At 38.0% G+C, this 60,948-nt stretch overlaps 11 protein-coding genes across 12 annotated transcripts in view; 7 read left to right on the top strand and 4 right to left on the bottom strand.

The window, feature by feature from the left end:
- Positions 1–4,542: 4,542 nt before the first annotated feature.
- On the top strand, positions 4,543–5,941 carry HIPP27 (Heavy metal transport/detoxification superfamily protein). The gene is made up of 2 exons (XM_089612348.1): positions 4,543–4,665; positions 5,358–5,941. The coding sequence occupies exons 1-2, from the start codon at positions 4,579–4,581 to the stop codon at positions 5,742–5,744; spliced, it is 474 nt and encodes a 157-aa protein (XP_089468474.1). The 5' UTR covers positions 4,543–4,578; the 3' UTR covers positions 5,745–5,941.
- A 1,256-nt stretch (positions 5,942–7,197) lies between these two features.
- LOC149399735 (uncharacterized) lies at positions 7,198–10,144 on the top strand. Its single transcript, XM_089612898.1, has 3 exons — positions 7,198–7,564; positions 8,434–8,776; positions 8,884–10,144. The coding sequence occupies exons 1-3, from the start codon at positions 7,484–7,486 to the stop codon at positions 9,762–9,764; spliced, it is 1,305 nt and encodes a 434-aa protein (XP_089469024.1). The 5' UTR covers positions 7,198–7,483; the 3' UTR covers positions 9,765–10,144.
- A 2,551-nt stretch (positions 10,145–12,695) lies between these two features.
- On the top strand, positions 12,696–20,033 carry LOC149399734 (vacuolar protein sorting-associated protein 35A-like). The gene is made up of 21 exons (XM_089611912.1): positions 12,696–12,962; positions 13,240–13,336; positions 13,445–13,568; positions 14,071–14,256; positions 14,394–14,481; positions 14,673–14,729; positions 14,836–14,925; positions 15,039–15,161; positions 15,623–15,757; positions 16,733–16,849; positions 16,979–17,218; positions 17,304–17,369; positions 17,511–17,600; positions 17,696–17,785; positions 18,036–18,125; positions 18,346–18,414; positions 18,495–18,575; positions 18,661–18,768; positions 18,875–18,978; positions 19,063–19,176; positions 19,419–20,033. The coding sequence occupies exons 1-21, from the start codon at positions 12,870–12,872 to the stop codon at positions 19,630–19,632; spliced, it is 2,376 nt and encodes a 791-aa protein (XP_089468038.1). The 5' UTR covers positions 12,696–12,869; the 3' UTR covers positions 19,633–20,033.
- A 764-nt stretch (positions 20,034–20,797) lies between these two features.
- Positions 20,798–23,484, bottom strand: LOC149399733 (rac-like GTP-binding protein ARAC1). Its single transcript, XM_089611609.1, has 7 exons — positions 23,015–23,484; positions 22,234–22,321; positions 22,019–22,128; positions 21,800–21,863; positions 21,629–21,693; positions 21,457–21,522; positions 20,798–21,343 (listed from the first exon to the last, which is right to left on the bottom strand). The coding sequence occupies exons 1-7, from the start codon at positions 23,111–23,113 to the stop codon at positions 21,242–21,244; spliced, it is 594 nt and encodes a 197-aa protein (XP_089467735.1). The 5' UTR covers positions 23,114–23,484; the 3' UTR covers positions 20,798–21,241.
- A 1,314-nt stretch (positions 23,485–24,798) lies between these two features.
- LOC149399732 (3-dehydroquinate synthase) lies at positions 24,799–28,459 on the bottom strand. Its single transcript, XM_089611608.1, has 8 exons — positions 27,966–28,459; positions 26,852–27,002; positions 26,586–26,753; positions 26,275–26,501; positions 26,022–26,145; positions 25,532–25,594; positions 25,307–25,450; positions 24,799–25,225 (listed from the first exon to the last, which is right to left on the bottom strand). The coding sequence occupies exons 1-8, from the start codon at positions 28,328–28,330 to the stop codon at positions 25,094–25,096; spliced, it is 1,374 nt and encodes a 457-aa protein (XP_089467734.1). The 5' UTR covers positions 28,331–28,459; the 3' UTR covers positions 24,799–25,093.
- A 696-nt stretch (positions 28,460–29,155) lies between these two features.
- Positions 29,156–33,025, top strand: ATRAD17 (RADIATION SENSITIVE 17). Of its 2 annotated transcripts, none has more exons than XM_089610566.1 (12): positions 29,156–29,442; positions 29,829–29,877; positions 29,981–30,066; positions 30,141–30,188; positions 30,372–30,431; positions 30,614–30,716; positions 30,850–31,163; positions 31,356–31,704; positions 31,797–31,919; positions 32,045–32,243; positions 32,327–32,387; positions 32,495–33,025. In XM_089610566.1, the coding sequence occupies exons 1-12, from the start codon at positions 29,266–29,268 to the stop codon at positions 32,678–32,680; spliced, it is 1,755 nt and encodes a 584-aa protein (XP_089466692.1). In that variant the 5' UTR covers positions 29,156–29,265; the 3' UTR covers positions 32,681–33,025. The 2 variants fall into 2 exon arrangements, with proteins under 2 accessions (XP_089466692.1, XP_089466691.1); XM_089610565.1 differs by having other exon boundaries at positions 31,794–31,919.
- Positions 33,026–33,841: 816 nt separating this feature from the next.
- LOC149399730 (pyridoxal-phosphate-dependent serine hydroxymethyltransferase, putative (DUF632)) lies at positions 33,842–37,279 on the bottom strand. Its single transcript, XM_089611606.1, has 4 exons — positions 36,023–37,279; positions 35,708–35,928; positions 35,395–35,618; positions 33,842–34,915 (listed from the first exon to the last, which is right to left on the bottom strand). The coding sequence occupies exons 1-4, from the start codon at positions 36,717–36,719 to the stop codon at positions 34,111–34,113; spliced, it is 1,947 nt and encodes a 648-aa protein (XP_089467732.1). The 5' UTR covers positions 36,720–37,279; the 3' UTR covers positions 33,842–34,110.
- Positions 37,280–40,720: 3,441 nt separating this feature from the next.
- Positions 40,721–44,076, top strand: LOC149399729 (L-ascorbate peroxidase 3-like). Its single transcript, XM_089613886.1, has 9 exons — positions 40,721–40,992; positions 41,413–41,537; positions 41,824–41,873; positions 42,032–42,097; positions 42,173–42,221; positions 42,550–42,632; positions 42,727–42,806; positions 42,924–43,026; positions 43,667–44,076. The coding sequence occupies exons 1-9, from the start codon at positions 40,874–40,876 to the stop codon at positions 43,862–43,864; spliced, it is 873 nt and encodes a 290-aa protein (XP_089470012.1). The 5' UTR covers positions 40,721–40,873; the 3' UTR covers positions 43,865–44,076.
- Positions 44,077–44,299: 223 nt separating this feature from the next.
- LOC149399728 (L-ascorbate peroxidase 3-like) lies at positions 44,300–46,839 on the top strand. Its single transcript, XM_089613887.1, has 9 exons — positions 44,300–44,518; positions 44,814–44,938; positions 45,037–45,086; positions 45,180–45,245; positions 45,970–46,018; positions 46,105–46,187; positions 46,263–46,342; positions 46,432–46,534; positions 46,604–46,839. The coding sequence occupies exons 1-9, from the start codon at positions 44,406–44,408 to the stop codon at positions 46,784–46,786; spliced, it is 852 nt and encodes a 283-aa protein (XP_089470013.1). The 5' UTR covers positions 44,300–44,405; the 3' UTR covers positions 46,787–46,839.
- LOC149399727 (Tetratricopeptide repeat (TPR)-like superfamily protein) lies at positions 46,812–49,105 on the bottom strand. Its single transcript, XM_089613884.1, has 4 exons — positions 48,829–49,105; positions 48,519–48,731; positions 48,267–48,422; positions 46,812–47,954 (listed from the first exon to the last, which is right to left on the bottom strand). Exons 1-4 carry the CDS (start codon positions 48,994–48,996, stop codon positions 47,094–47,096), a joined length of 1,398 nt encoding a protein of 465 aa, XP_089470010.1. The 5' UTR covers positions 48,997–49,105; the 3' UTR covers positions 46,812–47,093.
- A 10,593-nt stretch (positions 49,106–59,698) lies between these two features.
- The window catches only part of LOC149399726 (phenolic glucoside malonyltransferase 1-like), a 1,485-nt gene continuing 235 nt past the window's right edge, over positions 59,699–60,948 (top strand). Inside the window, exon 1 of the mRNA XM_089612857.1 lies at positions 59,699–60,948. This exon is cut by the window's right edge and continues 235 nt beyond it. Coding sequence (XP_089468983.1) covers positions 59,780–60,948 — 1,169 coding nt within the window. The 5' untranslated portion in view covers positions 59,699–59,779.

The following is a 60,948-nucleotide window of genomic DNA, read 5'->3' as shown; positions in this document are numbered from 1 at the left end:
TTAGATAATGCCACAAGCAACAACGCCATGATTAGGGAGTTAAAGGAGAAACTTAACGTTGACGATACCCTTTTGCATCAACGTTGTGCTACCCATATCATAAACCTCATAGTTCAAGCCGGAGCCGCTAGTTATGACCATTCGATCAACAAGATTAGGAATTACATTAGTTAGACTAAACGGTCTCCAATAACGCACCTTTCACCTAGATAACAAAATTAGGTGAAATTCTACCTTTCTCATGTTGACCAACTTCTTATCCGAGCATTACGTCAATGTTATTGTTTCTTACATTAACAGCGAACATGACGAAAACGCTATATCCGAATATGATATTAGGATGGCTGAATCATTTGTTTCTTTTCTCGATATTTTTTACAAAGAAACTTGTTATCTCTCTGCTGTTTACACTCCTACTTCTTTCCTCGGTCTTCATACTATGACCGCAATTGCTGTGCATCTTGATAAATATAAAAACGAAACAATTTTTCAAGATTCTATTCAAGCAATGACAGCCAAGTTTTTAAAATATTGGGGGGCTGGAAAGGTTCCATTATTATACGGTTTTAGAGTCATTCTAGACGTCCGATGTAAAATTGATGGTTTAAAAAAATTTCTGAAGTACATTAGAAACCATTTTGTGGACCAAGATTACATTGCACTTGATCTCGGGAGGATCGTGCAAGCTTTTTTTTTTTATCTTTTCAAGGTATACTAGGCAAAACTCCTACCGCAATATCGAGCACAACCATCTCCATCACAGACGCAGTATCCGAGAAGACACCAATACACGAATGTCTTCGTCAACTCGCCCGCTTATAGCCCATCGCCTCAACAACAAGAAGCTGGGACAAGTCAGACGAGGTCGAGCGCAACCGACGCACGGTCCCATCCGGAGATCCAAGAGTACGATCGGAACGATTGGGTCAGGTCGGATGACGAAGCCATCGACCTCTTGGTTTGGTGGAGACAGAATGCGAGGAGGTTCCCGGTCTTGTCATCTATGGCACAAGACATCCTCACCATCCCTGTTTCAACCGTGTCATCTGAGGCGGCTTTTAGTAGCGCGGGCCGCATCATCGACGATAGAAGATGTAGCTTGAAACCGGAGATGGTCGAAGCATTGACGTGCGGTAAGGATTGGATTCAACATAGAAATCGAGCACAAGAAACATTCATGTGCTTCGATATTCTTGACGATTTTGAAGTTGAGTTCGCAAATGTAAATATAAATGGTTAGACTAACTTGTATAACTAAGGGATATCCCGGCCCTTGTCCGAGATAAATTTTCAAATAATTAACGAGGAAATGGGTGCTCTTTTTCCTCGCCGTCGCACCTTTTTAGGGGTTGGTGAGGTTTTTTAGGAGGCCCATTTTTAATTTCACATTCTTTATTATTATTTTTTCTACCCATTTACTTCAAAATCTTTTCAAATTAAGTCCTTGTATATAATTATTTAACTTCATTTAAATCTTCATTTCTACCCACTTAATTTAAAATCTTTTCAATTACATCCTTTTATTTAATTATTTAACTTCATTAAATTTTTTTTTTAATATTTTTTCTTTCTTTTTTTTACGCCTAACGGGGTCCGAATCCCGTTAGATGGGACTCCCGTTACCGTCCCGTTCATTAACGGGATGGGACTCCCGTTAGTCCCGGTAGAAAGAAAAAAGATAGTTGAGTTGAGAAATAGGTACCGAAAAAAGGTGTAGAAACAACGACTTGAAGTGCCTTCTCATGTAAGTAAGGAAAGGGGAAGACAGAGATTGGGATAGTTTGGCTGCACTCATTAATTGAGCTGCCTACATACCCTCTCTCTCTCTATCCTCTTTTTAGAAGAGAGAGAGACAAAGAGAGAAGGATCAAGCCTTTTGTAGTACTTAAAGGAATGTCTTCATATAACTCAAACATAATAAAAAAAATTAATACATATAGTTTTGCAATCACATATCATGTATCACGCTATTGTTTTCAGTTTCTATTTGTTTCCTGATTATCCCAGAATTTTAGGATCAAAATTGTTGTATAGCTCTTGTATATACCCACGTTTATATGAACACACCATCAATTTTTACCAATTTAACGTGATACCAGAGCTTTATTCACTTTGCGTTTTTCTCTTTGTTTTTTTTTTCGATATTCAAAGCAATTTTTTTATTCGCATTGATAATCAAAATCAGTTTTGTTCAGCGCTATTCAACGCACATCTTCACTGCATTTATCATCTTAGCATATATTATTGTTATTCTTCATATTCACGTTCAAATAGTGATCTTATTCTTGCTCATATTATCAATATCAATTATTCATGTTTTTTCTTCCTCTCTATATAATCTACGTTGCACAATTATTTTTTACTGTTACAAAAATCATTTGCAGCTATTTTTTCTTTACTCACATCTGCTTCATCATTTATCTCACATCTGTGGTGTTTTTTTTTTCAGTCATTTTCCATGTCTGAAGAACTCAACATCGACGATGTCATTCAGACTTTCAACACACTTCATCGGTAGCTAGACACGTCCAATCTCTATGATGTCCAGAACTCTCCTAACATACCACAATTAAGGCACGTGGAACCGAGCAATCACCATGACTTTACGAGTTAAGAATAAATAAGGCCATGTCAATGAAGCTCTATCGAAAGCTCAATGTTCAAGTTAAAATTCTCAATTGGGAATGTTGCAGCGACTTGGTCCACAGCAGAATACTCCATCCCTTTCGCCTGAAATCCGACATAGTATTCTCTGCTTCAAAACCGCGGCTCAAATCTGACTCTACCGATGAAGATCGATTCTCTCAATCCAACGCGCCAAAAAAATTATTAGCTGAAAAAGTCTATCTCAAATCTAAAACAGGAATGTATGAATGTTTCATCATATTTTACTTAACTTAAATATTGCTAAAAAATTATTAGCTGAAAAAGTCTATCTCAAATCTAAAACAGGAATGTATGAATGTTTCATCATATTTTACTTAACTTATATATTGCTAAAATTTAAAAATCTGAAAGATAAACGATATGAGTGCAGAAATAATATATAAACACCAAAGTTAGTAATCCAGTTCGGTAAGTCGTGCCTACATAAAGAGAGTTTTTGTCCGGTGGAAAGTAATTTACTATGATAACATGGTACAATAAGCATTAACACTCAACGACTCTCTCGCTAACTACCCAATCTACGTTTATCCTCTTCAACGACAATTTAGGCTCCACTTAAGCTCGAGATCCCTCGATTCTCACAAGATATCTTTCTCAAAACTTCTAAACGTGTTTCCCGATAATTTCAATGGAGAAACCTAACCTCATACTTCTGATACAATCAACCGTGTATAGACCATAAAGCAGAGGTAAAAAAACTCCTTAAAAGATTGAACACAAATCGTTTCAAGCTCAGCTAATCACTCGAATAAATCTCTCAAAAAGTGTGAATGAATACGATGTGGTTTTGACCTATTTGTAGAAACAAATAGGGAAAAACAATTCTTGAAGACGAATTAGGAGCATCAGCTCATTATATCATCAATCCACACTAGAATCTCACTTCAATTCGGAATAGAAAAACTCAAAAATGAATGGGCCGTAATTGTCACACAACTTGTTACAACAGAAGCTGTGACGCTTTCAAACAATAATTGTAACGAGGTCCAATTATATCCGAAATTATATTCCACAATTTTTTAAGTATTTTGCCAACATTAAATCGTCAATTATGTAACAACAAATATCTTTGGGACGAATTAAATAGCATCATCATTTTCTCGTGATTAATGCATCAACTCAAAATCTATCCTAGATCGAATGAATCAAGATCGAGCTATGAAATAAAGATCTATCAGCTATGGAATTCAATAGCTCGATCTTGATTCATTCAATCCATAATAGAGTTTGCGCAAATGCCCTGGGAGATGATGCTATTTAATTTATCACAAAGAGATTTGAGTTCAATAAAATATGATGAAATAGTAATTTTTTTTTTCTTACAAATTTGAGTTTTTTCAAGGGATAGATATTAAACGCGTTGGATTGAGAAAATCCATTATTGAGGTTGAGTCAAATTTGAGCGGCAATCTCAGACTAAAGAATACTAAGCCAAATTTCAGGTGAAATTAAATTTAGTATCCAAGTGTTGATCAAGTCATTGCAACGTTTCGTTAAAATTATCACCTCGAGCATTGGGGTTCGATAGGGTTCCATCGACGAGGCCATTTCATGCCATTCCTCTTGTATATATACCCACGTTCATATAAAATAAAACACATCAGTTTTACTAGTTTCACAGTGGTGATATTCATATAAACGTGATTGCCTCTTGAGTCTGATGTTCATGTATATAACTGTCATTTAATACATTACTCATGGTATCCATTCACACGTGTACATTTCACCCTGCCCATGACGTGTAATAACCTTAGAAAAGCCATATCCACGTGATGACACATGTCACTGTTCCAAGGCTCCACGAATCACCATCCCAGAGTCTGATCAATATATAGTGCTGATCCTGATCTTCTTTCTTTTAAATCATCTCATGACTTTGATCTTTACCTTTTGCCACCTTATCTAAAAAAAATGGGTGTTCTAAGTTATGTCCAACATCTTTGTGACTGTTCTGGTCGTGGCGACGAGAAAAAGCTCAAAAAACGCAAACAACTACAGGTTATATAAAAAAGCATACGCCTTTAATTATCATATGATCAATTTAATATGTTTCTATATGTATATATATTTTTCATAGATGTTTCTATATATATTATTATGACTACAGAGTAGTATCTAGCATATGGAAAAAGTATGGTGTAATAGCACTAATACTCCACCTAGATTCTTCTTTATTGAGAGCAGTTATTTACTCTCAGTAAAAAAAAATATAAATTATGTTTTCTTTTAATGTCTTCTCAAATTCATGTCATCAATAGCAATTGATATTAACGACCCTTTTTTTATGCATAATTCCACTCAATAAACAACCGAGATATCTTTTTAGACTAGTGTAGTATACACTGTCTCGTACATGTTAAGTCATTTAATTTAGAAAACTAATTGTTTTTGGCGAACAAAAAAAATTATAATTAATCCTTTTTTAGAAATTGATTATAAATTTATAATTATCATTTTGGTGCATAGTGGATATAGTATTATGATGAAATACTTTGGTAATTCCGGTGTGCGTAAGCAATCAAATAAAGAATATGCGTCAACGTTTATTTTGTTCCCAAATATTGTGTGTGTACATATGCGGTATCTCGATCTAATTATAATCTAATTAATCATGATCCAATTTCACTTTATAAACTCGTGTGCATGATCGATCGGCCAAAAATGACACGTGGCACTGATTTTCTAATCAGACGGTGGAGATTAAAGTGAAGATGGACTGCGAAGGGTGCGAGAGGAACGTGCGAAAATCGGTGGAAGGGATGAAGGGAGTGACTCAGGTGGAGGTGGAGCCAAAGCAGTCGAAACTGACGGTCGTCGGATACGTGGACCCAGCGAGTGTGCTGACACGTGTCAGGCATCGAACGGGAAAGCAAGCAGATCTCTGGCCGTACGTACCATACGACGTCGTTTCCCACCCGTACGCGCCTGGTACGTACGACAGGAAGGCGCCGGCCGGGTACGTGCGGGACACTGCCGCCGATCCCGACGCGGCGTCGCTCGCACGCGCCTCCTCTGCTGAGGTCAGGTACACCACCGCATTCAGCGACGAGAATCCGAATGCTTGCGTCATCATGTAACCATACACGTGTGTATTGTATATATACTCGTCTCTTACGTATTATCCATCGAAGAGAATAATTTTGAAAGCTTGGTCTTTTAATAGTTACGGTGGAATTCTGTATATATTGCTTTTTTTTTTTAGCTTTTTGGATTAATTTTTAAGTTTTTAACTTTTACCGTGTATAATAATTTTCTTTATATTATAAGATAATTAACGACGTTTCTTTTTTTTTTTTTTTTTTTTTTTAAATTTTCGCTTTCTTTTGCTATAATTTGTCCCTTCCTTTTCAGAGAGGTACATTACGAAGTTTGAAATGTTTAAAAATAATTGGATGGGTATATATATGGGAACCACGAGTTTGAAAGTACGTATAGGAGGGAACGATAATTTTTTGAGCATGATACTTTTGATTGGTCTCCGAACAATATGAAACATGCAACGGGGTGAAAAAAAAAATGAACCCTATCTATTTACAGATTTCAAATGTGACATCCATTTATAATTTACGGGGTTCACGAAGTTTACTATATTATCCTAAACTCCTAATTAGTATGTGAAGCTAGCATATTTTAAATAAGCACATCAGTGAATGACATTATTCAATTAAATACACGGACATCCGATTAAATTAGTTATTAGTCCAGACTCCAGAGTGACTTCATTTGGACTCTGCATTATCTTCTTTGTCTTCAGACATTGAAGTTTATAAAGTTTATCACAATTGTTGGATTGTACGGTGATACATCAATGAAAATTACTAATTAATAAGGGGACAATGAAGTAGGAGAATTGGGACCCCCACGACTTGACCAATTAACTTGTCCTTAGTTATTTACAATTTGATTCAAAGTAACGAAAAAATAATATAAAATTGAAAATGAGATATTCATGACATCTTCGTATTCATACAACTTATTTCGTGAAATATCCCCTAAATTTGAATAATTATTCTTCAGCTCTTATATGGAAAATTGCCAAAAGTAGGACTAAATTAAAGCCAATTTCTATTTTCCTACTTTTTTCAAAAATTTACCAAATTAGGACCGGTAAAAAAAAAGTCAAATGAGAGATACACAAAATTCTACCTATTATACCATCGTACTAATTACCAACCTACAATCTTCCCCAATAAAATCTCTTATTTTTTCTCTTTCTTTCTATTTTTCCGTTCAGCCCATCGAGAAAAAGAATTTTTTATTTTTACTAGTCCTAGTTTGGTAAATTTTTGAAAAAAAAAGTAGGAAAATGGAAATGTCCTGCCCATCTTATATACACACCCCAGTTACAGTTGGGCCGAGCTTCAATGTTTGCAAGGCAAAAGGTTTTCGCTTCAGCCCGGCCCATTTATTGATACACTTGTTTCCCAAACAGAATATAGAGACGCAGTTTCAAACCAAGACGTCGCTCTCTTGTCCTTCACGTGTTTCCAAACACCCACCTATAGCCTCCAATATAAATACCCCCCTCAAGTACCAAGTCTCTATTTTAGATCTGAGAGAGGAGACGAGATCAAACCTCAAAATCTCTCTCTAGAGATCTACAGCCTCCAAACCCTAGATCCTTCAGAAATTTCCTTTCGTCACCTTCCTCCCTCACTTCCGGACGATTTTCGCTGATCGACGTTTCCAGATTCGGGGACTGAAACCCTAATTTTGTCGAAAAGTTCTCCTGGGTTTGGGTTTGGGTTTGGTTTAGGATTTTCTTATTGGGGGTTCTTTTGCGTGTGTGTTTGTATTTGTTGTTGCTCGGGTAAAGATGTCTCGGTGTTTTCCGTATCCTCCTCCGGGGTACAAGAAGAACGGAATCAGCGACGAGGCTCTGATCGAATCGATAAAGGTTTGTTGAGCATTGTCCGTGAACTTTGTGCTCGACTTGCTTTATTCGGTTCTGGTTCCGTTTGAATTGGTTTATTAGGAATAATTTGTGTATCTGATTCGAGAAATGATACATAGAACCGTAAAGATTGGTGCTCTGTTTGGTGTGTTGAACCAGAAAAAAAAAATAAAGAACGAAAAATATAAAGTAAAAGAACATGGACTAATATTAGTAATTGCTTTCGGTCTTGCTAACACCGTTTTTGGGTCTTTTGTGTGCGTATTCCTTGGGTGTCAAAATGAGATTGAAAATTGTATCTTGCTCAGGAACGTGAGCAATGAGATTTAGGATCGATTGCAGTGTTGATTTTGTAGATTTATGTGTGGAGTTGAGACATTAAATGAATTTAAGACGATGACAACTTTATGTATCAAAAAGATAAACAGCTTTAGAGCTAATGTGTCGGGTATCATAGTTCACTAGTTTTGGCTGCTTATTCTGAGTTGCTTGTAGGGAAAAAAAAACAAAAAACTAAAAAAATCTGCTGCACGTGTTTAGAGTTTCTAATTGAAGCGAAAACAAAATCTTATGGGCATTAGAGGAGTTTGATTGATCAGTCTTCATGTCTAATGTTCTTCTCCTAAGTTTAATAAGTAATTACTGTTTTACAGTCAATATGTCATCAACCATACTAGATCAAAAATTTGGCTCATCATGTACGTTTTCATCCAATTACAATTTACCAATTACATGATTTACTTTGTTTGAGAAATGTTGACAACTCTGCAGTTCGTCTGTTCTAGATGTGTCATGTGTCTGTTATTGTGCATGTGTTGGCTATTTTGTGTTTTTCTCCAAGTGTATTAAATCAAAGTTGCTCTTGTCACTAGAAACGGCAAAGAGAAGAAGAGAAGGCCAGGAAAGAAAAGAAGAAACAAAGAAAACATGAGAAGAAAGAGAAGGACAAGAGCCGGGAAACCGGAAAGGAGTCCGAGAAGAGAAAACACAGACATGAAAAGGAAAAAAGACACGAGGACGAGAAGGACCAAGAAGGTCAAAGAACCCGAGATAGCAGCAAGAAAAGGAAGCGTGAAACAGAGAACCTCGAGAAGAGCAACCTGACCGAAGAACATGGGCAACCGATGGGTTCCCAGAATTCTTCGGACAGTACTCTCAACAGCGATATTAAAAGGCACAAGCCAAGCCCGGCCCCAGAAACTGTCCACAACTCTGGTGAGTCTGTGTTCGTTCCTTCCTACAGATGGGAAGGCTGTTTTCTTGTGGGATTGTTTGCTTTTGCATGAGCAAAACTGATGTTATTTAACTTCTATATGTAAAAGGAAGCATTATCCGGATTCGATTGCCTCTCCAAAGGCACAAAGATCCCGTGATGTCTGTACCCATCAAGGAACAGCCTAGCCCTGCCATGTCACAGGTTCAGAGGCCGCCCGAGACTCCTCTTAAACATTACAGGGAACAGATTGAACGGCACTCACAACCCTGTTCAACGTCCCAAAACGTGACCCCGGAAGTAAAAGTAAAACACTCGGTGCCGACCAAAGGAGTAGTTCCGAACCACAGACCCACTTCATTTCTTGTGCCTGGTAAAGAAAAGAATAATGTTTCATCCATGAAAACCCAAACTGAAACCGTCGACAGCTCTAAAAGAAAAGCTGCAATGGTTTCCCTCCCAGTCTCTAAAGAGAAGCAGAAGCTAAATTCAGCACCTGTCGACACGCTTATTAGCTCTGCAACAGTCCCTCCACCTGGTACAGAGAACCAGAAGCAAGATCGAAAACCTGTCGACGCTCCTATGGTCCCTCGACCCGGTACAGAGAACCAGAAGCATGATCGAAAACCCTTGGACGCTCCTATGGTCCCTCGATCCGGTAAAGAAAAGCAGAGCCACATTCCAAGCAGTGAATCGGTTCCCAAGGAAAGTAAAAGTAAAAGCAAGTCGTCTTCCAGGCGGAAACAGCGTATAGTATCCCAGTTCAACGATCTATTCGAAAGCTGGGTCCCGCTGCCCGTGCAAGACGATGGCTTTGGGGACGAGGATTGGCTGTTTGAAACAAAGCGAAAATCCGAGAACGGAAACGGGGCGGGTGAAATTGACTGCGGCGTTGAAACATGTGGGCCCGCACCCCCGAGTCTCTGGCCAAAGGCCCACTTTTTACCGGCGGCGGACCTGTACGCTCTGCCTTATGCAGTGCCGTTCTGATGTGGGATTGGAGGTGATATACACGGCAAGCAAAAAGAGAAGGAAGAGCGATGATCTGAAAAGAGAGAGTATACCAGTGAGCTTTTATTCTTTCTTTTTCTCTTCCTTTATTTGGTCTCTCTGTATGAAGAGAGATTGGAGATAGACCTATAACATTTAAATAGGTCGTTTCTTGGGCAGAAATGGGTTGGGTTGGGTTTGGTGTTGGTGGGGGAGCCAAAATGCATTTTGCTACAAATAGGGACTGATAGTTGGTGGTTTGGTTTGGGTGGATGGGTAGAGTTTGGGATAGAAAAGTGTGCTTCTTTTGGTGGGTGGGCATAAACATATATATATTTGACCGATATACGATATAAACACAGCATAAATTCTTTCAGAAATGAATATATGAGCACATTTCATTTCTATCACTGCCTTAGTCCCTGATATTCTCTTTTTGGAATACTAATTAACTCCACTAGCAATTGGGGGACGTAAATGACACTACAAGTTGTTCAAGAAGGAAAAAGAAATGGAAAGAAAAAACGTTGATTACAAATTATTTACCTACTAGTCTTCGAGACTATTTATCATGCAAAAAATCTATTCTAAGAATTACTGGTGGGGAAGCAAGTAATTTTAAATATTTGGTTAACAGCATTAATAATGAAAACTTCATTGCTACAAAATTATATATTAGACATAAAAAAATATATAAAAATAAAATTTTCTTTTTAAGAAAGAAACATCTCTCGAAATTTCAAGAAAAAAGCAAGTATTCAATAGAAAAATGTTTTTAGTTAAAATATAAAAATTAGCAAGAATGCATATGTTTGCATGCAAAAACTTGTTTTTGTTTTTTTTTTTTAACTGAAGCAAAATTTAGTCAACTCTATAGTCTTTCTGCACGAATGCCACCATGTACATATGTTTGCATTGATCCAACGACTAACGGCATTAACACAGTTGTGATTTATGTTTCCTAATCAAAGTTGAGATGGCTTGAAAAATGTTTTCCCAGTTGAATTTCTAGATCGCGTATCCACACAATCAAACTTCGAAACATGACTTAATAATTAATAGAATATGACGAAAATATCATTATATTACTTGTAGAAACTTAATTCGTTGCTCATAAATATACATTTTACTCAAAGAGTCCACTTCGTCTTGTTTCACTATTTCTTGTCCGGTCCGAAAGAAGCCCTGAAGGAATGATCAATACTATTTACTACCAATCTTTATTGGAGAAATACTCCTTATGTCTCGTATTTATATGGTTGTAATAAATCGACTTTATGCAGTGAAACAAAAACGCCGACATATCCGTTCTTTTGTATATTTGCTCCTGTCGCAACTAGCATTGTAGTTATACCAATACCAAATTAAAAAAAAATGTGCGACATGTCTTTATAATATTTTTTAGATCTACCAGCATCAAAATATCAAAAGACATGATAATCAATTCCAAGGTGAGATCGCATCCCCTGACTTCGACTTCATGATGATCCCTTGCGAAGATAGACCGAGCTCATGACAAAACGTGGGTCAGGTCCAAGTAATCCTTTATATATATACGACAATTATTGAAGTGGGTAAGTCCTACATTGTTTGTATGTGTGAATGAACATGTGTTTATATATCAGTTGAGCACCTCCACTTAGTATCAATTGGTTTTAAGATGAAATTTAACATGGTATCAAAGCCTTGTACATTCACACAACTTGAATTTGGTCGGCCCACGCGAAGCATGAGGGGGGAATATTGAAGTGGGAAAGTCTCACATTGGTTGTGTGTGTGAATGAACATGTGTTTATATATCAGTTGAGCATCTCCACTTAGTACCAATTGGTTTTAAGATGAAATTTAACAACAATCAATAAATGAAAAAAACTTTCTGCCGTTTGTTGAATGAGCTTCATTGATTAATGGACTTGACGGACCAATAATATTTTATTAAGAATGGTCGAACTCTACCCTCACAATGTGTCCTCCGAAGATGCTAGAACTCGAAGGTCGAGCAGAGATGCTCAACTAAAAAAGAGGACTTACTTTTCATACACTCACTTTTTTATTTAAAAGCTCTCCGGACTTTTTGTTTTCATCTATTGTACATTTATTTTCTTACTTTAATTGTTTATTCAATAATCAACAAAAAGGCTCCCAAGCCATTATTTTATATTTTCTAAATCGTTTATGTAATTAGTCATAGTATATCGGAGCACTGTCAATCCCATGATAAAAGTTTGACACCTGAATATAAATGTAAATCGTTTATTTCTATTATGAAATAACGAGTCTGTTTTATGTGAATTCTCGCATCAAACGTCGATAACTAGTAGAAGTTTTACAGAATGAGAAGTTATGAACATAGAGTTTATAGAAGATTCAAAATCTAAACAACATTTATTATAAATGAAAAGATAAACAAAAAAAAAAAATTGAATGAAATAATAACACAGTCGAGAAAAGAATAATAGGCGTATAAATTAAGAAAAATAATGGTATATAAATATGGTGACTTAGTTGATATTATATGAGAATAAACAGTTTTATTATTCTATGGGCTAAGTCTTAGTGGTGGAAATTATTCGAGTTGCCTTATTTCATTTTTTTTCGAGAACAACTCGCTTCTCGTTTTTATTTTGATAATGCATCATTTTATTATAAAAATACATCTATATTTATAGTTATTTCTTGTTAGTTACTGTTTTATTAGATTTTTGTTAAACCTTTTATAGTTGCTCAATTTGTATTAGTTGTTCACAGTTTCATAAAAATCGGCAAAACGATCTGAAAATTAAAAACCAGATATTTATGAAATGTTTTAAAATTAGAGGTATTGAGGGGATATTTATATTCAATTAAATTATATGTGAAATTCTACCTAATCAACGGAATACGAAGCCCGTGTTTATTTCAATAAGCCCATAATAACCCGATTTCACATACCCGAAACGAAACGGAAACTTAGGACGAGAAACTCGAGAGCGATCTTTCTCTTCTGGATCCGAAATAGTCTTTAGGACTGTTTGACAGACAGTTAGAGAGCGAGAGAGCGAACGAGAGAGAGAGTCAAACCGAGTTTTTTTTAGAGAGAACGAGAGATTTCCATAGAGAAAGAAAATGATTCAAGACGGAGCCGAAGATGAAGAGAAATGGCTCGCCGCCGGGATCGCGGGGCTCCAACAGAATGCATTTCACATGCATCGCGCTCTGGTAACTTGATTGCTTCTTTCTCAGGAAAATTTCGCTGCCATATCGTATTTTTCCGACTTGATTTCCTCCGCTTCGCCGTGAGGTCGCGGAATTTTTGTCCGATTGATCGGTGATTCACGCCCTAGGAAAACAGCTCGATTTTTAGTTTTCAAAGTTTATTCATTCTCTGATGGCCTTTTCTCGGGAGAATTTGTGGCGAACCCCCTTTTTTTTTTTTTTTTTTTTGCTTAATTACGATACGTTTCGTTGTGTAATCTAGTGATTTTGATTGATCTAGGATTCGAATAATCTTCGAGATGCCCTAAAGTTCTCGGCTCAGATGCTCTCTGAGCTTCGGACGTCGAAGCTCTCTCCTCATAAGTACTACGAGCTCTGTGAGTTTACGAATTGACGATTCGGTCACCAATTGTTTATTAATACTTCTTCGTTACTAGAGTGACAGAGAGTATTTTCTTTTCTTTTCTTTTCATTTCGTGGCTCAGATATGCGAGCTTTTGACGAATTGAGGAAGCTAGAAATGTTCTTCAAGGAGGAGGCTCGTCGCGGTTGCTCGGTTATCGATCTTTATGAACTTGTGCAACACGCTGGCAACATTTTGCCTAGATTGTAAGTGAGATCTGTTATGCGGTTTCCCAGCTTGCAAAAGATTTACTGTTCTGAATTTAGAACCTACACTTCTGTTGTTATTAGACCAAACTGTTCCATTAATGAAAATAGAAGCTGTAATTAAAGAATAGTGTAATTGGCGGACCTCGGGGTACTTGCTATAGTTAAGTATTCTCTTATCTGGCTCAAATTGTAGCTGAGGTGATAAGATTTAAGGATCTAATTTCTATACATAGTTACTTCCAAGTTTTCTTCTATGTGGGGATTCCTTCAATTTGTTCGTTAAAGGTATAGACATTGATGACATACCCTTATTTTTCTATAGAAGAAACAGTAACTTTTATTAATAGATAAATTTTTGGCGAGAGCCAGTAAAAAATACATTACTATGGCGACTTGGTACTTAACCCAAGGACACTGGACCTGCCCGTCAGCCCCATTGACGATATCCAATGTACAAATGTAATAATTTTTTTTACTTGTCTCATATCTTTTTTGGCAGGTATCTACTTTGTACAGTTGGATCTGTTTACATCAAATCAAAAGAAGCTCCAGCTAAGGATGTTCTTAAAGACCTTGTGGAGATGTGCCGTGGAATTCAGAACCCCGTACGTGGGCTTTTCTTAAGGAGTTACCTTTCACAAGTCAGCAAGGACAAATTACCTGATATAGGTTCTGAGTATGAAGGGTAAGAATAAGAGACTTAGTATGGTCCAATATTTATGTAACTAGTACTATGTGGCTGAACATAATTAATCTGTAATTCATTTGGGTGTTTGCGGGGTGAACTTGATCTTATGGTGGCCTCATTATTGACCCGTGCAGTGACGCGGACACTGTCAATGATGCTGTAGAGTTTGTACTTCAGAACTTCACAGAGATGAACAAGCTTTGGGTGCGGATGCAACATCAGGTTGGTTGATACTTTTATGGTGCACTCATGTTTGGACATGCATAGGTACTACAATGCTTGCATGTCTTGGAAGGTAAAAATTATCATGAGAGCATGATTTCTGGTCATGCAGGTCTTGTAGTCCTTGTGATACATTCATACTCTTAGCTGATCCTGAGTTGAGGATTGCTGTCGGGCTTTCTGGTCTGCAGGGACCTGCCCGGGAAAAGGAGAAACGGGAGAAAGAAAGGAGCGAACTACGTGATCTTGTAAATATCGTAACCGATTGCTATCCGGTTTTGCTGCAATACTGCCGCGTACTTGTTGGGGGTACACTTACAGAAGGCTTCTCTATTTTTCCCTTTACTTTTATAGGTCGGGAAGAACCTGCATGTTCTCAGTCAGATAGAGGGGGTTGATCTTGAGATGTACAAAGAAACCGTGCTTCCCAGAATACTTGAGCAGGTTGGTGTGTTCAGCTTATGTTATTTTATTTGCTGTCCGAACAATGTAAGCTTAATGCAATCACTGATTTAGTAGAACGTGGAAGAATATTCAGTTGAATTCCATTATGACAGGTTGTCAATTGCAAAGATGAGATTGCACAATTCTACTTGATGGATTGCATAATTCAAGTCTTCCCTGACGAATACCATTTGCAAAATCTTGATGTTTTGTTGGGTGCTTGCCCCCAGCTTCAGGTAGGTGACTCATTTGACATTTTTTTATGCACTAAATGCGTTCTTCTAATTTTATCGTAATATGGGGATTTCATTTCATATCCAACATTTGAAATAATTTGTAAGTTCAACTTCAGTATCTACTCTTCATTATCCTATTAGCTACGTCCTGTCATTAACTAAAGGAACAAATATTAGTGGTGTATTCTGCTACTTTCCATTCTGACAATGCTGGCAGTTAACCTCTGTCATTTTGATTTGCTTATGTTGTATTCCAGTCCACCAAACACAAAAGGACTGCTATAAATCATGAGAATATCACTCTAGTATAAAGAAGAAATCTAGTAATATCATTAATGGGGCAATGGAGTCTCATTTGGATTTATGAGGATATTATTATGTATACAATAGAGTTTATGATGCCGTCCCATGTCATTCATTTTGACTTTGTTTATCTAATTCGTCAATTTCGTATATTACAGCCATCTGTTGATATCAAGACTGTGCTATCCCAATTAATGGAAAGGCTCTCAAACTATGCTGCTTCAAGTGCCGAAGTGTTGCCCGAGTTCTTGCAAGTGGAAGCTTTTTCTAAATTAAGCCATGCTATTGGGAAGGTAAAATGTTGTGTAGTTTTGAAGAATTCAGAAGTTTCTGTGGGAATCATATTTACTATTCCCTTAATAACCCCATTTAGTTAGCCTCTTTCACTCACCTGGGAACAATGTAGAACAGTTATTTCGACGCAAAAACTAGTAATTAAAGTAACTTTTCTATAGCTCACGAGGGATTAGGCCTCGTTTTAATCCTACAAACATAGTTTTTTTACAAGTTAAAATTTAAGTTTAGGGACAAAAGGGGTTAGCTCAGTTCCACCCCCCAAATGAGAAGATGGATTCCAATGACATGGAAGTTTCTTTTTTAAAAAAAATGAGTTAAGGACCATGTTGATTCCGGTGTAGTTACACTCTTTAGTTCATTTCACGGTTTTGGCAATGCATACGATATAGTCAAGCCTACAATCTAGCCAAGCCCTCTAAGAGATTAGAGAATATTAGTTTTGTACGTGTCTCTGTTTGTTTGTCATGATAAGAATTCTGCTGGAATCTGTTATTCAACCTTACCATGTTTGATTAACTGTTTCTACTTAATACCATGTTTGCTAGACTAGAAAGAAAAGTATCGAGAAAAAGGATGTAATGTGATTGCACCAATGTCTATGTAAAGAAAATTCTTTCCTCCACTTCTCTATCCAAATCTGAAAAGGAAAGTATGTGTGGGCCCCCATTTTTTTCCCAGAAATTTTCACGTTCATCCTATTTCCCTTCTACCAAACAAGTGTATTTTCACTTTCCTTCCTTAAACACTCTACAAAAATAAAGTATGAATGTGATTGGATACAGAAGTTCTTTGTAATTGTCTCTGTTCAGTTACTTGTGGTGGAAACAGTGTCACGCCAGACCCCATCCCCAGTTCCCGTAAAGATTAAAAGAAGGAAGTAAAAAAAAAGAAGAGAAAAGAACATTTCCGTTATATAATGGGTTTTGAAATCTTATGCTAAACAATTGATCACATACTTGCTGTCACTGCAGATTATTGAAGCACAAGTCGATATGCCTACAGTTGGAGTTGTAACATTATATTCATCGCTGCTTAAATTCACTCTCCATGTACACCCAGACCGACTTGACTATGCAGACCAAGTATTGGTATGCTCTTTAACTGCTCTTAGCTTGGTCGGCCATAGATGGAATTGTTCCATGCTGTGAATTCTTTTGCATACTCCTAGTCAAATAACATCAAAATAGTGCTGAACAGTGATATTTTTCCTTGGTCAGGGAGCATGTGTCAAGAAACTCTCTGGCAAAGGGAAGATTGAAGACAGTATGGCAACAAAACAGATTGTCGCGCTTTTAAGCGCCCCACTTGACAAATATAATGATATTGTCACTGCCTTGAAGCTATCAAACTATCCCCATGTTATGGAATATCTTGACAGTGAAACAAATAAAGTGATGGCCACCGTTATAATTCAGAGCATCATGAAGAATAAAACCCAAATTGCAACAGCTAGCAAGGTATATATGATTTGACACTGTTTATCCGTTTACCCAAATTGTCGTTTTGGTCTAAGAATAAGTTTTTTGGTTTCTCTCTATATAGGTGGAAGCATTGTTTGAGTTAATAAAAGGGCTTATTAAGGATTTGGATGGGACTCCAGATGACGAGGTTATCTTTGATTTACTTATATGCTTTATTTATCTATACAGAGTTTTCTTCATCTTTTGTCATGTATGCCTGCTTTGGGAAAGACACGAACACAAGTGGGAATTCACTTTTTCTTTTTTCTCTGGTTCTTCATATCTATAGCTTGATGAAGAGGACTTCAAGGAGGAACAAAATTCCGTTGCACGTCTTATTCAGATGCTCTGCAACGATGATACAGAAGAGATGTTCAAGGTATAGACTTACTATATGCTTAATCCGAGAGTAGATATCTTCAGACCTGTTGACCAGACATTTTATTCATTTATAATTATTGCAATCGATTGCAGATCATAGCTACTGTGAAGAAGCACATTCTGGCTGGTGGGCCAAAGCGTTTACTTTTTACTGTTCCTCCCCTAGTTTTCTCTTCCCTGAAGGTTCGCTTCTTTAGTCCTACTTGTGTTGTATAAAGTTTGTGCTTTGCAGTTCCCATGGATGTATGGTTTATTTTCTATAACGGGCTTTGCTTAAATTTCATATTCAATGTTTCCAGACATGATATGTCTGATTACAGGATGAATTTTAAAGAATGTAACTAAGTTATGTTTATAGTTTAATGGCACCTAGTATTCCAATTTTTTAGGGAAGCCTCATTTTTCACTCACACTATTCTATCTTGAATGGCAGCTGGTTAGGCAATTGCAGGGGGGCCAGGATGAAAATCCTTTCGGAGATGATTCGACCACACCGAAAAAATTATTTCAACTTTTAAATGAGGTATAGTCCAAACTTGTAAGGCTGTTTAAATTCAAATCCTTTAAAATAAAGTACTACAAAGCAGTAAAAAAAATCTTGTTTATCATTTTTTATTATTATTTTTTTATTTTGTTCATTACTATTGCTGCATTGGCCATCATTAGCGGGCTGGCATTCAACTTTACTAGTAGTCTTAGAATGTCTGGAAATACGAGTTTCAATACACTTTTAATTGTTGCAGACTATTGAGGCTCTAATGAATATTCCAGCACCGGAATTGGCACTACGGTTGTACTTGCAGTGTGCTGAGGTACAGAAATACTTCGTGTGTTTGCATACTAGTCCTTGAAAGATATTTATTATGACTTGTCTTTGTTTTGTGTCAATTAGGCAGCAAATGATTGCGATTTGGAACCTGTTGCATATGAATTTTTCACCCAAGCGTATATTTTGTATGAAGAAGAAATTTCAGTAAGTGAACGAACAGTGATAAATTGAATTTTTATTCCTTCCCATTTTCTTATTAAATTTGTAACTGTCTACTTATGTATAACAGGATTCAAAATCACAAGTGACTGCCCTACATTTAATAATCGGGACTCTTCAGAGAATGCACGTCTTTGGGGTCGAGAACCGAGATACTTTGACTCACAAGGCCACAGGGGTACTTTAACTCTATTTAGAAAGCGAAGAAAAAAAATCTGCTAGGTCATTTCAAAAAGACAACTAGTCGAAGTCTTTTATTAACACAAACCCATTCGTTTCTACAGTACTCAGCAAAGCTTCTCAAGAAACCTGATCAGTGTAGAGCTGTCTATGCTTGTGCACATCTCTTTTGGATCGATGATCAGGAAAACATGAAGGACGGTGAAAGGTGAGCTGAGTTGCCATACATGAGTACTTTGCAATATCCAATTTCTTTTCAAACCCTTATTTATTTTATTTTATTTTATAACAGGGTACTGATATGCCTGAAGCGTGCACTAAGAATCGCAAATGCAGCTCAGCAAATGTCAAACACAGCACGGGGTAACATGGGCTCTACAACGCTCTTTGTCGAGATACTAAACAAGTAAATAGTCGATCTCTCTCATTCCCCAATGTTTGCTTGCATTCTTTTGTGTCGTCAAAATATCCTGATAAGATCTTAGGGTGGTTTCAGAATAATTAGTATTATCTAAGTGTATAAATAGATATAGATTTAGAATGGGTGAGGGAAAGGAAGAAAAAATACCATCTGATCATTAATAAATTTCAGAGTTTCTTATCAAATCTGTATCCATTATTCCTTACCTTTCAACTCTTTATCGGCAGATATCTGTATTTCTATGAGAAGGGAAACCCGCAGATCACTGTTGCTTCGATCCAAAGCCTCATTGAATTGATCACAAACGAAATGCAGAGCGAATCGACGCCGGCGGACCCGGCCGGGGATGCTTTCTTTGCCAGCACTCTGCGGTACGTCGAGTCTCAAAAACAGAAAGGCGGTGCCGTGGGAGAGAAATACGAGGTCATCACTTTCGGATGAAACAATTCAGTATAGAGTGCTCTCTTTTTAGGTTTGAAGCTCAAATGGAAATTTTTTTTTCGCAACTGTTTTTAGACAGACCTTTTGCATGTTTCCAAATTCCAGCACGATGCGCATGAAAATTATGTTCTAGTTGAAATATAATTTATTGGATAACAGTAATAAAACCTTGTGCTCAACTCCGACCCCATGTTCGTGTTGCCCGTATGAGAAAATATTAATATTCTTAGTTACGGCGATTGATGATCTTGGTAATAAACGCGATTTCCGGAAATGTATATAAAGAAGGCTACATGACATCCGGAAAATGGGATTTCCAGTTTGCCTTCCACATTTTGTGGGGAACAGGATTCCTGGAACTAGCAAATGCGGTACCGGAAATTCTCAATACCATTTTTCAATTTCAATCTTATATAACTTCATTGCCATGCCATTCCTCAATTCTCTTCGTTAAATTCTCTCCGTTTCTCATATTTTCTCTTATTTTGTTCCATTTAGTTGTGTAAATTTTACAAATCCAATGGATCTAAAGGAGGGTAAATATATCCCACCCACTCCTTTATCTCGACGAGTTCAATTAGTTGGCTACCTATATACACTTGTGAATGAGTGGACTCTCGGAATTCAATGAAGTCACCGATACAATGTATATTGGTCGAATGAGTCTCAGCCGATGCCGGAGATAGTCACTAAAACAATGATGAAGATTCAATCAACACCACATCCACAGGTAAACAAGTTCAATCTTACACAACTTTGAGAAATCAATATGTAATAGCTTATGAGAAATTTTGCTTTTAGATCCTATTTAGATTACAAAAGGGATTCTTTTTCGTCTCATTAGACCTTTTCTTTTTGCTTATGATCAATACGAAATAGTGAATACAAAGTTAACCATTGACGAAAGAATTCATCACAAATGATCTGTATAAGAGTCTCGTGTCTCCAGTCAGCATCGCTTAAGACTTCAGTTTTCACAAGTGATTGTCACGTGTTATAATCTTACTGGCTAAGTTCACAATTCAGTTGTAACTAATTTACGAAGTACTTCGTAACCCTTGAGCGAATTGGACTTTTAACAAAAATTTGAGACCCAAATCTAAAAATTGAAATTGGACACCCATTTTTGAAAGCTCTCACGTCAACCATCATTTGGCGTATAATAGTATCTCAAGAAACCCACGCCAACCCTTTTTTCAAGTACACAAAGTAAAATTACATAACTGCATCCAATTAATAAAAAAATAAAAGGTTTTCCTAACTGGGATTATATCCAGTCTACTGATACATGAACCAATCAAAACCCGGGAGTTAAGATGGAACTCATAACAATTAAAACAATTCGAAGAAAGCAACACCACCACCTGATAATAATATGGCTTCAGAGTTTCCAGTGTGAATATATTGTAACAGGGAACAATATGTAAAACCTCAGGAACTCCAATTTCTTCAGGAGTATATAAAAAAAAAAAAAAAAAAAAAAAAAAAAGGAACAAGCAAGAAAAAAAATGAGTAAGAACTGAGAATACGGGGCAGAGTTGGAGGGCTGTTTTTTTTTTTTTTTTTTTTTTGCAGTCTCTTCTGTCTTCTTTACACCTATATTTCCAAATCACAATATAGAGCAAGCCTTTTGTGCTTTGCTCTTCTTCTTCTTCTGCTTCGGCGGTTGAAGAACAACCCTTATAGCTGCATCGAAGACCCCTTTCACATTCTGTGTTTTTATCAGGAAGAAAAAACCCAAACATGTATTTTTATCAGGAAGAAAATAAAAAGACGATGCATGTCTCAATTGAAACAAAAGCGTAGAGTCATTGAAAAACATACCTGCTGTGTTTTCGAACTGCATTCAATGTAAGCAGGTGCTCCGATAAGCTTCCTGAGCTCTTCACCCTATAAATTTCGGTAGAAAAGCCAAAACATGAAGATTCGAAAGAAAAAAAAAATCAAGATGGAGTGAAATTAGAGATTAGTGATTACTCAGAACGAGTAGTCTCACCTGGGCTGTAGTAATAGGTACGGCACCAGGGTGGTCTACAAAGAACTGTTTGTCATCCCGAAGATCTGGTTCATACATTTCAATCAGAAGTATCACAAATGGCTTCTATTTATTACTATTTGGTATATTAACATCTAACTCAATCCCTTTAAACATGAAAGCAATTTTTACCGAGTTTTGTTCCAACGAGGATGATTGGAACGCCAGGTGCATAATGCTTCAATTCTGGAATCCACTGAAAATAAAAGTTTCAAAATTTTATTTGCACCCACAACAGAAGTAATTTCAATTCAGTTCTGGCCATCTTGTAATCATCAATGTAGAACAAAAACAGAGCACCGCTCATATGGATACGAAATTAAAAAGGGGGATTTAAATAAAAGGACTCACCTTCTTCGAGACGTTTTCATAGCTAGCTTTACTTATTAGCGAGAACGCCAAAATGAACACATCGGCGCCCCGATAGCTCAAGGGTCTTAACCTGTTGTAGTCCTCTTGTCCTATTTACTCAAAAAAAAAAAAAAATCAGATCCTAAAAGGAAAAGAGGGAATCCATAGTGTATATGTACAGCAGGTAAATAAATAAAATCAGCCGCAGAAATTACCGGCAGTATCCCATAATCCCAAGTTAACTGTGCTTCCATTAACAACTACATTGGCGCTGAAATTGTCAAAAACAGTTGGCACATAATCCTGTTTTCCATCACATCAGAACAGATAATCAATAAAACCAGTGTTTCTCATTAATGATTACAAACCAGGGGAAAAAAAATATTGCCAGAGTGGAATTAAGAGAAAATAATTTAAATTCCGGCTAGTTTCGTGGTCATATAATTCATTCACGGTTCTCAGGGGATCAATATTATTATATATTTTATAATCAAACAGCTAACTAATATATCCTCAAGATTATAATAAATGTATAGGTTTCATTGAGCACATCCAAATAATAAAGAAAAAGAAATAAGCAGGCACATGTAATTATATAAAGTTAAAAATCATTTTCTCAGAGTCGGATAAGGGAAAAAAAATATGAACAAAACAGGACACCTAATTACAAGATCAAAAAAGGGAAACTTAAAATGAGAATGACGATAATCTTTGCTAATAACGGGGAAAAACCCATTGATGGTGGCGGGACAATTTCAAAAAAAAAAATATATATATATAATAAATAAATAAATCAAGGAAATAGCTTGAAAAGAAAAAAGAAACAATTTTTTTCTAACCAATTCCTTCCACTATGAATAAATTCTTCAAGAACCCAAATCCAAAAATGCACATACACTTCACGAACCTCAAATTTTATACAAAATATATAAATTAATAAATAAAAACTCAAACGTTGTTGTTCGAAAAAATGAAAATAATAATAAACAAACAAACCGTGGGAAAAGTATTGCTGGTGTAAGAGATTAAAAGACAAGTCTTTCCCACAGCTCCGTCGCCAACAGTGACGCACTTTATGAACCTCGAAGCGCTCATTCTTTCTTCGCTATTTTCCCTCGAAATACCTCAGATCTTCGCCTGAGGGCTCGATCTTCTTCTTCTTGCCTTTGAGCTTTCAATTTCGCATCTGTGTCACCCGATCCAGAGAACCAGAACAAAAGACCTCGAATTGGAAACCCTAACCCTAGAATATACAAAAAAAAAGGAGAGAGATAGAGGGGGAGACAATGAGAGATAGGTAGAGAGAGAAAGAGAGGAATTGCTCGAAAATGGAAATTTGGGAAGTTTGGTTGGAGAAGAAGATCAAAGAGAGAAAGAGAGAGAAAATGGCCGGGAAATAATGCCGTTGAAGCGTTCGTTGAGCGAACCAATTTTTGCCAACAAACAAACCTCCTAATTTTGTTGTCGTTTCTTTTTCTTTTTCTTTTCTTTTTTCTTTTTTTAATATTTGTATTTTAGATTTTTTTTTATTTTTTTTTATTAACCATTGCCTATTTCTTTGGGATATATATTCTCATGTTTTATTAAACACTTTGATTCAAATTTAATGTTTGGTGTGTACAATTAGATCACTACTTTATCAAAATTAATGAGGAATTTCAATTCTTTTTAATGGATCAAATTATGTAAACTAATTTCTTCAATAACATATTATTAAGATTCATTCTCTTTTTTGTTTAGTAGAGGATTTATTCTCTTAAAACATGTATACACACATATTCAAGTTTATTGAGTTTGCTATACCGACCAATATATATCAAACTTTTATGTTTTTGTCTGTACAATTAATGTGTCATATTTTTATAATTTAATTCGATAAAAGGAAAATTGGGTTAGAGGAACCAAACACAATTTGCACGTTGAGAAGTCACGTTTTTTTAACCGTTGATGTGTGCATGCTTTGCTTGTCTTAGAAGATCCATCGTTTTGTATTACTTAGAACCATTTTCTTAAGAAAAATAAATCTAACCAATGTTTCCATTTATTTATGTACGCATTTGTGAAATTTAAGCACAGGTTTTTTATATATAATATATATATATATATATATATACATATATATATATATATATATATATATATACATATATATCGTAGCCAATTCAGACAAAGATGGAATTAGTTAGGAGATATATTGTTATCAAAACCATGTCAAGATGAGGAAAAGTTGTAATGTAATAGGCATCATTAAGAGGCATATTGCATCATAGTCATGGTATTAAGCACTAATCTACAGTGATAAATTACTTTCAGATTACACTTGCCAAGCTAATAATGAGAAACCCACATGCAAAAACTTAGGACATAAACTTTTTGTAAACCTGAGTGGAGTTAGGAACTTGATTATCATATGATGTTAATGTTTCATCGGAAACTTTGTAATGTTGTGACTTGTGAGAGTGTTGTAGTTGGTTAAAGAATAGTGCCTCAACAAAACCACTCATGGCTTGCGATTACAACTATGCCAATTATTCAGATGGCAAAAGTGTAATTTTTCTCTTTCCCATGTACGAGAACCTATATATATACCATACTGATTTACGACCATACATTTAGTTAACCTTATACCAAAAAAAAGTTTCCTCTCTCTCTCTCTCTCTCTCTCTCTCTCTCTCTCTCTCTCTCTCTTCTTTTGCATCCATTCCCAATATTGAACTTGATGCATTCTGAATTTTGATTCACTATATTAGCTCTAAACCTAAATACGGCTATACTAAATATAAGAAAGGATTTGACTGAAATTAGTGGCCTGGACTCTAAGGAGGCCTTGAGGTGGTTTACCCAATTGCCTTGCCCTTGAGTTGCCCTGATTATTGTAACAATGTCTAGTAGAAAATAAATACACTTTTGTCGAACTCTGGCCAGTACAATAAAAAAAAAAAATTACAACAATAAATATGAGAGGGGAGGGGAGAGAAAAAGAAAAAGGACAAAAACCAAACAAAAGCTAGCCAAGAATTTTATATCACAGAACTTGATACATTTCCGAAAAACAGAAGAATCTCCAATATTTGATCAGGACTTGGAAAATGCACGTAGCGTATCATCGAGGGCTTTCCTGTCGTACTCGCCGGTGAAAACGCAATTTCCAAGAGGACCTTTCAGAAGGATGAGCCTGAGGAGTCCATCAGCTACCTTCTTATCGACCTGTCAGTCCCGAAAAAAGAGTGATGAGAAGAAGCTATATGATAGAGTGATGATAAAGTGGGAGGCTTTATTCTCTCTCACCGCCATCACAGACTTGAACATCTCAACGGTCATCGTTTCGGGAGGTGAAATGGGTAGCTTGGCTTCTTCGAGAATGCTACGAACTCGCTTTACAATTGAGTCATCAATCCATCCTAGTCGGTATGACATGTCGACGGCCATGACCTAGATTTCACAAAGAGTTTATCATTTCATATAATTCTAGCTTGTAACTCGTGGTGAAAACATGGTGAGCAAAACGGTTACCGTGCCAGCCGCAACGGCCTCTCCATGAAGCCACTCTCCATAGCCCAACCCAGTTTCTATTGCCTACGATAATCATTAGAGAAATAAGGCAAGTACCCAAATTGTAGAAAAATGTTTGGAACTCGGAAAATCTGAGTGGATAACTAAAAATTGGGATTTCAATTTCCTTGGAAAAATTGGGTGGAAAACGAATATCCAAGCAAATTTGCCCAAATCGGGGATTTCCTTAAGATTTCATACTAAAGATTCAATTCTCTTTCCCTCGAAATTTCCTTAACTTCCAAACACAATAGCGATTTTTTTTCTTTTCTTTTTTCCTTCAAATTCTCATTTTCCATTGCGAAAGCCAGGTTCAAAACATAGCCTAAGATGTCAAATGGGAGTAAAATTGAAGATATTAACAAACAGAGGAGTGGTTTGAAAATCAAATAGAGATCATTTATGTAAGATTTCCACATTGAGTGCTATGCTTAAGCAAATGTGTACTTACATGGCCGAATGTGTGACCCAGATTCAATGTTGCCCTCACTCCGCTTTCCTTCTCATCCAACGAAACAACCACGGCCTTGTTTTCACACGAACGCTTAATAGCATAAGCAAACATATCTGGATCCCTGAAATGGGCAAGAAATAGTTTACTCACAAATAACGGAGTTGTTAAAACAAAGTTGTGCTCTCCAAGTTTTGTGACCCATATCGAGCTTGATTAAAGGACTTCTTCAACATGCGAAATTTTTCCACACCTGGCCATCAACAACTTCATGTTCTTCTCTTGCCACTCAAAAAATTCTGCATCTCTAATCAGCCCATACTTTATGACCTCAGCAAGACCCGAAGCCAATTCCCGGTCTGGCAATGTGTTTAACGTGTCCGTGTCTATAAGCACACATTGAGGCTGGTAAAAGGCACCGATCAAGTTCTTTCCAAGAGGGTGGTTTATCCCTGTTTTCCCACCTACAGAAGAATCAACCTGAACAAGAAATTATCAAGGATTTCGTGCATAAAAACTCTCAAGTGGAAACCAAGAAGGAATCTTTTTTGAAGGGAGACAAACCTGAGCCATTACAGTAGTTGGAATCTGAATGAAGTTAACACCACGGAGGAAAGAAGCGGCAGCGAAGCCACACATGTCACCAATCACACCACCTCCGAGAGCAACAAATGTACATCGCCGGTCTAATCGAGACTCTATGGCCTTGTCAAAGACTTTCATAAGGGTTTCCTATATATTCGAGAAAAATGATTACTCGCGATTCCAAATTCCATTGTCAATGGTAATATTTAATTTTTAATTTTAGAACATAAAAATAACCTACCTACCATGTTCTTATATTGTTCACCATCCGGCAAAATCACACTTTCAACTGAAACATTTGGGTTTCCTCTCGTTAAAGCATTGACTACTTTATCCAAATACAGTGGTGCAACAGTTGTATTAGTCACTACGAGAACCCTCTTCCCGTGAACATGCCTGCGTTTAGGAATTTGTATTATGAGAGCATGGAAATCAACAACCAAACCGATTCCCTTTCACTCAAATGTAAAAAAAAGAAGAGACTTCCCCAAGGACTAGACCCGAGGATACTGAGAAAGGAAAAAGAATAAGGTCCTAACTTTCAAATTGTTTGTTCATCACAATTTTTCTTTCACTCAAGCATCCCCATCGGTTTTTATTTTCTTTTATTTTATTTTAAGGCATTCAGTCAAGAAATTAATATCCTTTAATAAGTTCAATATTTTTTCTAACTAGTATAGGAAAACATGATGTAAATCGAATCCAAAAAGATTGAGACCTTTCAAGTGCAATAATCAGCATTATCATCCTAACTTCAGAAGTTCAATTCTACATCTAAAATAAATAAATAAAATAGAATAGCGAGAGCCAAAACAATGGCCTCAAACTTGACCTTTTTCTTAAACAGCCTTTCTATAATCGAATTCAAGTGGTTGTGGCTTCGAAAAAATTCATAATCCTAAAAAAGACTGAAACTTTAAACAGGAAAACCAAATAAGTAACCCTGATTACAAAGATCATTAGCATCAAGCTGGCTCTTGATACCATGAAACAAGTTAATTACTACTACAGAATAACTAAAGAAAGGAATGACAGGCACAACATTTGGCAGTGAAAAACCAGAAAGTAAATGTGTAACTATATCAGAAATGCTTGATCTTTGAATCATGAACTTCAATCAAAATCTATCCCTTTAACTAATCAAGACAACTAAGCCCCATAATCTATCAAAATAATCACCTATCACTAAAGCTTACTCTAATATATATAAGCTTCATTTAATATCCAGTCAATTGACAATTCACTACACAATTAGTCAAACTCCTAATTTCGGAAAACCACAAAACAAGCATAATTATCACCATCAACGAAATCACCATGAATCACGAAAACTACAGATATATGAAACAGAGAGAAAACCTCTGGAGAAGCTCGGGTTGGTCAAGAAGCCCTGATCCGATATAAATCGGGTAGGTCCGATCGCCCAAATCGACCTCCACAACCGTCGGCGAAGCTTCTCCGCCGGGAATTTTTGCCTCCTCCGACGGGTTCATCACCGGCGCCGGCGAGCTCGCTCGTATCGCGGACCTGCAAAGCCCGATTCGACTCGGCGTCAAGACCAAGTTATTGGCGCTCTTCTTCTTCGACGCGGTCCGAGTCAACTCGTTGGAACTCGGAGACGCGAAGGAAAGCGAAGAGCGGAGAGTGAGAGGGTTTGTGGTTTTGGGGGAGAGAGAGGCGTAGAAGGCGTTGGCCGCGGAACGACAAGAGGACGAGGAAGCCATCAAAACGGCGTTAAGGAATTCGTCGTTTCTGAAGCTCCGATGAATGTGACGTGTCTGGTTTGAATGGAATTGGAGGTTGGTTGGGTTTAAGTTTAAGAGAGAGAGAAAGGGAGTTGGTAGGTAGAGACTAGAGAGAGACCAGAGAAAGCAAGCAAGGGGTTGTTGGTTGTACATAAAATTACAAAACCACCACTTAAGTTTTAACAAAATACAATTTTGTGAATCACCACTCCAGTTTTAGCATAATAGCCCTCAAAATTTATCTTGCATACGTTGCAAAATTTGTTAAGACAATGAAAAATAACATTTTTTTTAAAGGTTCTAATTGAATTTTGTAAGTGATAGACGTCGTTAGGAAAAAAATGAGAGACATCAAGCAGATTGAGAGCCCATGTGAGAGAGAGAAAAAATGTGAATTATTAATGTTAGGTGTATTTTTTTTTCATAATAAAAACGTGTATAATTTCTTAATTTTGAACTTAGTGTAAGTTTTGAAAATCGCACAAATTTGGTTAAATTTTGTTAAATATTAGTTTTTTTATTTCACTGCCTTCCTCTGAATAAAATTAGTATTTTATTTCACTTTTATATCATTTTTATCGATATTTTTCATCGATATTCTCATCCAAACATAATTTTAACCATTTTTTAACGGAGCGTAAATTTTTAGTTGGGTATATTCTATCAATTTAAGACATTAGCATGTGTATTTGAGCAAATTTCCTATCTAAAATCTAAATGCATCGTTCGTTCGTACATCGCCCATAAATTAAAAATATATATAAACTAAATTAAATAATTTAAAAAGAAAACAAACCCGCGGTCTTTTCGAAACCCGCCAAATCCCCGATTCTCAAAGCGCACCGCTTAGGGCTTCTCAGAGAAGCTCAATCCAAAACAATGGCGAAGATTAACCTAGGGTTACAGAGACGGTGATGGGGAAGAAGAGGGCCACGGTTCTCGTTTTGTCTTCGGAAGACGAGGAAGAAGATGCTGATCGATCGCTGAGGTCGAGCCGTCGTTTGAGGAAGAAACTGATCTCGACTGTTCCTCGAGAAAATCCTAGGCGATCGAAGAAGTCTCGTCTATCAGGCTCCGGAGATTGGGAAAAGGTGACTTTTGGTTCTTTTTTTTCTGGTTTTGATGCTTTGCATTTTTCCAATGGTCTAGGTTTGATAAGTGAGACTCTAGACTGAATATCATATTCACATTCCTTTGATTTGTATCCAAACACAAACCGTAATCCCAGAGCTGTTTTAAAAATGATAAAGGAAGCTAGTTTTCTGGGATTTTTAGAATGAAAAGTTGGCGTGAATTCTGAGCCTATGGACTTGCTGTTGGGTTCAAAGCTCTTTATTAAGTGTTTAATTTGACTGTTCTTTAGGTATGAAGGCTGTTCAAAGATTCAAGTTTAGCACGTTTCACACTTGGAAGCATTGGCATATATTGCCTTTGATATACTGTCAGCTCTAATGTTTAATTCTATTTGACAATGCAGATCAAATTGTTTTGTGATGATTTTGATGAAAAGATATGCGGGTTAAATGGTACGCAAAATTTACTTGGTTCAGTGCCCAGTGACGGTTTCTTTGTGTGTTTGGTCCATTTCCTTTTTTTTTCCTTTTGACGCAAATTGAAACTTTGACTCAGGTCCTGGAACAAGTGGCAAGAAAGAGTTGTGGGTTGAGAGATACAAACCTTCTTGCCTCGAAGATCTTGCGGTTCAAAAAAAGAAGGTGAACTTGCTTCTTTTAGTTTCATTTTCTCAGGCTTTGGGTGTTAATTTTTTTTTTTTTCATTGGAATTTCAGGTTGAAGAAGTTAAGGTATGGTTTGAACAAAGATTGGAAGTTTCAAAGGTATATAGTCTTCTCTTACATTATTATTAATGTTATCTTAATTATAGATGCATAATTCTAGTTTTCCTCTTGAATTTTGGAAGTGTAATCAATTCGATGTGTTTTTCTACTTGCATTTGCTATTTCCTTGTTTGTATTACTTTTGTTTACCTTCCAGTCATTTTTTGCATTTGTTAACTGCAGGAAAAAGTTGATACTAGTCACGTCCTTGTCATCACAGGGCAAGCAGGAGTCGGAAAATCCGTATGTGATAATTAAGATATTTTATCTTTTGTTTCTCAGCACGAAAAAAACTTTGACTCTTTGTTAACCATATGAGATATGAGAACTTTATTGAAACGTGCATTCAAGACTCGTTGTAGTATCGGATTACTTACTAGTTACACCAGGCAAGACTCGGCCTTGATTCTTTTCCTCTTGTCTAGGCAACTGTTCAAGTAATAGCATCACACCTCGGAGCTAGATTGTGTGAATGGCATACGCCTACACCAGTAATTTGGCAAGAACATCTACACACCTCAAGTTCAGGTACTGGAATGATCTCTTTCCAAGTAACTTCAAAGTCGATATATGATAAATAAATATTAAAAATAAAAAAAAAAGATCATCTTTCCCAATTTCCTCTTAGCCATCCTGAAGGTGCCACTTGGTTTCTTGTCAGGCTTGCATTACACGTCAAAGTTGGATGAGTTCGAAAATTTTGTGGAGAAAATTAGAAAGTATGGAGTAATACCATCAACAACTTCCAGTGAGGAGTCAAAAGAATCAGTGATACTCTTGATCGATGATCTCCCAGTTACTAATGGTAGACTCGCTTTTGGAAGACTGCGAGACTGTTTGAATCTACTTGTGCATTCAATTAAAGTACCCACAGCTATACTAGTCACCACTTACGGTGAAGCAGACTCTGCAGACCACACAACCCGATACATTGAAGAACTCCAGTCGTGTCTTGAAAAAGCTGGGGCTTTTAAGGTTACTCTCTAGAACGATTGCAATTAATATATGCACACACACACGCACATATATATATATATATATATATATATATATATATATATATATGTGTGTGTGTGTGTGTGTGTGTGTGTGTGTGTGTGTGTGTGTGTGTGTATTTTATCTTTCACTTGTGTGTTTATACAAAGGAACTGTTTTGGAAATCTTCAGGTTGCTTTCAATCCCATTACACATATATCTACGAAGAAGGTACTTTCAAAAATATGCAAACAAGAACAATGTAACGTGACTGCTGAAGAGATTGATCTCATAGCGAAAACAAGTAGAGGTGACATCAGAAATGCTATTACATCATTAGAGTTCTTCTGTCTGAAACCAAGTTCGTTGCGTCCACTATCTTTATCGAGATCTTCACAATCTAAAGACCATCCCGACGAGATCAACGGCTTCAATGCTGGATTTCCACTTGAATTTGGCAGAGACGAGACTCTTTCTCTATTTCACGCACTGGGAAAGTTTCTTCACAACAAAAGAGAGGCTGAAAATGCCATAGAATCCGGTATATATTATGCCAAACGTTATATGTAGTATTGCTCTGTAAAATCAACATACGGGGCATTCCTATCTAACCATCTACTTTTCTTGTAGCAGGAAACGAATTCTTGGTACAAGAAAAGTTTGCTAGATTACCACTTAAAATGGAAGCTCCAGAAACAGTACTGTGTCAAGCTCACGGACAAGCCCGGCCAATAGTTGACTTCCTAAACGAAAACGGTAATCTCTTTACCCACAATCCATAGCATTTAGTCCTGAAATAGAAACATGTGTAATAAACCCTTTACTGGGTGCGTATAACTCCAGTCAGGGTTTCACATCTTCCGTGATATGGTTTTATGCAGTTCTAGATTTTGTGAGCCAAGAGGCAATTGACGATGCATGGTCTGTGGCTTCATATTTGAGTGACGCCGATTTGCTTCTTTCCTCTTTTCGTGGAATGATGGTTAGACATAACGAAGCGGAAAATGTCTTACAATCAGCCGCTGCCTCAGTTGCTGTTCGTGGAGTTCTGTTCAGTAACTTTCATCCAGCGCCTCCCAGGTATTTATTTTATTATTATTTTTAATAATTTATCACTAGTTGTCAAATTTTGTGGGTTCATTCCTTAACATTTGTGTCTATAGATGGCAATCTATTCGCCGGCCAAAGCTATGGGACATTGAGCGATCATCACTCTTCAACAAGGTAGACTTCGTTTAATTTTTTATTTGGATAATTTTTTTTGGTTGGTTTTGATCCGTTGTCAAAGTTCTTTTGAATACTTCAGTCACCGTGTGTGTGTGTCATTGCAGAAGGAAATGGTGAAACGTAGATACGACGCTTATAACGCGCTGAGTTCGTTAGATTTTGCAGTCATAGCTACCGAGTACACACCTCTGTATAGATGGCTTGGCTCTCGAGCATCTACAAGTGTACAAGAGAACGAGGACGGAGTGGTTGACTTGATGAGTTCAGAGGATGAAATTGAAGACTGGTAACTTCGAAAATTGTGTATATATATTATGGTCTTTGAGGGACATGCTTTTTTGGTGAATGGGTTTGATCTGTAAAATGATTATGGTTGCTCTGAAAATGGCCGTTCAGTTTTTGCCTTGAAGTTTAACTATGAACTTTGCATGTACATACATACGCTGCTAACGACCTAGAAAAGAAAGAGGGTAAAGGAAAGAAAAATTGATCTGTTATGTTACATTTTTTTTCCCTTCGAAAACTGGGATGATTTGCGAGTATCTGTGATATTCGCAATGCGACGAGTTGTGATAATTTTCACACAAAGAAAAAGGTTTAATGTTTGCAATATTTTACAATGGTTTTCGATGTTATGCGATAGTAGATACTGGTTTTGTTTTCTTACTCTAGATTTTTACACAAGGTGAAACTTGGATTTACACTTACGCATGTCGTTTGATCATGCACACCACCAAAGCAAGGAAAAAAAAATCGCATCATCTCTGTGATTGGAATCAAGGGTCGTCTGAATTGTTTTCCGCCAAGACCATAACAAAGAATGTGGTGAAGGGAATCGATGACCTACTGTACCGTCTGACGAGTGCTTGAGTCACTGACAAGGTTTAGGCCTAAAATAAAAAGAAAAACACATGATCTCAAGAAAGTTCTTTCATATTGCCATAGTCGGGCAAGCTCTGGCATCGAAAGGATGGTGTCTTCGTGTACTTTGAAGATAATTTTGGTGTTACTAGGAACTCAGTAGGAGATAGGTTATGCCACCATGCCATGGACCCAATTAAAACGGACTGTGCTGGTCTTTGTCCCATGGTGAAAAACACAACAAAGTTTATCTTCCAAAAGAGCAAGTAAATATATGAGTACTCTACAGAAGTACAATTTTTTTAGCAACATGAACACCTAGATTTCGAGTCATTGGGAACCAACGGCTTCCCGGTCTACGGGGTCTTAAGCATCGTATTCTCCGAGCCTACAACTATAGAACACATGACAAGCCTAGATAGGTGAGATCCATCGGAATTGGATGGCCTAAAAGAGTCTGGTGGGGCCCACGAGATTTGGACGGCCGGCTCTCGTCCTCTTCCACGCTTCCTCCGCCATTATGACAATTTTTTATGTTCTAGGAAGTCAAAGTTGGCTGTTAAAACTTAAAAGGCAAAATATATGGCCTCTTTTAGTGAAAGTTTGGTTGATACAATTTTATACGATATTTTGTTTTTGTTCTTAGTCATCATGAACACTAAAGTAACATTCATGAAAAAGACCAATATTTAAATATACTCTTCCAAACAGCAAACTAAAAGAAAAAAAAAACAAAAAAACAAACCTAAGAGCTCTCAACGGCTCTCTAGCACAACGAAGCAAGTACTGCAAATCCCAAACCCCTTTTAATCCCATATGTACAAGAAAAAGAAAAAAAAAAAAAAAAAGCAAAAAAGCCTCAAGCCATCATCAACCTCTTGACATCGCCGCCGACCTCGCGATCGGACGACCCAGCTCCCCCGGGCTTGGCGTGATTATAGACGGACTCGAAGGCGTTCATACACACGCTCGAGAACCCGACCATGCCCTCGAAGACGTGAGGCAAACCCATCTGAAGATTGTTGAGCGTCATCGTCCTCGTCACGCCCACGGACTTCTCTTGCCTAGTCCTCTCCTCCTCGGCCCTCGCCCTCAGCGCCTCGACCCGGGCCCGCTTCTCCGCCACCGGGCTCCTCTTCCGGGCGGGGCCGCCCGCCGAGTACGGCCCGAGCTTCCCCTCGAGCGTCCTCAGCTCCCCGGCTCTCCGCTCGAAGTCCCTCGACACCGACTCGGCTCTCTTCCTCTGCTTGAGCTCCTCGGACTGTTGGACCACGATCGCGTGGATCACGGTCAGGAACGAGTTGATAGCCTCCGAGGCGACCCGGTCGGGGATCCGGTCCAGCGCCAGCTGCCACTCCTCGCAGAGAGAGTAGATCTTGGAGTCATGGGCGGGCCTCGGGATCGGGCCTCGGTTTCGGCCCAGTTGGAAGAGGCTGAGTCTGAGCCAGCCCGTGAGTGACTGCACGTAGTCTCGCTGGGCTTTCACCGAGTTGCAGAACGAGGTGTGCCATTGCTGGACCTCGAGCTCGAGCTGGAGTGTCGATTGGCGGTGGATCTCCGAGGTCGCCTCGTTCGAGGGGACCGAGTTCAGGTACTTTAGCTGCTCTACTATGTGCTTCTGGACCTGGTGACACTCGTACATGCCTCGCCACATACACATTAATCTGTAATAAGAACAAGAATATGCTGGAATGAAACTTAAAAAAAAAAAAAAAAAAAAAAAAAAATGTATAGATATGATTTCAGATTTGAAATTCAAGTTAGGAGATTTTTAGTTGAAATTCATGTACTTATTATTACAAAGTACAAACGTGTGCAAGATTAAGATTGTGACTTGGGAGAAGTACCGAATCCAAACAGTGAGCATAGTGAATGGACAAGACAGAAAATAAAAAGCAGTCAAAAACGAATTCTTATCCCTTGGGACGTACATCTACAGCCTGCTAACTAAAAAAAAAGGACTTTTGTTTCCATAGGAAGGGTTTCCCATACTTCATACTCAGTCATTAAATATCATCAACGAAAAAAAAAAAAAAGAGAATAAATCTTTTGCAAGTTTCAAACGAGGAAGATCATATGAAATGGAAAATCAAAGAGAACTTATGAAGTGGTAAATCATATGAAACGAAATGAAATGACTAACCCTTTGACAAGCTCGAGGAGTTGAGGGTACAATTCAATCTCCCTCAACTTGACGATCTCATCGGAAGTGGTCTCGATGGCCTGAGAAGAAACCATCACCTCCGACTCCAACTTCTCAACGTCTTTCTTCAACTTCTCCGTCTTCATATAATCGCCCCTCTTCATCTCCAACTTCTTCAGCCTCTCCACTTTCTTCTCGTGATCCATCTTAATCCTCTCTGCCCGCTAAACACGAAGACATTAACAACATTACTCTCTTGAATCTTTAAACACATCAAAACATGAAGAAAGAAAACAAAAGGCCTTAACTTTACCTTGACCTCCTCGAAGAGCTTCTTTTCCCAAGCGTAAAGCCTCTCCACGGTCGAGCAATGGCTTCCATTGACAACGCCGCCGCTGCTATCAAAATCACTCTTCACCATTTTTCCGAACCCAACACCGGTATCGCAATCACTCATTTTGGGGCTCAGACTCGAACCCCACGACCACGACGGCGTACTGATTCCCCTCCCATTGCCATAGCTATACACTCTAACTGTACACACACATATGTATATACATATTCTCAATCAACCTGTGCCATTATAAACACCAAACAGTGATATTAGAGGGAAAAAAAACAAAGTTACCTCCTTTACTGGCAGCGGCGGAGAGAGTGGGAACTTCTAAGAGGAGAGAGAGAAGAGAAGCGGAATCGGCGGCGGTGACTAAATACTCGTCCACTTCTTTAATGATCTCCACCAACTCTTTCCCGTTGCTCCTCGAGACCACCATCGCCAGCTCGCTGTCCTCCGCCGAAGAAGAAGCCGGCGGAGGCGGCGGAGGATGGACCACGCGCACCCCACGCGCCATACCCTCCACGGTCGCCGCCGTCGCGGTGGTGGTCGTCACGGTGGTAGCGGCTTCCCATTCGTCGCCGTCGTCCTCCGCCGCGGCTGCGCCGGAGGCCTCGGCGGAGAAAGGGTACCAGAAGTCCCAGCCGGAGGACGAGGCCGGTGGCGGCGGCGGAGGAGGAGGAGGGGCCGGTGACGAGGCGGTGACGGAGGTTGCCCACGTGTCGGTGCTGGGAGACATGGGAGGAGGGTTTTGGTGGTGGTGTTGGGGTTGGGGTTGGGATTGGGGTTGGGGTGGGTGGCGATGGAGCTTGGTCTCGGCGGAGGAGAATCGGAGGAGGGCGGAGCCGGTGGAGCGGAGGGACCGGAGGTACATGGAATGGGCGGCTGACATGGCGTGACGTGATTGGACGAGCTGTTTCATGTACTTTCTTCTTGACTTGCACCGAGACACGCTCTCTTCTCTCTCCACTCTCGAGTACCAACACCCCATTTCTGCTTATTCTCCAAAAACAAAAAACAAAAAAAAAACACAGAAAGACTAACCTCTCTCTCTCCCTCTCTCTGGGTTAACTTAAGAATAGAAAGAGAAAAGTGTGTTTTAGATTAGAAAGAAGGGCTCTAGCTTCTTTCATGGTGGTTTACCAGAAATCAAACCCTATTTTCTCTCTCTCTCTCTGGTTTGTTTTATAATAGGAATAAGGGTTCTTGCTTCTTCATTGGTGATTTTGACATAATGCTATTGCACATTTCCATGCAAATGATGCATAAACCCAGTTCAGTTTAGAAAGAAGGGTTCTTGCTTCTTCATTGGAGCATATCGCTCTCCGGTTTGATCTGGTCTAGGTACAGTCCAGTTCAGTTCAGTTTGACTGGGTTCGGTTCGGTACGGTTTGGTTCTCAAAGAGAAGAGAATTTTTTTTTTTTTTTTTTGGGTTGAACTTTGAAGAGGTGGGACTGGGATGTGGTTGAGAGAGGAGGAAGAACACAGAACAGCTTTGAGAAGTTGCAGAGACAAAGCCCTGCTTTGGGCAGAGTGCCTATATTTCTCTTTCCCTCTTATTTATTTGCTTTTTTAAAAATAATAATAACTCATTCGCTCCACAAATACCCATGTACGCAAAACCGTATCATGCGTTTTATTTATTTAATACCAAGTTACGAAACCACGTAATAATATAAATACTTAGCAAGCACCCTTATAAAAGGTATATGCAGATTTTATTTTTATTATTATTCTATAATATACCGTATATGCAGATTCTTTTGTCAATTTTGACCCCCAAAAAAAAAAGTACACAAGTATCCGCTTCGTTAGCTATATGTACTTTTAGACTTTAAGGTTCAAAATATCGACGATTATGGAAAAATCGGTATAAAAATTATTACTATAACAGCTTAAATCTCGATTTTATTCCCCAAATCGATATTTATTTAAAAATGTTCGGTATAAACTAATTAATGACTAATCCACTTTTAGTATACAGAAAATGTCTAATCCATTATTGTAAGAGATTTATATATAAAAACACAAATACGATATCATTAATTTTTCAAATAATAATAATAAATTCATATTTATTTGAAAAATAACATTTATGTTACAGTAATGGTGATATAGGGTAATTAATTTGTTATGTCGCGGAGCAACTTAGTCCCCAAAACCAAGAGAGAGTAAATCAAACTTAGCAAGAAAAAAAATGATGTTAAACGTCCCATAAATCACGACGAGTGAAGCATATGTTTAAGCATTATTTTATGACACTGGGGAATGATCTCATGAAAATGAAAAGGACACGTGGTTTGGATATCGAGACAAGACCGCGAAAATGACACGAATCAAACTTCAGAGTCACAGCACAACCAAGACACTGATCCCAAGGCAAGCCCATGGTCGTCGCACGGCCAGGGCACCAACACAGTGCGAATGAATCTCCTGTCGGGCTGGTGTTCTCAGCCAAACCCTCAATCGGACCTCTTGACGCACCCAGATACCCGTCCGGGCCCAATGGTGCGCTCAAGTCCCCGGCGGTCCGTGCTCAAGCCCCCGAACGGACCTCTTGATGTAACCAACCTCCCCGACTGGCCAACCTGCTTGACCAATCTCTCTTGTCGGCCACCCTACCTAGCTTACCTCCCCAGTCGGCCATTGTTTATGCGTCATTTTTTGGCACCGAAAAAAGACCACCCAATAGCAATAAAGAGACGCGACATGAATCCCAAAGTCTTGCCACCATGAGTTGGATCTCTTTTGGGTCGGAAACATGTTTCGGACCCTTGCCACCATGGACAAGGACTCTGACGAGTCGGGAACTGTCACACTCCGAAAAAATAAGGTATGAATTTTAAGATAATTAAATACTAATAAATTATACATAATCGTTCTACACTGCATACTCAGTCGATTACTTTACAAGTCCATATAAAAAATAAAAAAACTTGAAAACGTAAATAAACTAACGACTACAAACCTGTACTTGTTTGTAATGTTCACATCACATGCTAAGCTACACCATAGCGAAGCCTTCAAAACATAAAAATTGACGACTCATTGCGATAACTGTACTTTTTCTTTTACTTTTGGTCAATGACTAAATTCTCCAACTGCAATGGACCATAAATTTCTACTCATATTCCATAACATCATCTTTAAGCAAAAAATAATAATATTCAGATAAAGATTTTTTTTTTTTTTTTTTTTATAACTAGCTAATCTCTTTTTTTTAAGGATCTACGTCAAATTTTATTTTATTAGAGAAATAGTCTATCATATCGAAGTTAATTAAATTAAGTATTTAGTTAATTAAATTAACAGTTAATTTTATTAATTTCGGTATGGTGAACTATTTTCTTAATAAAATTAAATTTTGGCTATTTAAATTATTGGGCTAATGAGCTAATTATTGATGATAAAAATTATCTATGCTTTATTTGGAGCAAATCTGCCGTAGTAATGATCATGGTTACACTTAATTATCTAATAATAAATTAACATTTAATTGAATGCACGCTAAAAGTATTCTTATGTTTTCTTTTCCTTTCCAAGGACATAAAAATTAAAAGAATTAACTACAGTCTACACGCCTTCTTGTACATTAAAAAAAAGAAGCATAAGGCCCTACAGCTAGACTTTATGTTTTCTTACGGGTGAATTTTGTAAACGGTTTCATAAACATGATTCCTTATATATTTATATATAACCTGTAGCAATATAGAAAAAATAAATAGTACAGGATCCGATACAATTGTCATTCTCTTCGGTGGCTAGAATTAGATAGATAGATGTTCTTGTGACTGTTTTTTTTTTTTTTTTTGGTGACTGTTGTAGCAGCCTGGCATTGCTCTAACCCACGTGTCTACCTATCTAGGCTTCCCATCTTTTTCTATTTTTAATTGCTGTAAAGCTTAAGCTTTCCCCCTATAATCATCCCATATCCAATTTACTAATTCCCATTCTATAACTATTTATTGGGCTTCAACAACTCCATTTGCCATCTTTGAAGATGCTTGTTAGGCTGGTTTTTCTAGTCGTATCTGCACGGATCTCAAACATAAAAAAAGATATATATATATAATTAGATGTATTTATATGCCACATCTCTAATATCATGATTTTCCTCAAAAGTAATTGCACTTCTAATTATTGGGTTAAATGATATGCTTGTAAAGGTGTAAAAGGGTCGGATCGGGCCGAGTCGACCCTTTTTTTAAAGTCTAAAAGAGAATCGGGCTCGAGCCCAATCCAAATTCTTTCATTGGAGGACCGAGTCAAACTTAAAAAATAGAAATTTGAGCCCAATCAAAAACCAAACCCACGATTCTCGAGGCCAAGGGCCCGACCTTCGAACTTAAAAGGACTTGAAAAACAAACTATAATCATAAAAAATAATAAATAAATGTTTTTTGAATTAAAAAATACAATTTTAATCAAAATAACAAAAAATTTAATAAAAATTTTCATATCATTACTAATAATATTTAATTTATATGTTAAAGTATTCTTATAAATAAAAACATAAATTAAAAAAAATGATTGTATTTAAAAAGGGTTAGGCTCGAACCGGATCCGGGTTGGAGTTATTGAAGACCCGGATCGGGCCAACCTTGAGAGGCTATATCTAGGCCCTGTCCAGGCTCTTCAACAAGCCTAATTCTGCTCGATCATTTTTCAAAAAATATTGGTCTGGCCCTAAATCAGCCAAAAAAAAAAAGTCGGATCGGTTAGTACACAAACGCCCGGCCCAATAACAACACTATATGGCCCATTGTTATAGTGTTTGGATCCCAATGTCGTCGTGGCACAGATATGAAGAAAGATAAGGAAAAACTGCTAGCACGCGCTCTCTACTCGCTTTCCGCTGCGTCTGACTCTCACATCTGTATCTCAGGCACTTAAAATCTAAGAGTTCGTGATTCTTTTTCACGCGCTATGATCTGCGTCGATTGATACATAGTCCAAATCTAAAATCCAATGAAAATTAAATAAAATAACTAACAATATCTTTTTTTCTTGGAAATGATAATAGAATAGTGTGCAACAAGTTTCGTTTTCCATTTTCATTTCTACTCCTACGGTAGAGCTGAGTTTGTTCGTGTTCTTTGCCGAGATAGAAAGAAAAAGCTTGCCAGGGTTTCGAACGAGCTCCAATGGCGAAATTTCCGGTCGTAGTTGACGCAGAGTACCTGAAGGAGGTAGAGAAAGCTCGCCGAGACCTTCGAGCTCTCATCTCCAGCAAGAATTGCGCTCCGATTATGCTTCGTTTGGCGTAAGTTTGTTTGTTTTTTCCGTTTGTTTTTCCCTTTATTAATTATCTTTAGAAATTCGCGCGAAAAGAGAGTCTTGTTTGCGTTGTTTCGCCTTATGAACTGTTACAAACGTAGTTTTGGACATTTGATTCAATAGTATGGTGTTTGGACTCAGGATTGAACTCTAGTACAGATGAGGAATATATAAAACAAGAAGAAGAAGAATTCAATAGTATGGTGTTTGGACTCAGTTATGGCTATTGGCTAATTCTGAGATAGGGTCAAGAATCGAACTTATAAGTTCAAACGAGTATAAGAAGAGTTTCTTTTCAGAGAAGATTAATGAAGTTTAGTATATATTCGGTTTTAGATTTGAAACGAAGGCTTTTCAGTGATAAGAACAGTACTGCTATTTATCAACTTTCTTTTACTTTCCGCAGATGGCATGATGCTGGAACTTATGATGTTAACACAAAGACTGGAGGTCCGGATGGCTCTATCAGGAACGAGCATGAGTTGAGCCATGGTGCAAATAGTGGCTTGAAGATTGCAATTAATTTCTGCGGTGAGATTTCGTTCTTTGTAGTTCGTTTAATTTATGGTGATTATGTCTCTATATTAGATTGAAGGGGTTGCAGAGTAATGAATATGACTGGAGAATGAGATCATTGTCTGAGAGTTCAAAATTTTCTGGTTGTTAAGTACTGATATGTATGGAGTTCATATTAGTTGGAATTCCAAGGACATGACGAGTTTTTGGGAATCAAAGTTTTCCATCGTGTCAGTTCTACTTTGTTGAAACCAAAATCGTTGGCTTCTCTTCTCATCGTTATTTTACTTTGTTCTTTCAGAAGAGGTGAAGGCCAAACATCCAAAAATTACATATGCTGATCTTTACCAGGTGATTTTTTCCTTATCTTTTTGTTGCTTCTGGTCTTTGTGGCAAAGAAAGTCATGCAGTACATGAAGGGACTATTCGGTTAATTTATAAGTACAAGTGTAATTTAACAGTTCTGTATAGTTTACTAAGAGCTTGTAGCTCAATTTTGTTTGGTTTAGCTAGCGGGAGTTGTTGCAGTTGAAGTCACTGGAGGCCCAACAGTTGAATTTGTTCCCGGAAGAAAGGTACATTAAGGATGTCTCTTAGTTCTAAAAAAAAAAAAAAAATCATAGTTACTGTTCTAAATTTTATTGGACCAGGATTCAACTGAATCTCCTGAAGAAGGACGTCTTCCAGATGCTAAAAAAGGTTTGTATGGTTAGATTTGTCAGTTTCATTATGCCACAACCACACTAATAATGTATGAGTAATAGATCACTATAATTAAAACCTATAACTAGAGCTGAGTATAAGCGTGACAGATCACCAGTTTCTCCAGTTTCATCCTCTATCGTTGTCCAACTTGTAAGAACTTTGGATCAATGTGTAGTCACAAAAGAGATTAACTGACAAATAGCAAGTATTGTATTGACATATTTTGTAACATAACATTTTAAGTCAGACAAAAAAGAGGAAAAAATAAAATGAATTAGTTTTGATCATATAACCTGATTTTTTATTTCCAACTCTATTTTAGGGGTATCGCATTTGAAGGACATATTTTATCGCATGGGTCTATCTGACAAGGACATAGTGGCTCTTTCTGGGGCCCACACACTGGTTTGTAACTCTCTTGGATTTCAAATCCATTTTATCGTTTGTACGGAAAATTAAAATACGCAGACAGCTCATCGTTTGATTGATTCTCTTCAAGGGAAGGGCACATCCGGACCGATCAGGCTTTGACGGCCCATGGACGAGCGAGCCTTTGAAGTTTGATAATTCATACTTTGTGTAAGGAAATCACCAAAATATTTTTCCCGCTTCTGATTCCTTTGTCCACAATTTTCCTCCTTTACCTTGAGGTGATTCAGATAAGTTCTAAACCATATATCTCATAATCATTTTTAGGGAGCTTCTGAAAGGAGAATCTGAGGGACTGCTGAAGCTTCCCTCAGACAAGGCTCTGTTGGACGACCCTGCTTTCCGAGGCTACGTTGAACTGTATGCCAAGGTGATTTACATTCCCGTCTCTATCTCGGACGAAACTCAAATTTTATATCTCGCTTCATCATCTATATCATGCTGATGGGACTCCGGATACTGATAGTGATAATTGTGGTACACTTACACTCCTGTACAATCAAACAGTAACAAAATGGAAATAAACTGGTGATCGAGCAGTTTTATAGAGGAACTAAGTGCAAGATAGCTTGAGTATTGATGGACATGGTTAGATAAAATTGGCATACAATTCAAGAGGAGAGGCAGGCCAATCTCTTCATTTACACTGCTCTACTACTAGAATAAAACCCGATTGACCCCCCTGATGACATTTTTACTGAAACATGATTAGATACATGAAATTTCTCCCAACTCAACTAGGTGTCTGATACATCATCCATATATTATTGTGATACGAACTTGTGTATTTTTGTATTACCGAGAATATGAACGAATGGATTTCGGAGATGGCTATTGGTCATTGATAGGCTCTTGCTCCCTCCAAGGAATTTCTTCCTCCCACTAGTCTCTCATACACATTTTTATGAACCTATTCTCTGTTAACTTATTCTATGATTGACCCCTAAATATCTCTTATTATTATAATATCCTCAATACCTAAGTTCGAAACATATTGCTGTAAATGGCAGGACGAGGACGCATTCTTCAATGACTACGCGGAGTCACATAAAAAGCTTTCAGAACTCGGCTTTGCTCCGCCTCGTCAGCTGATTTCTGATGAAGTTGCGACGAGCGAAGTGTTATTGCTGGCGGGAAGTGCCGTGGGAATCGCCGTCACCGCGGCCGTGGTGGTCCTCAGTTACTTTTACGAACTCCGCAGAAAGTGAAAAAAAAGAAGAAGAAGAGAGGGTCTTCTTTCTTTCTCTCTTTATCAAGTATCAAAACATTACATTATAAATAGTTAATATTCAAATAAATTTTAGCCTTCTCTTTGCTGTTCTGTATTCCTTATAAGCTTTAGCTCTGAGGTCAGAGTAAAACTGAGCCTACAAAGCAGTGTACAATTATTTTTTTACAGGTTATTTGCTTTTGTGCTCAATATTGTCTATGTCTTTTTTTTTTTTTTTTTGGTAACAAATATATATTGTTGAAAACAATAAGCAGTAGAGTGAGATGAGTAAGCAAGCAAAAGTAGATATTTTATTCTTTTCCTCTTCCAACAGCAAACTACAAAAATGCTTTCCTTCTTTCTTGACATTTCTTGATTCTTCCTTCACCTTCTTTCTTGAGTTTTCATGATTCTTCCTTCACCTTCTTACACAAACACAGACAATTATATATATATAGTCATAGACTTGAAAGAACAAAGCAGTACCGGTGTCGAGTATTAACCTATCGTTCATTTTTATAGTAGTATTATTGGTTCTCATGGCACCACCAAAAGTGGGTGACGAATATGTCAAGGAAATTGAGAGGGCTCGAAGGGAACTGAGGGCTCTCATCTCCTCCAAGAATTGTGCTCCTATCATGCTTCGTTTAGCGTAAATTAGTCTTCATATTTTTGCTCAACTTCTTGATATATTTTAGTAAATTGACAAAATGGTTTTAGCTAGATGGAAATATGTGGCTTGTGTTATACTCTGAAAATATGATAAGAAAAGATATCACAGTTCTCTTTGCAAGCTCATTGGATCATAGAAAACGATAAATTTACATATTCAAGTTAGTCAATCATAGAGCACAAGTGGTCCATTTGGAAATTATTTTTTTTGGTCTCTAGATTTCCATGAACGAAGATTACATAAAAAGTTAAATCAGGAAGTAATGACGTGACAGATGGCACGATGCTGGAACATACGAGGCTAAGACAAAGACAGGAGGCCCAAATGGGTCTATCCGCAACAGAAAAGAGCTGAGCCACAGTGCCAACGCTGGTCTGAAACTTGCTGTTGATCTTTGTGGTAAAAACTCTCTCTCTCTCTCTCTCTCTCTCTCTCTCTCTCTCACACACACACACACACACATAATGTAATATACTGAGCCATTAATAATGTTTCAGAGCAAGTGAAGGCCAAACATCCATTCATTTCCCATGCAGATCTCTACCAGGTAAATCCCAGTTTCAAAAACATATACCTCATCGTCTTAGAAATATTTGCTACTAAATCATTTGTTTTCATGTTTCTTGTTATATCTCTTTAGCTAGCTGGAGTTGTTGCAGTGGAGGTCACAGGCGGTCCATCTATCAACTTTGTACCTGGTAGAAAGGTAATAGTGTATATATATACACACACACACACTAGTTCCGGTGAATGCACTATATTTAATCTCTCACAAAAGTCGTCGTTTATGTGATTTGTTGTTTGTACTGAATGTCGTTTTTTTCCTTCAATATTTGTCGTTTATACATGGAATGTCATTTTTACGTAAGTCGTCTTTTTTGTGATTTGTGCTGAATGTCGTTTTTCTGATTATTAGTCGTTTATCCATGGAATGTCGTTTTCACGTAAGTCGTCGTTTTTTTTCGTGTGTTGAATGTCGTTTATCTCATTATTAGTCGTTTACACATGGAATGTCGTTTTCACGTAAGTCGTCGTGTTTGAGATTTGTCGTTTGTGGTGAATGATGTTTCTCATTATTAGTCGTTTCTACGTGGAATGTCGTTTTCACGTAAGTCGTCGTTTTTGTAATATGTCGTTTTTTCATGGAATGTCGTTTTTTCATGGAATGTCGTTTTTTCATGGAATGTCGTTTTTTCATAGAATGTCGTTTTTTACATGGAATGTCGTTTTCACGTAAGTCGTCGTTTTTGTGACTTTCCGTTTGTGGATAATAATGAAGAGAACTCGAATCACCTATGCAAGTTGTACAAAATAGAAAGTAACAGAGTATAAACGGGAATACCAAAATGCTGTTCATTTTCTATATATATATATTACTTATGATTGCCATGTAATTACTGATCTTGTTTTTTTCCCTCTCTCTAAACTAGGATTCAGATGAATCTCCAGAAGAAGGACGGCTTCCAGATGCCAAACAAGGTAGATATATCATATAATATAAGTATAACATTTAATTGTATCGTCAACGCTCGAGTTTAGAATGAATTTTCGTGATATTTTTTAAGGAGCTTCGCATTTGAGAGATGTTTTCTATCGCATGGGACTATCCGACAAGGACATCGTGGCTCTCTCTGGAGGCCATACCTTAGTAAGCTTTATATATTCTCTCTCTTTTCTTTATGGCTCAAATATCTCATTATATTTGTTATAAAATACGGATTAGGGAAGAGCACATCCTGAGAGGTCAGGGTTTGATGGTCCATGGACCAAAGATCCTTTGAAGTTCGACAACTCGTACTTTATGTAAGAGATGTATAATTCAAGTTTATTATATCTATCTATCATTTTTGTCAAGATATCAATGTAACCGTGTATATATATATGTCCATCAGAGAGCTTCTTAAAGGAGAATCAAAAGGGCTGTTGAAACTTCCAACCGACAAGGCTTTGGTCGAAGATCCAGAGTTCCGTCGCTACGTTCAGCTCTACGCTGAGGTAAACAGAACAACGAAACTCGTGATTATAGGTATTCTGTATCTAAAAATGATTTTGATTACAAAATAGGACGATGACGCATTCTTTGTGGATTATGCCGCGTCGCACAAGAAACTCTCGGAGCTCGGCTTCGTGCCACCTCACTGCTGCACCGGAAGAGCGAGCGTCCTCGTGCTCGGAGTAGTGGTTGCTGTGATTGCCATTGTTGTTGCAGTGCTATTTATCTCTCCCAAAAAAGCCTCGCTTGAATGATTAAATAATGAAACAAAACACCGAATGAATAAAAAAAATAAAAAAGGAACAAAGGAAGTTTTTATTATTCAAGGATTGAAGTAAGAGAATGATAATTAGCTTCTGCTATCAACGATGAATGATCAATAAAAATAAATATTTATTAGAGAGGAAGTATGGAAATTCTAACGCTCTCTCTTCTCTTTCTCTCTTCATCCTCCAACAGAAATGTTGAAACTCGAAGGAGAACAAGTTCATCTCCGGCCTAAAAGTACAATAATTAAATCTAATTCAGGTTAAAACAGTAAACAAAGCAGCAAACCAACAATTAGGTGGTCATTTTCAGGCCCTTTGGGGTCGGAGTCGGACTCAAAGAGAGAGTAATGTCCTGAAACACCTTCAGTCTCTTCTCAACCTTCCTCTGAACCTGAACCTGAACCGCAACAGAAGAAGAAGAACTCTCCGACACGGGCTTCTTCAGTGAGAGCTTTTGTGCCAAATCTCCGCTCTCAACAATGGGCTTCGAGCCCAAAACAGCCGACATAATCGCCTCCTCGAAATCCTTACTATCCGGCAACAAGTCAGCCTTCTCCGCCGAAAGCCTCCTAGTCTTGTTGTTCTCAATCACCCCGATCTCCGCCAAAACCGGCTTCTTCTCCAACCCGCCCGCCAAAGACCTCGTCCTCTTCAGAGTCTCTCCACCGCCACAGGCCGTCGGAGGCGGGTAAAACGGCTGAGCCGACACGTTCAGCGAGTTGGAAGAGTTGACATTCTCGTCCCCGAACTCGTCAGAAAGCGATGATGACGTGGCGGAGGCTGTGGATGAGTAGTCTCGGCATGGGTGGGGCTGCCAGATGGAGGAGGAGCCGAGGAAGGCGTCGAAGAGGCGGCTCTGCTCGACTCTGTCGGAGCCGCAGCGAGTTAAGAGGTCGGACTCGAGGTCGTTGAGCATTTGCTGGGCCCGCTCGTAGGCTTTGAGATGGGAGTCCGTGCCGCGGGGCCCGTTTTCCACGGCGGGTCTCACGCGCCGTAGATTCTCTTTTGCCTCGGAGATTCGGCCTTGCTTCATCAGGCAGATTCCGAGGTTGCACATCTTGTTGTTGTCGGCCGAGATTGTTAGGGCTCGTCTGTACGCGTCCTCGGCTTCCACGTAGTTGTGTTGTTGCATCAGAGCCCAGCCCAAATTGCCCTAATTGATCATCATGGAAGAGAGAGAGAGAGAGATTGAGATATGGTTAGAGAGAATTTAAGTACAAACATTCAAGTGAATCAATCCTATTCAATTCTCTAGTTCAAGTCAAAGCCCATTAAGTTAGGGATGTCACTCGATTTCGTTGTTAATCGAGGGAATCCAATTCAATTGTCCACTTCTTCAATGTCGATTTTAGGGAGTGAGGTTAGGTCTCAAGTTTATATCAATACCCAATTTCAACCAAATTCATGAAAAAATAAATTTAGAAAGATAGAGCATGTGTATGTGTGTGCGCGCGCGTATTCTTACGAGTAATCTGGTGGCTTCTTGCTCGACGGAGACTTGGAATTTCTTTCCCTGAGAGCGAGCGGTTTTAGTTCGCTTCCCGTTGAAAGCGAGGCCTTTTTGGATTAAGAACAGCTTGTGCCTCAGAAGCCCCACCTGGTCGTCCAATCTTCCACACCTCTGCCAACAAACCCCCAAATCAAATCAGCTTAGAGAAAAAAATAAATAAAAAACGTAACAGTTTAAACATATAGAGCTTTGAAAAAGTTCTCGAACCTTGTAGAGATCCAAAAGAATGTTGTCGAGAGACTCCTGAGCCTGATCGGAGCACCGATGCCTCAGCGATTTAATGGCTTCGATCGCTTCCTCGGCACGATTCTGCTGCTTCATTACGATAGCCATGTCTTTTAAAGCGCTGTCGACTCTATCGCCGGAGTTTATCGCTGCCCAGAAAAGAGGAATTGCCTTCTCTGGATCCTTGTCCACCAACTACACCACACACAAAATTTAACCGAAGAAATAAATCAGAAACTCGTTTCTATACTCCATGTATAAAATATTAAGAATTTCCTTGGAGTTGACTTACCTGGACATTTTTGGCTCTAACATAAGGAGTGTCACCGACCGGCACTTTGTGGGCCACGTGGAAGGACTCCGAACGGGTTCTCAAAACTCCGATGGGTTTCGCCGGAGAAGATGGGGCTGATTTTGTCGGCCTGAAGCCCGGCGGTGCGTTCCACATATCTTGCAGCATCTTTTTTTTTTCTAGGGTTTTAATTTTCGGGAAGATATTGACAGAGATATGGGAAATCGGTTCGTTTGGTTCGGAGATTGGAACAGAGATGTAGGAAAGTAGAAGAGTGAAGGTTTTGGTGAGGAAGAAGAAGAGAATAAAAGAGGGTTTGAAATGTATTCGACCGTTGGGGGTTACCGTTTAAGAGAAACTAGCCGTTGCGTCAATTTTTTTTTCCTTTATCATACAAATTTCGTAATGTATGTATTTGCATCTATGACCCGACTTTTACGGTAATTAATAGGTTTATTTTATTTTGCACTTTGATAATTAGAATACTTTGTGATAGACTATTTTTAATCGGCGATTTGTTACCTTAGAAAGATTTTTTCACTTCTTTTCTGTGTACTTTTAAATGTCTCCTTCAACCTTTCTTTGAAGTATCAAAAGTGTTATTTATTTTATTTTTATTTTTTAAAAGTGTTATTGTACATTTTTGATCTGATATTTTAGAAAATATGTTTTAAATAACGTTTTCAATATGATCATTACCTTTAGCTAAGTAACCCTAATGAAACATAAAAAAAAATATTTGTAAGTAATTAGGCCACTTTAAACCTGTGATTTTGGATCTAGCCTATGTTTGACAATTTGTAGGGATACAGTCAAATGGCTTATGTGGCAATAATTAAGGTCTGATTTGCCCTTATTTATTAACAAATTCGTCACTTTCTCTCTCCTATTTTTTTTCAAATAATTTTTTTTGCATCAAAACTTCAAAAAATCGTATCTTTCTCATACGAACTCGAAATTGAGTGATTTCAGATCCTACAAATTCGTGGCGTCGAGATCTTCAAAAATAGACCCATTGTGTTTGATGAAAAATTATACATCATAGTTACGTTTCCATTTATTTTTTTGATAATTTCAAAAATTTCCAGTTATTTCCATATTTAAGGTAGTAACGTGATTTTTCTACATCTATGGTATTAAACATGATTTTTCATCAAACACAGTAGATCTATTTTTGAAGATCTCGGTGTCACGAATCCGTAGGATTTGGAATCACTCAATTTCGAGTTCATATGAGATAGATATGGTTTTTTTGAAGTTTTTATGTAAAAAAAAAAGTGTAGGAAAAAGTAGGAGAGAGAAAGTGACGAATTTGTTAATAAATAAGGATAAATCAGACCTTAATTATTGCCACATAAGTCTGTTGACTATTTCCCTAAAAGTTGTGAAACATAGGCTAAAAACAAATTTCATAGTTTCATTTTGGCTATTTTCCACCTGTTTCTACTTTTCTCTCTATCGTTCGCTCTATTTTCTTTCATAATTCGAAGCTCTCATATCGATTTATAAAAGTTAATATTACTATGGAATTACTATTATTAGTAGATATTAATTTATAATTGCATATGGTTAATATAATTCTACATATGCATAAAATCAATATCGAATTAAAATCGTCTTTGTATTCCTCATTGGAATAAGACAACTTACCTTGACGGAGAATCTCTAATTGAATCCATGTTTGGATAGCAATGAGAGGCTGAAACTTAAAAAGTTTGACTCTCTAATCAACGGCTCGTCGTCGTCTTCTTTTGCGGATCTCAAAGTTGTATATACAACTTGATTGCATGCAAGGACGAAGCCACAACCAGTCCAGGGGAAGGGCTTTAGCCCCCTCAAATTTTTGTTTTTGCTTTTTTTTTGTTTTTATAAATTATTATAATTTTTTACCTAAAAATTTATAAATTAGCGCCCCGAGATTTTTTTTTTTTTTTTTTTTTTTTTGCATATTAATCATCCTCTTAATCTTATTCCCCCTCTCTCTCAAGTAGTTAATTTAAGAATAAAATATCTGACTTTATTTTCTTTATTTGTCTCATTTTCTCTCTCACTGTTATTTTCTTAATTTGTTGCAAATGTATTGATTTATAATCATTTTTAATGATTATATTACTATTGTTAGTACATATATATTTATAATTGCTTATTATGGATAATATACATTTACATATGCATGTTAGAGCCCATGTAAAAATAAACATCGAATCAAAATTGTCCTCGTCTTTCTCGCATGATTGCACAACCTTCCTTGACATATGACAGTAAATCTATAATTGAATCACTATTTGGATCTCCATGTTCTTCTCCGCGGCGGCCTTCTTGTTCGAGTCGCAGCTGCATCTCAAGAAGGTCCACCCTCGACGGGAGCATCGTACACCGCGTCCTCCAATGTCGAAACGTCAGAATCATCTTCCGAATCCGATCATCGTCGGTTGAGGTTGAGTCTCTCCTCCTAGGTGGCTCTCCTCAACTTCTTACTGGAGGAATCTCCGTCATTGATGTCGTCATCTTCGTCGTGGAAGATTAGAGACATGAAGCCGAGCTTGTCCGAGCCATGAATCAGCCTCTTCCTTATGACGATGACGATGCTTTTGAGTAAAGTGAAGTTGTCGAGTTTTGATCTGCTGGGTATTGGCATAAATTTTAGGATCTTCCTTCTTTATGTTCCTTTGTTGTTTCTTGTTATGAGTTGTGTGTGTCGTTAGAGAGTTCATTGATGTTTTGACATGATTTGGTGATTATCAAAGGAAGAATACTTACATCTATCTCTTCACTTTTTTTTTCTTATTCTGATTTCTCATATATTTGTAGGAAGATCATTTAATAGTTATGAAGCCTCTATGATTGTTGTTGAGTCTTTGTTATGCCTGAGATTGTCTATGTTAAAGTTTCATTTGGATAATTTAATGCTTTTTTGTTTTATTCAACGATTTAACGTTCTCTGTAGAAGGAAAAAAAAATCTCTATGGAGTTTGGTCATTTATTTTTTATTATTTCGTTTAAGATAATTGTTGACAATTATGTTAACAAATCATGTCGATGTTGACATATATGTCAATTGTTGATATCTATGTCAACAAATGATGTCAATTTGATGTCAAGAAATCAATCAACTTTTCAGTATTGTCATTTGTTGACATATATATGTCAACAATCGTAAAACAATCGTAAAACAAACTCATAAAAAAAAAACAGATTTTTTGACAAAAACGAGAGTCAAAGAAAAAAAAATTAGAAAAAAAGGATAAAAATAGATTAAAAAAAAAATTCTCTCTCCTAATTTTACTAGTATTTTTGTCCAAATTATAGTTTTGATAAAAAAAAATGGGAAAATGTCATGAAATGATAGTACTTAAGGCAATTTTTCAATATTAAATATATAGCCCAATTCAGACCTAACTCACATACAGATATAGTAGATAGTTACGTTGGACTATTTTTTTTTTTAATTATTAGACAATTGGGTTATAATTCTAAAGTAGAGGATCTAATAAGGTCATATGTCTAACTCTCTAAAAAATCGATGACATGATCATAAAAATTATTGACACCTGATTCTTACATATTTTCGTAAATTTTTGTTATTAATCCATTTATTTCAATTGACTATTTAGGTATAACAACCTATAAATATTAAATTTATATTCAACTTTACAAAACTCTAAAATCGTGTTTTCTTTTTCATGACTTTCTTAAGTAAATTAAACTAACCCCTATAATGAATTAAATTAACCAGGTAGAGGTTTAAAGGGACTTCAAGTTTCAAATATATGAGCCCCGAAGATAGGTATAATAAAGGGCCCATCGCATGTGAATTAGGTGACGGAGCATCCACCAGGCTGTAAGAAGAACCTGCCGAGTTTGTACAATTGGTGCCGATACGAGGGAGTTTAGATTGTATGTCATCGATGTATTCGATTATACCTAAAAGCACTTAAAGAAAGTGATAAAAAAATGTTATAAAGTATGATTCAAGCAGTAGTTTAGTAGAGAAAATGACTAATATACTACTCTTTGATAAAAAAAAATTCCCATTTGCCAAAAAAGTATAATTTGGACAAATATATAAGTAAGTCCAATGCACAAATACAAGTTTACCCTTTTTTTTTCTTTGTTTCTTATTTCCCCTCTCTTTTCTTCTCTGTTTCCATCTTCACTTCACCGTCTTTCCTCTCTCTCTCTCTCTCTCTCTCTCTCTCTCTCTCTCCATCTTCGACCTAACCTGTAAAAAAAAAGGATTAGCGAGGCTGCATATACTAAATCGACGGCAAGGGCGTGGCGACGAACTGGAGGTGGGATTTCGAGTCGGAGATGGCGGAGATGAGCGATCGAAAATTGTCGATGATGAGGATGAAGCCCTAGTCGTCGAATCCTTGGAGCGAGCCAAAGTGGCGATGGAGTTTCAGCTCCATTTAAGCTTCCGGCGAGGAATTTGAAAATGAAGGTGATAGAGTTTCAGCTCCGGTTAAACTTGAAGAGACCGGCGGCGAGAAGGACGAGGAGCGAAGGTTGGCGAGGAGGGCGATGACAGTTTCAAAATTACTATTGTTGTGCCGGCGGAGATTGAGCTGTGGAATCAAGATCGTATTCGTCCTTTCCCTCATCGCCGTCGTGTCCTTCAACATCACCAGAACCCCCTCCATCCACCGACTCCGGCTTCGACTGCCTCTCCGCCACCGATCGCTCTCCCTAGCTTGGTCCATCACCGTCGGAGCCTCTGAGCACTTCTTCCGAATGTCCTTCCTTCTGGGTATGTCAATGATAATTTGTTATGATTTTTATTTTTTATTTTTTGAAAATAAATAAATTATAGCGATATTTGGATAGGAGGCAAGCTAAGAAGCTTCAGTTGGAGGAAGAGCGGAAGAAGGAGAACATAGAGAAGCTGATGAAGGACATGGAAAACGAGATTTTCACGTTCAGTGACGATGATGAAGATTATGATGCCATTAATGAGGATGAAGATGAAGAGGTTGGCAAGTTTTCTTTTTAGTGAACCAAAGAGTGTGCGTGCATAATAGATTCTTGTTCAATTTCTTGGAATAGATTTTTGGTATCTATGCCATTTTTTTGTTTTTTTTAAGTTGTGTTTTAAGGTCATTTGTTTTGGGTCGGATTAATGATATGTTTAATTTAGAATTCATTATTTTCTTTTTCTTTGTTTCTCTTCCTCTTGTTTTATTCCTTGTCGTATGTCATAGGTGTTGTATTTTTTAGCTGATGATTCTTGAAACTCCTCTTATTAAAATATTTGTTGATTTTTTAGGTGTTTGATAATGCTTGAACCATTTACATTTTTAAATTAATTTATATCAATTTACATTATATATTAGGTGTTTGATGAAATGCTTGAACTATTTGATTTTTTAGCATAAATAATGAAGAAATTGTGTCATCTATGTCAACAATTCATGTCGATTGTTGACAATTATGTCAATAATTCATGTTGACTGTTGACATATATTAAAAGAATGTTTGCTGTGTTAATTTTTTTATTACTTCTTGATGGTGTATTTATACAGCCTAAAGAGAATAATACATAGAGAAAATCAAGGAGATTTGATCTGATTAGAAGAAGATCAGATCATAATAAAATAAAATTGTACACCTAATTAATTCCTTATATTCTGGAATTAATTTACACGTAATATTCTAAACAAAGAAATAAATCAACCATATTTTCTAACACTCCCCCTCAAGCTGGAATGTAGCTATCGTACAGTCCTAGCTTGCTGATTAGTTCTTGAAACATTGGACCATGAAGACTCTTGGTAAAAATATCGGTTGTTTGCTCATTTGATGGGACAAATGGTAGGCAGACTTCTCCTCGATCGAGTTTCTCTTTGATGAAATGTCGGTCAACCTCCACGTGTTTAGTACGATCATGTTGGACAGGGTTGTGTGCGATACTTATCGCAGACTTGTTGTCGCACATGAGTTTCATTGGACTATCAAATGGCTGCTTTAGTCCCAACGACATATGCAATGTCGGGTCTCGTGTGAGCCAAGTATATTAGTTTTCCAACCAATCTCTGGTACCTTCCTTTATCAGTTGCTGGTCCTTCTTCTGCTCCTCCAAGTTTAACATTTGCGTCCATTGGTGTTGTTGTTGGTTTACATCCAAGAAGACCCGTCTCTTTTTGTAGATCCAAGACGTACTTTCGCTGGGACACGGAGATTCCTTTGCTTGACCAGGCTATTTCCATCCCGAGGAAGTACTTCATATGGCCGAGGTCCTTCATCTCGAACTCCTTGGCAATGAGTATATTAAGTCGCTCAAGCTCTTCAACATCATTGCCGGTGAGAATTATGTCGTCTACATACACTATAAGAACATATATTTTATGATCTTTGGAGTGTTTGTAGAACATTGTATGATCGGTTTGAGCTTGGCAGTAACCGAGACTTTGCATATATCTGTTGAACTGTTCAAACCATGCTCGAGGCGACTGTTTAAGACCGTAGAGAGATTTGATGAGCTTACACACCTGACCTTTATTGGTCTCGTCTTCAAAACCGGGTGGTATGTCCATATAGACTTCTTCTTCGAGTTCTCCGTTTAAGAATGCATTCTTGATGTCAAGTTGTTGTAGAGGCCAATCTAGGTTTGCAGCGATCGATAAGAGTACTCTGATGGTATTTTGTTTTGCCACGGGGGCAAAAGTCTCGGTGTAGTCAAGGCCGTAGGTCTGAGTGTAACCCTTTGCGACGAGACGAGCCTTGTATCTTTCCACGGAACCGTCTGAGTTGAACTTCACAGTAAATAGCCATCGACATCCCACTGTAGTCTTTCCATTTGGAAGTTCCGTTACTTTCCACGTCTCATTCTTCTTCAGTTCCGTTACCATCTATTGGAATTTCCTCTTCAACAAGGTTAGACACAAAAGTTATATATGGAGTACACAGGTTTGTATATGAGACAAAATTGGCTATAGGGTATCGGGTACACGATCTGGTTCCTTTCCTAAGGGCAATTGAAAGTTCTTCCATTTTGTCTTCATTAACAATTGGATTTTCAGGAAGGGATACATGCATCTTACCTTGTTCTGATGTAGGCAAGTCAGGAATGATGATTGGCACAGTTAAGATGGTAGGTGGCTCATAATTCTTCACTCCTTGGTTCTTCCTCCGCGCATAGATTTTAATCGGTACATTTTTTGTTCCTGTTTCGGGATTAGGGTCAGCAAGTGTATGATGGTCTGGGAGAGTAGGATCGGGATTAGGAACTGTAGGGATTGGTTGTGGAGTTGAGGTATGATTTCAAGCTGAATCCCAAAATTGAGCATCATAATTTTGTGTCTCCCATTGAGGTCAAGTATTGGGATAAAAAAGGCTGATTTTCAAAAAAGGTTACATCAGCAGTAACATGATATCTTCTAGTTGTTGGGTCGTAACATTTGTAACCTTTTTGAGTGGTTGAGTACCCTAAGAAGACAGTTTTAATGGCTCGTGGATCGAGTTTTCCCCGGTTGATGTTATGAGCATGCACAAATGTCGTACACCCGAAAACTTTAAGAGGTAGGTTGCTAAACTGTTTGTTTTGAGGATATGAAAAGTGAAAAGTGTTGATTGGGGTTTTGAAATCTAAAACTTTAGATGGCATCCTATTGATGAGATAGGATGCAGTTAAAATGGCTTTCCCCCAAAAACACTTAGGTACTTGAGTCTGAAACATAATGGCCCTAGATACTTCGAGAATGTGTCTATTTTTCCGCTCGGCGACTCCATTTGTTGGGGGCTTTCTATGCAGGAACTATGGTGTATAATCCCGTGTTCTAGAAGATAACTTCCTAAGATGGAGTTGATGTATTCCCTACCATTATCTGACCGAAGGATCTGAATGGAAGTCTGGAATTGATTTTGTATGAGTCGGTGAAAGTTTTTAAACACACTTGCTGTTTCAGATTTATTTTTCATCAAGTACACCCAACAACATCTAGAATGGTCATCAATGAATGTAAAGAACCATCTATAGCCAGATATATGAGTTTCCCGGGAGGGCCCCCAAACATCACTGTGTATGAGAAAAAAAGGTTTTGAAGGTGTGTATGTGCGTGATGGAAAATTGGTTCGGTGGTGTTTAGCAAACTCACAAACATCACATTGAAAATCAAAGGTGTTTTTATTTGAAAATAAATTAGGAAACACCTTTTTGAGGTACACAAAACTTGGGTGTCCCAATCTTCTATGTCATAACCTCAACTCAGAATTATTGAAAACATGAAAAGCACTTATGCTATTGTTGGGTTTATGGTTTGTCATTGAAGAATCCTAGGTGTCAAAGATATATATAAGCCATCCACCATCTTAACACTGCCAATCATCTTCCCCGATACCAGATCCTGTATGACACAATGAGTTGGAGTAAAGTAAATCACACAGTTATGTTTGGATATGAATTTACTGACTGAGAATAAATTGCATGAAAGTTTGGGAACATGTAAGACAGATTTGAGTGTGATTTCTGGGGATATAGGTACTGATCCTTTCCCAGCAATAGGAGATAGTGATCCATTTACGACTTTAACTTTGTGGTTGCCTGGGCTTGGTGAGTACGAGGAGTATGTAAGTGAATTGAAGGTCATGCGATCGGTTGCACCCGAGTCTATGATTCTTGGATTAGGTGAGTGGCTATCGGCACTTAAGGCTTGTGGAATGTTACCTTTTTGGATATATGAAGTGGAAGGGATGTTGGTACTGCTTAGCTGAGAGGAATTGATGAGACTAATCAGTTGCTCTAGTTGTTCTTTGGTGAAGAGCTTTGATTCCGATGAAGCGCTGGCTGGCTTTGATGAGTCTGATGCAGTGGTGTTGAGAGCTTTGCCATCTCGAGAAGCTTTTGAGGGTTTCCAATCCAAAGGCTTGCCATGAATCTTCCAACACTTCTCGCGGGTGTGTCCAGATCGTTGACAATGATCACACCAAGGACGATTGTTGCTCTTCTTTGCAGATTGGCTTGATGAGGACTCGTAGGCATTAATGTTGAGTGCCGAGGATCGAGAGTGGAGGGAGCCGGGGATTGATCATTCATCATGACATGGCGCCGGCTTTCTTCTCGTCTGACCTCGGAAAACACTTATCGGATGTTGGGAAACGGGACTCGGCTCAAGACCTGGCCCCGTACACCATCAAGCTCGATATTCAGCCCTGCGAGAAAGTCAAATACTCTCTCCTTGTCCAACATCTTTTGTACCATCTGCTGGTCCTCTGTGCACTGCAAAGAAAACGAGTCAAATAAATCGCATTCAAGCCACAAACCTGTGAGAGTGTTGAAGTATTGTGTGACACTGGATGTGCCTTGTTTGGTGTCACGGATGCGATTCTTCGGCTCGAAGAGTTGCGAGGCATTTTCCAAGTCAGAATATGTCTCAGCAACGGAATCCCACACTGATTTGGCCGTCGGCAAGAAGAGGTAGGTTTTCCCGATTTGCTGTTCCATTGAATTGATTAACCACGACATGATCATAGAATTTTCCGTCTCCCATAGTGGATAGGAAGGATCTGTCTGTGCTGGTTGTTTGGTGATGCCAGAAAGATACCCAAATTTTCCTTTCCCTTGAATAAACAATTTCACAGATTGAGACCATTGAAGGAAATTTAGGCCATTCAATTTGTGAATTGTGATGAGGAGGGAATGGTTGGTTTCTATCTGGTGAGGTAGAACAGGGTTTGAGCTTGTCGCTGAACTGGAGATTTCACTCGTGTTTGTCATCGAATTCGATGAGAAAGAGGAATGAAAAGGAAGGAGTTCAGAGTAGGCTCTGATACCATAAAAGAATGTTTGCATAAATGAATTAATTTTTTATTACTTCCTGATGGTGTATTTATACAGCCTAAAGAGAATAATACATAGAGAAAATCAAGGAGATTTGATCTGATTAGAAGGAGATCAGATCAGAATAAAATAAAACTGTACACCTAATTAATTCCTTATATTCTGGAATTAATTTACACGTAATATTCTAAACAAAGAAATAAATCAACCATATTTTCTAACATATATGTAAACAAATTGTGCCGATTGTTGAATTATTTCATTTGTTGACATCTATGTCAACAAAGCAACAAACTTTTCAGTGTTGTCATTTGTTGACATATATATGTCAACAAATCATGTCATTTATAATATCTATGTCAACAAATCAATGAATTTTTCACTGTTGTCATTTGTCAACATATATATGTCAACAAATTATGTCAATCGTTGACATATATGCCAACAAATCGTCAAACAAACCCAAATTTAAAAATTAAAAAAAAAACTAATTTCTTGCAAGACTTAGAGAGAAAAAATTAAAAAAAAGTGAAGAGAGAAAAATAAGGGGGTAAAAATGGATAAAAAAATATTATCTCTCCTTTTTTTTATTAGTATTTTTGTCCAAATTATAATTTTGGTGTAAAATGAGAATTGAGTTATGAAATAGTAGTATATTAGTCATTTTCTCAAGAAAGTACACTTAATTGCAAATGACAAAGTCTCTAAATTTGCTTGGGATATTGGGCCGATTGCTGGTGCGGGTTTTGTGGTCCTACTTACTAAGGACTAAGGTGCTCAGGATTTACATCTGTGGGGTAGTACCCACCTACGACCCGCCACAAAATTTTGATATTTAAGTAAAAGTTGATACAAGTACAACTTATATTTTTATATATAAATGGTCAAATACTAAATTTAAAAAAGAGATTATTTTTTTTTTTGTTTGGATTTTCAATATAATTGTAACCATATCTTATAAGAGTTAATAGGCTTATAATTTTGTAATCCCCCACCCCCACAAAATATTGATATTTTTATCATTGTTGAATTTTTTTTTTTTTTTTTGAGATATTTTTATTGTGTAAGATGATATTTATTCACAAAATATAGTCTCCAAATTTTCCCGGTCCCACTCGCACTTGTACAAAAGGTTTCATCTTTGATAGCATTTTGCCACCCTAATATTCATATACCATGGCCAATATCATTGAGGTCACACGTGTCGCTCCGTCCTCAACAGCAGAATATTCCGAGCTCTCACTCCCTCTAACTTTCTTCGATATCCTCTGGTTCAAGTTCCCTCCGGTCGAGCGTCTGTTTTTCTACGCTGTGGACGAGCCTAGAGAGTCCTTGTTGAGCTCAGCGGTTCCCAGGCTCAAACACTCCCTCTCTCTCACCCTCCGCCACTTCCTTCCCCTCGCCGGAACCCTAACTTGGCCTCGGGACTCTCCCAAGCCGGCCGTCCTCTACGGATCTCCGCATGACGGCGTTTCCTTCTCCGTCGCCGATTCCGACGCCGATAACTTCGACGATCTCACCGGAGACCATCCCCGAGAGGCCGCGGCGTTTCGGCCCCTCGTCCCGGAGCTGAACGTCTCCGGGGATAGAGCTTCGGTGGTGTCTCTGCGAGTCACTCTCTTCCCGGGGAAAGGGCTTTGCATCGGAGTCTCGAGCCACCACGCGATTCTCGACGGGAAGTCGAGCACCATGTTTGTCAAGGCCTGGGCTCGCACGTGCCGAGATATCAACTCCCCATCGCCGCCGCCGCCGGAGCTCACGCCGTTCTTCGACCGGTCCTGTATCAGAGACCCCAAAGGCCTCGACATGTTTTTCTTGAACCAGACGTGGAAGCTCTTCGGCGGCGGATCGGAGGCTTCCGATCCGAGGGACGACCCGAAACTCTTCGAGCTCAGGAAGCACTCACCACCCTCGGACTCTCTCCGAGCGACTCTCGTCCTCACCGGCGACGACATTGCCAAGCTCAAGCGGGAAATCTCATCTTCGTGGCGTAAGGAGAAGGATCATAATAATCTCCGTGTATCCACGTTCGTCGCGGCGTTCTCCTACGCGGTGGTGTGCATCGCCAGGGCGACGGAGAACCGCCAAGGGTCCGAGAAGCTTTCCTTCGGCTTCGCGGCGGACTTCCGGCGGCGGATAGAGCCGCCGGCGCCGGAGAACTACTCCGGGAACTGCGTGTGGCTGGTTTGGTACCCGGAGGACGCCCGGGAGATGATGGCGGGGATAGAGAAGGTGGCGGCGGTGATGGCAGGCCTGGTGAGGGAGCTCGAGGACTCCATGAAAGGAGCCGAGGATTGGTTCGCCAGAGTCGCCGCCTCCGAGCCGATGCACTTCATCGGAGTTTC

This window comes from Urtica dioica, chromosome 4 (assembly GCF_054948205.1).
Source record: "Urtica dioica subsp. dioica isolate 48M chromosome 4, U.dioica_male_clone48M_v1_H2, whole genome shotgun sequence".
NCBI lineage: Eukaryota > Viridiplantae > Streptophyta > Magnoliopsida > Rosales > Urticaceae > Urtica > Urtica dioica.
The sequence above is the reverse complement of the archived record's forward strand: the minus strand, read 5'-3'. Positions and strand labels throughout refer to the sequence as shown.

What these genes read in the sequence shown, in the direction of transcription:
- HIPP27 (XM_089612348.1), top strand. Translation starts at nt 4,579, where the DNA reads ATGGGTGTTCTAAGTTATGTCCAACATCTTTGTGACTGTTCTGGTCGT. An exon ending in AAAAACGCAAACAACTACAG is followed by an intron (nt 4,666 to 5,357) that starts GTTATATAAAAA and finishes TTTTCTAATCAG; the next exon opens with ACGGTGGAGATTAAAGTGAA.
- LOC149399735 (XM_089612898.1), top strand. Translation starts at nt 7,484, where the DNA reads ATGTCTCGGTGTTTTCCGTATCCTCCTCCGGGGTACAAGAAGAACGGA. An exon ending in CTCTGATCGAATCGATAAAG is followed by an intron (nt 7,565 to 8,433) that starts GTTTGTTGAGCA and finishes TCTTGTCACTAG; the next exon opens with AAACGGCAAAGAGAAGAAGA. An exon ending in AGAAACTGTCCACAACTCTG is followed by an intron (nt 8,777 to 8,883) that starts GTGAGTCTGTGT and finishes TATATGTAAAAG; the next exon opens with GAAGCATTATCCGGATTCGA.
- LOC149399734 (XM_089611912.1), top strand. Translation starts at nt 12,870, where the DNA reads ATGATTCAAGACGGAGCCGAAGATGAAGAGAAATGGCTCGCCGCCGGG. An exon ending in TGACTCACAAGGCCACAGGG is followed by an intron (nt 18,769 to 18,874) that starts GTACTTTAACTC and finishes TCGTTTCTACAG; the next exon opens with TACTCAGCAAAGCTTCTCAA. An exon ending in AACATGAAGGACGGTGAAAG is followed by an intron (nt 18,979 to 19,062) that starts GTGAGCTGAGTT and finishes ATTTTATAACAG; the next exon opens with GGTACTGATATGCCTGAAGC.
- LOC149399733 (XM_089611609.1), bottom strand. Translation starts at nt 23,113, where the DNA reads ATGAGCGCTTCGAGGTTCATAAAGTGCGTCACTGTTGGCGACGGAGCT. An exon ending in CCAGCAATACTTTTCCCACG is followed by an intron (nt 22,322 to 23,014) that starts GTTTGTTTGTTT and finishes GATGGAAAACAG; the next exon opens with GATTATGTGCCAACTGTTTT. An exon ending in CCTCGTTGGAACAAAACTCG is followed by an intron (nt 21,694 to 21,799) that starts GTAAAAATTGCT and finishes TGTATGAACCAG; the next exon opens with ATCTTCGGGATGACAAACAG.
- LOC149399732 (XM_089611608.1), bottom strand. Translation starts at nt 28,330, where the DNA reads ATGGCTTCCTCGTCCTCTTGTCGTTCCGCGGCCAACGCCTTCTACGCC. An exon ending in GTGAACAATATAAGAACATG is followed by an intron (nt 26,754 to 26,851) that starts GTAGGTAGGTTA and finishes TCGAATATATAG; the next exon opens with GAAACCCTTATGAAAGTCTT. An exon ending in CAACTACTGTAATGGCTCAG is followed by an intron (nt 26,502 to 26,585) that starts GTTTGTCTCCCT and finishes TTTCTTGTTCAG; the next exon opens with GTTGATTCTTCTGTAGGTGG.
- ATRAD17 (XM_089610565.1), top strand. Translation starts at nt 29,266, where the DNA reads ATGGGGAAGAAGAGGGCCACGGTTCTCGTTTTGTCTTCGGAAGACGAG. An exon ending in AAAGATATGCGGGTTAAATG is followed by an intron (nt 29,878 to 29,980) that starts GTACGCAAAATT and finishes ACTTTGACTCAG; the next exon opens with GTCCTGGAACAAGTGGCAAG. An exon ending in GATCATCACTCTTCAACAAG is followed by an intron (nt 32,388 to 32,494) that starts GTAGACTTCGTT and finishes GTGTCATTGCAG; the next exon opens with AAGGAAATGGTGAAACGTAG.
- LOC149399730 (XM_089611606.1), bottom strand. Translation starts at nt 36,719, where the DNA reads ATGGGGTGTTGGTACTCGAGAGTGGAGAGAGAAGAGAGCGTGTCTCGG. An exon ending in CGCCGCTGCCAGTAAAGGAG is followed by an intron (nt 35,929 to 36,022) that starts GTAACTTTGTTT and finishes GTGTGTGTACAG; the next exon opens with TTAGAGTGTATAGCTATGGC. An exon ending in AGCTCTTCGAGGAGGTCAAG is followed by an intron (nt 35,619 to 35,707) that starts GTAAAGTTAAGG and finishes CTTCGTGTTTAG; the next exon opens with CGGGCAGAGAGGATTAAGAT.
- LOC149399729 (XM_089613886.1), top strand. Translation starts at nt 40,874, where the DNA reads ATGGCGAAATTTCCGGTCGTAGTTGACGCAGAGTACCTGAAGGAGGTA. An exon ending in GATTGCAATTAATTTCTGCG is followed by an intron (nt 41,538 to 41,823) that starts GTGAGATTTCGT and finishes TTGTTCTTTCAG; the next exon opens with AAGAGGTGAAGGCCAAACAT. An exon ending in TCTTCCAGATGCTAAAAAAG is followed by an intron (nt 42,222 to 42,549) that starts GTTTGTATGGTT and finishes ACTCTATTTTAG; the next exon opens with GGGTATCGCATTTGAAGGAC.
- LOC149399728 (XM_089613887.1), top strand. Translation starts at nt 44,406, where the DNA reads ATGGCACCACCAAAAGTGGGTGACGAATATGTCAAGGAAATTGAGAGG. An exon ending in CCTATCATGCTTCGTTTAGC is followed by an intron (nt 44,519 to 44,813) that starts GTAAATTAGTCT and finishes ATGACGTGACAG; the next exon opens with ATGGCACGATGCTGGAACAT. An exon ending in ACTTTGTACCTGGTAGAAAG is followed by an intron (nt 45,246 to 45,969) that starts GTAATAGTGTAT and finishes TCTCTAAACTAG; the next exon opens with GATTCAGATGAATCTCCAGA.
- LOC149399727 (XM_089613884.1), bottom strand. Translation starts at nt 48,996, where the DNA reads ATGCTGCAAGATATGTGGAACGCACCGCCGGGCTTCAGGCCGACAAAA. An exon ending in TTAGAGCCAAAAATGTCCAG is followed by an intron (nt 48,732 to 48,828) that starts GTAAGTCAACTC and finishes TGTGTGGTGTAG; the next exon opens with TTGGTGGACAAGGATCCAGA. An exon ending in TTCTTTTGGATCTCTACAAG is followed by an intron (nt 48,423 to 48,518) that starts GTTCGAGAACTT and finishes GTTTGTTGGCAG; the next exon opens with AGGTGTGGAAGATTGGACGA.